The sequence below is a fragment of the Camelina sativa genome, chromosome 5 (genome assembly GCF_030686135.1).
Source record: "Camelina sativa cultivar CO46 ecotype springtype chromosome 5, ASM3068613v1".
NCBI lineage: Eukaryota > Viridiplantae > Streptophyta > Magnoliopsida > Brassicales > Brassicaceae > Camelina > Camelina sativa.
This window is the reverse complement of record NC_141884.1, coordinates 23,695,124-23,756,315: the sequence shown is the minus strand read 5'-3', so window position 1 is coordinate 23,756,315 and position 61,192 is coordinate 23,695,124. Positions and strand designations below refer to the sequence as shown.

At 39.7% G+C, this 61,192-nt stretch overlaps 7 protein-coding genes, 1 non-coding gene and 3 pseudogenes across 10 annotated transcripts in view; 5 read left to right on the top strand and 6 right to left on the bottom strand.

Annotated features, from left to right (window-relative positions):
* The first annotated feature begins 1,712 nt into the window (after positions 1-1,712).
* Positions 1,713-4,051, top strand: LOC104789514 (methionine--tRNA ligase, cytoplasmic-like). Its single transcript, XM_010515201.3, has 3 exons — positions 1,713-2,405; positions 2,487-3,515; positions 3,604-4,051. The coding sequence occupies exons 1-3, from the start codon at positions 1,833-1,835 to the stop codon at positions 3,835-3,837; spliced, it is 1,836 nt and encodes a 611-aa protein (XP_010513503.1). The 5' UTR covers positions 1,713-1,832; the 3' UTR covers positions 3,838-4,051.
* A 31-nt stretch (positions 4,052-4,082) lies between these two features.
* On the top strand, positions 4,083-5,268 carry LOC104787483 (uncharacterized). The gene has a single exon (XM_010513080.2). It carries the CDS (start codon positions 4,260-4,262, stop codon positions 5,073-5,075), a length of 816 nt encoding a protein of 271 aa, XP_010511382.1. The 5' UTR covers positions 4,083-4,259; the 3' UTR covers positions 5,076-5,268.
* A 204-nt stretch (positions 5,269-5,472) lies between these two features.
* Positions 5,473-8,976, bottom strand: LOC104787484 (ATP phosphoribosyltransferase 1, chloroplastic). 2 transcript variants are annotated; one of them, XR_015557449.1, is made up of 11 exons: positions 8,344-8,848; positions 7,917-7,976; positions 7,704-7,817; positions 7,441-7,506; positions 7,224-7,358; positions 7,059-7,142; positions 6,552-6,653; positions 6,352-6,465; positions 6,196-6,276; positions 5,993-6,112; positions 5,473-5,790 (listed from the first exon to the last, which is right to left on the bottom strand). XR_015557449.1 is itself a non-coding variant. In XM_010513081.3 (11 exons), exons 1-11 carry the CDS (start codon positions 8,629-8,631, stop codon positions 5,695-5,697), a joined length of 1,233 nt encoding a protein of 410 aa, XP_010511383.1. In that variant the 5' UTR covers positions 8,632-8,976; the 3' UTR covers positions 5,473-5,694. The 2 variants fall into 2 exon arrangements, 1 of the variants encoding a protein (XP_010511383.1); XM_010513081.3 differs by having other exon boundaries at positions 7,251-7,358; positions 8,344-8,976.
* A 1,846-nt stretch (positions 8,977-10,822) lies between these two features.
* Positions 10,823-13,288, top strand: LOC104789515 (putative F-box protein At1g58090 pseudogene; annotated as a pseudogene).
* Positions 13,289-15,886: 2,598 nt separating this feature from the next.
* Positions 15,887-15,993, bottom strand: LOC147944244 (small nucleolar RNA R71). The gene has a single exon (XR_015558627.1). It is a non-coding gene; the product is annotated as a small nucleolar RNA R71 (small nucleolar RNA).
* Positions 15,994-31,034: 15,041 nt separating this feature from the next.
* On the top strand, positions 31,035-33,031 carry LOC109133255 (uncharacterized). The gene is made up of 4 exons (XM_087512512.1): positions 31,035-31,575; positions 31,689-32,345; positions 32,431-32,558; positions 32,636-33,031. The coding sequence occupies exons 1-4, from the start codon at positions 31,035-31,037 to the stop codon at positions 33,029-33,031; spliced, it is 1,722 nt and encodes a 573-aa protein (XP_087368638.1).
* A 1,125-nt stretch (positions 33,032-34,156) lies between these two features.
* On the bottom strand, positions 34,157-35,085 carry LOC147944243 (uncharacterized). Its single transcript, XM_087512511.1, has 2 exons — positions 34,756-35,085; positions 34,157-34,654 (listed from the first exon to the last, which is right to left on the bottom strand). Exons 1-2 carry the CDS (start codon positions 35,083-35,085, stop codon positions 34,157-34,159), a joined length of 828 nt encoding a protein of 275 aa, XP_087368637.1.
* A 2,418-nt stretch (positions 35,086-37,503) lies between these two features.
* LOC147944242 (uncharacterized) lies at positions 37,504-39,669 on the bottom strand. The gene has a single exon (XM_087512510.1). The coding sequence runs from the start codon at positions 39,667-39,669 to the stop codon at positions 37,504-37,506; it is 2,166 nt and encodes a 721-aa protein (XP_087368636.1).
* Positions 39,670-51,689: 12,020 nt separating this feature from the next.
* On the top strand, positions 51,690-52,933 carry LOC104789403 (putative F-box protein At1g58090 pseudogene; annotated as a pseudogene).
* Positions 52,934-53,550: 617 nt separating this feature from the next.
* Positions 53,551-55,378, bottom strand: LOC104787246 (transcription factor TCP8 pseudogene; annotated as a pseudogene). Its single transcript, XR_015557446.1, has one exon. The product of XR_015557446.1 is annotated as a transcription factor TCP8 pseudogene (transcript).
* Positions 55,379-61,057: 5,679 nt separating this feature from the next.
* LOC104787247 (uncharacterized protein At4g06598) overlaps positions 61,058-61,192 on the bottom strand; it is a 3,478-nt gene continuing 3,343 nt past the window's right edge. Inside the window, exon 5 of the mRNA XM_010512785.2 lies at positions 61,058-61,192. This exon is cut by the window's right edge and continues 497 nt beyond it. The gene's annotated coding sequence lies outside the window, so the exon portion shown is untranslated.

Below are 61,192 nucleotides of genomic sequence, written 5' to 3'. Positions count from 1 at the left end.
AAAATTATAATTACAATCATTACAATACAATAATTTAAAGCTACATTATCAGCCACCAAAACTTTTTTCAAACATTAATCATTATGAATATTATTACAGGAGGTCAAACCCAGGACCAAGCAGATGAGTAGCTAGTCAACCAAGGACTAATATTATCAAATTTCAAAAATGTTTCGCAAATTATTCATGTTTTACATGGAGTTAACTCGTCAAATTAGAATACACGTACAATTTTACTATATATTTTACCACTAAAAATATGTTCTTACATTGAAATATATTTTATTGTTAAAGTTTGCTTTTTATCGCCACCTATAAAATGATTTTGTGAATAAGTTAAACCAATTTTTGTTCATTTACTTTTAATCCGACATAGTTTATTTTCACCGCTAAAATTTGTCTGTGACAGTTTGTATAAGCACTAAAGTATTTCCTTAAAATTGTTTACTCAAAAAATGTTGTGGATAAAAGAAAACAATATCTACAATTTTATTACCAACCCAATAAAATTTGAGAAATTGAAAGATAATTAATTTGACATAATAAAAATTAAAAATTAAAAATTATAAGCAAGATATGATATATGAGTCTTTAGATAACTTAGAGATATAAAATATTTAAAAAAAAAAAAAGAATAAACAAATATTGATATTTAGTAGATTTCCATTTTGCAATAGGTTTAAAAATTTTACTTTTTAATATTTAGTTTTTGTAATATTTTAGTAAATTTAGAATTGACACATGTCAATACAAGTAACATGTGTCATGATCTTGTTAATGAATAACTTTGACATCAAGTTAACTTGACATAATAAAAATAAAAATTGAAAATTATAAGCAAGATGATATATGAGTCTTAGATAATTTAGATATATAAAATATTAGAAAAGAAAGAATAAACAAATATTGATAGTTAGTAGATTTCTTTTTTTTTACAATAGTTTTAGAACTTTTACTTTTTTTTAGTTTTTTAATGTTTTAGTAATTTTAGAATTAGCATGACACATGTCAACATATTATTGATCACAAATAACACGTGTCACGATTTTGTTAATGTGTAAGATAATATATGAGTCTTAGATTATTTAAATATATAAAATAATTTTATAAAAAGAATAAACAAATATTGATAGTTAGTAGATTTCTTTTCAACAATAGGTTTAGAACTTTTACTTTTAAATTTTTAGTTTTTTTAATGTGTTAGTAAATTTAGAATTAACATGATACATGTCAACATATTATCGATATAAGTAACACATATCACGATTTTGTTAATGAGTAAGTTTGACATCAACCGTATATAAAAATTTAGTAATATAATAATAATAAAGTTAATTTTATTATTATAATTTCATTGACGGAACCGAACTGAACCAAACTCAAATGCAAACCAACCCAAAATTAGTGGCTCTTTCGTGTAGAAATTAGAAAACTTCGAACCGAACCGAACCGAGCCGAGTACACTCTCTATTTTAGACCATCTTTAATCCAGAACCGGTAAAGATTGCTCAGAAAACAAAACAAAAATTATTTTTATTACACATTTTTATTTATTATTTATTTTTAAAAATATATGCCAATAAATGAATGACACCTGTAAAGAACCGTTTCTCAAAGAATTCTCAAAATTCTCCAGCAAGTAACGATTACTCTCTCTTAACTTTTCTCTCTCATATTTTTATTATTTTTTTAACAAGAGTAACACCATGAGTAACCCCACTAAAGAGAAAAGAGAAAACCTCTGTTTCGTCTTTCTCCATAATCTCTCTCTAATCCTTCAAGAGAAAAGAAAAAGGAAAACCCTAATTAGCTTGTGTTCTTGTTCTTTCGCCATGGAAGAAGACGGCAAGATCGTCCCCAAGTTGCCAATCCCAGGCAAGAGAAATATACTAATCACCAGTGCTTTGCCTTACGTCAACAACGTACCTCATCTAGGAAATATCATTGGTTGTGTTCTAAGCGCTGATGTCTATGCTAGATACTGTCGTCTTCGTGGCTATAACGCGATATATATATCTGGAACAGATGAATACGGAACTGCAACAGAGACAAAAGCTTTAGAAGAGAATTGTACACCAAGAGAGATCTGTGACAAGTACCATGCAATTCATAAACAAGTTTATGATTGGTTTGATATAAGTTTCGACATGTTTGGTCGGACTTCAACTCCTGAACAGACAATAGTTTGCCAAGACATCTTCAAGAAGCTGTGGGAAAACGAGTGGATTTCAGAAGATACTATGAAACAGCCTTACTGTGATACATGCAAGAAGTTTTTGGCTGATCGTCTTGTTGAAGGTTTTTGTCCAACTGAAAACTGTAATTACGATTCTGCTCGTGGAGATCAATGTGAAAAGTGTGGAAAGGTTTTGAATCCTATTGAGCTTATAGATCCTAGGTGTAAGGTGAGTTTTTGCTTCTCTCCTTTATGATTTGTGTTGTTGATTTGGCTTTTCTTAGTAGTGATTAATTGATTTGTCAAACAGGTTTGTAAAACCACACCTGGATTTCGAGACACGGACCACTTGTTTCTTGAGCTTCCGTTGCTGAAAGATAAGTTGAAAAAGTATGTTGAAGAGACATCAGTTACTGGATCTTGGAGTCGAAATGCTATTCAAACGACAGATGCATCTCTTAAGGACGTGCCTGAATCGGATGAAAATGAGGGGCTTAAGAAGAGATGTATTACAAGGGATTTAAAGTGGGGAGTTCAAGTTCCACATGAGAAGTATAAGGAAAAAGTCTTCTACGTTTGGTTTGATGCTCCTATTGGTTACGTTTCGATAACATCATGTTACACATCTGAATGGGAGAAGTGGTGGAAGAATCCTGAGAATGTTGAGCTTTATCAGTTTATGGGGAAAGACAATGTGTTTTTCCACACTGTGTTGTTTCCTTCAACGCAGCTTGGAACTGGTGAAGATTGGACTATGATGAAGACAGTTAGTGTGACTGAGTATTTAAACTACGAAGACGGCAAGTTCTCTAAAAGTAAAGGTGTTGGAGTGTTTGGTAATGATGTCAAAGATACAAATATACCTGTCGAAGTGTGGAGATACTACTTGCTGACCAACAGGCCTGAGAAGTCTGATACAGATTTTAAATGGAACGATTTGAGAACAAAGCTTCACGACGAGTTGTTGAGTAATCTTGGAAACTTTGTTAATCGAGTTCTGAGTTTTATAGCAAAGCCTGAAGATAAAGGAGGTTATGGATCTGTCATTCCTGATGCTACTGATCCTGAATCTCATGATTTTACTAGATCACTTGTGAAAAACGTTGGAACATTGGTGGAAGAATATGTTGAAGCTATGGAAAACGTTAAGCTCAAGAAAGGGCTTCAAACCGCAATGACCATATCGAAAGCAGGGAACACATACTTGCAGGATACCAAATTTTGGAAACTCTACAAAGAAGATAAACCTTCTTGTGCAGTTGTTGTAAGAACTGCTGCTGGTTTAGTACACCTTCTTGCGCGATTATTAGAACCTTTCATGCCATCTGTTTCTCGTGAGGTCAGTTTTTTTTTTCAGAAACGTTGATTCTGTTTAGACTTAGTAGAATATGCTAAGCGTGATTAGTATTGTCTCTTGTGTTTTGTAGGTGTTTAAACAGCTAAACTTGCCACCACAATTTTCACTCTCGGACGAAAAAGGAGAGGTATTACAAGCAAGTAGACTTTGGGAGATTCTGCCTCCTAGCCACAGGATTGGAACACCTCAAACATTGTTCAAGAAATTGGAAGAGGAAGAGATGAACCATTACAGAGAAAAGTTTGCTGGAAGTCAAGCTGATAGACTTGCTAGGGATGCAAACGGTACTGGAAGACCTCGATAGGCGGATGATCGTGAAGTCAATCTTTCTCTTTAAGGAAGGCATCTGGTTTTCTTTTAAAATTGTGTTCTTTATTTTCTTCGGTGTTTGGTTTGTGTCTTCTTGTGTTTGTGAGAATTCAAAAAATGTTTATCCATATGTCACTGTTGTGATTTACAAAATTGACACTTAAAGATTAAAATAAAATTGGTAATGCAATTAGGAGTTTCTACTGTTTACTAATAATACTGGACATTGTAAAGAGATTAGGAAACAAGAAGTAGTTGGCAAGTCAACTTCTAAAAGTACTTAGAATGGTTTTGTCTTCACCTTGACACAATGGTAATCAAATCTATGCCTATAATTTGCTGTAAAAGCAAAGAAACCAAACGATTTCTACCAAACATTAGCAATACAATACCTTCTCCTCTATCTATTGTTCCATTATGGATATAGACGAGATGGAAGAAAATAATCATGCCGAGCAACATCATGTTGATACATCTCGTCCTTTTAGCTCGGTTAAAGAAGCTGTTGCCATATTTGGCCAACGGATTATGCTACCGATACAAACTCAAACCTTAAACTCTAAACCGGCAAGTCCTATTGCTACTCGTAGCGTCAGCCAGGCCGCTAAACCAAGAACTCCTGTTGCTAGTCCTAGTATCAGCCAGACTGCTATATCGGTAAGTCCTATTGCTCGTCCTAGTATCAGCCAGACCACTTCTTTACCATCTTCTCCATGGAAGCAACGCTCCTTGTTGCCCTCTTCTCCACAAGGTCCAAAAGAAGAGATCATGGATGTTTTGAAGAAGCTTGAAGCTGAGATAACGGAAACAAAGACAGAGGTGAAGATGTTGAAGGAGAGAGAGTCAGAGACAGAGGTGGCTTTGGCTACTTTAAACGCCGAGCTACATAAGAACATGTCAAAGATGGCGAAAGCCGAAGCTGATGCAGCAGGGAAGAGCGCAGCAGCCATGACCAAATCTGTGAGCTTCAAGGAACCGAAAGAGAAAGAAAGCGGAGATGAAGAGAGGAGGAAGGAGCTGACGAGGAGGATACAGAAAGAGTATCCTTCATTGGCTCAGATACTTGAGAGTAACAAAGGAAACAGAGATGGGTATTTTGCGAAAACTACAAAGAAGAAGAAGAAGAAACCTATCATTCCACTTGTGGGAGATTTCTTTTTCTTCAAGAAGAAAGAATCTAGGACTGAAATATCTGGACCTCTTTACACTACCTCTTCCACCTTGCACTTTTAGCTGAAACACCCAAAATCCAGAGAGAAAAGTCATGTACTCTTCAAGTGTATATATATGAATTATGAATGTATGCAAAAAATATCTGTGATATCTACGTGTTTGCCTGTATTTGTGTGTGTGTGTTGTGTATGTGTGTGTTTGTGTATTCTTTATTTGTTTGGATTTCGAGTGCAAAACATCATTACAATGCTAATCTAATAATAGCACTGATGAGACAAAATGAAGAAGCGACTGACTTCAAGTCGGTCACAAAATGGCCAATTTAGCATACCTTTCTAGAGACTGATAACTCCCAAGACCGAGCCTGTGTGAAGGAATTGGTTTCTGAGACCAAAACAGCTCCCAGTTTAGCAAAAACACAGAGAAGCAAGTGATAACTAATGAACAAATGATTTCCTTTATTGCAAAGATGTATTATTAAAAAGGCTTGTTCTTATTGTTCCAACGGAATTAACAACAACGAATAAGATCCTTACAGAAACGAGGGGTAAAAATTACAACAGCAAGGAGGACGACATGGTGAGGAAAAAGAAAATAAAAAGGTACCATAACTCAGAGATCTACACCAAAGAGTCTTCTTAAAACTTGTTCAGCATATGCATCTTCCTTAGCAAGACATTTAAATCCCAAGGTTTCTCAGGAGCTGACCCCATCTTGGAGTATCCTCATCAAAAATGTAGGTCAGAGGTGAAACTAATACCCCACTGCCTCCGACCTGCAATAACATTTCTAAACATGACTAGAGAACCAAGAGAGGGAACGATAAACACACATTTATTTGGAACGTGATCAATGCAAAAGTGGAAACATGAACTATTTTTAGAACTATGGATGAATCCAATTAGCTATTTGTTAATCCAAAACTAGAACATCAAGATTTAAACAATGGGATGGAAGTAACAGCAGAGATTACTAACCGCTCTCAGTTGCTTCACAGAGTTATATAGGGCCTTTTTTGGTACACAAATCACAATCGCATAGTAGTCAACCGATACTTTGCCATCTTTTGTACAGTAAACTGGGCTTATTGTTGGTCCCTGCTCATTATAAGAAAGCCATAAATAATCAGAAAGAACTTTAAAACTAAGGCTTGAGGATTTCAGCCATACTGAAACATTACCTGCAATCCTGACAATGATGGTTGGCTCAACACACGCTCAGCCACTTCCTCAGCACTATTTCCCCTCATGTTTGCAACAACCTGAAATTAAATTATTAGAGAAAAGAAAGCGAAGGTGAATAAGGAAATAAAACATCATAGGAACCAAGTGCATACAGTGAACTGGCCATCCGCCTTAAGATGCGCCTCCAATCTCTCAAGAATCTCGTGTACTGTGTTTAGTGCACCTTTTCTCTCCGTCAATGCTCTCCTACTTGCCACAAGTGCCGCCTGAAAATGAAAAATAGATGTTGAGGATTGATGGTCGCCAACAGATTCTAAACAGACAGCTCATGGATCCAAGAAGTTCACATCACCTGACTTTCCAACACAACACCTCCCTCTATTTCTTTTAAGTTATTCTCTTTGAGTGTTGTCCCACTACTCACAAGGTCCAAAATGGCATCAGCTATGCCCATCTAATTAACAAGAACATACGAGTAAACATATACTGATGGCAGTGTACAGTAGATGTGAAATCAGAAGACTACAAAGTACATAATGACAACATTATCCTCCGCAGAGCATATCAGTTTAACACTTGTTTTCAGATAACAATACAAGTAACACTTAATGCCAAATGTTCAAATTTTCGTTGACAATCAAGACAAATATTTCCATCCATAGGCAATTCTAAGTTTAAGCTAAACAAACAACAAAGGATAAGGATAGAAACCACGTAAATTGATCGAACACATCAATCATAAATATGCAGCAAACTATAGTTTCTTTGAAAAATTGATCTCTTTTCTATCCCTATGGACGAACCATTGTCTGACAATACAGCATAGCTATGTTGTAGATGTAAGATAATGTAATCTTACCGCGGGAGCTGCCTCCAGTGCTCCGTCTGCAGTTGAAAATGTAACATGCTTAATGCCGTTTTCTTTCATAAATTTGGGGCCGAGCTGCAAAAACCAGTTGAATCATTCCCAAATATTATATTGAAGTAAAATGAACTCTGAGAGATATTAATGACAACAGCGCACCAAAGGAGAATCTGTAACTCATCATACATAGGTGAAGCCAGTAGCAAGGCGTAAGGGTCTCTCCTCACTCCATTGGGGCATTTGTGCTAGCTCCTTCAGAGAATTTATATTCTCAAATATCCCATAGTTGGGTATCTGAGATCATTTGAGACGCAATTAGTAAACCATCTGCGGTAATATGATAGGAAGACCCCAATGATAATAGATCAGAGCATACCGCAATAGATAGGTGGCAGTCTCCAAAGTTGAGAGCTTCATGGACAATGATTAGATCTTCATTTTCCTAGAATGAAAACTTAAACATCTTACTCATGATGCAATAATATGTATTCTAAATTCTATATAGGCTAGCACAACAACTGGTGGTTTTGTCTCTACAATGAGCATAATGATAATAACCACCACCACTAAGAATTCTTACATTCTGAACATGATATCAAAACTCTTCAAGAGTAGTAAACTGTTATGGTCATCACTTACCTGACCATATTCACTAAGCGTGTCAAGACCAACGATGCCCAGATCCAAATCTCCTGAGAGTAACTTCCTGACAATATCTTTTGGGCGTTGAAACCAAACTTCAGTGTTCGGTAACTGAAGGACATAAAAAAAAAAAAAAAAACACCAACCATAAGTCAAACACAAAACTAAAAACAAACACACTGTGGTTTTGAGTTTGCTTTGAAAGCATACCTGAGGAATTTGTGCAACATATTGCCTAGGATTGACTTGTTTAACAAACAGTTGACAGTCCTTCACAACAAACAAGAAACGTCAAAATCGTGATATGAGATTTACAAATCACTATGTTCACTTCACTCAAAGTGACAGGGAGAACAACATTTCAGTGAGTAAATGGAGCTTCAACAATAGAAATAGCCAAGATTCGATCTTTATAAAGATCCCAACTTTGCTAAATTTAAATTCTCAGAACCAATCAAAGTTTGAGTGGAATCAATCAAAGTTGTCAGAACCAATCAAACACAGAAGCTGAAAGCTAAGTATTTATAAATTAGTCTCAATTGAAACCATTTACGAGAAAAAAAAAAGTCTCAGTCTTTATGTTTGTTGAGACTGAGACTGAGACTGAAAGACCCAAACAGTTAAAAAAATCACAAACCTTGAGAAGATCAATCGCATCAGCAGCCATACGTCCTTTACTAGGAAGACCAAGACGAATCTGCTCTCGCTCAACGACAACAACAGAAGCGGGAGCAGAGCCATTAGAAACAGAGGTTGGAATGGTGGAGACACAAGAAGTAACCAATCTGAGACATCTCCGACGAGGTACGACGACGGTGGAAGGAGACGGAGACGGAGACGGAGACAAAAGAGGGGACGACGGAGAAGGGAAGGTGGATGGAGAAGGGCATTGTTGTAAATTCGTAGGGAGAAGAAGAAGAGACATTCCTAGTTATTGTGGTGTGGTGGTGGTAGCTCTTTGAGAGATTGAAAGGGTTAATTTTTTTTTTTGTTGACCGGAGAGAATGAAATATATATAATGAAGAAGGAAAGGTCACCACAACACAGCAGCCGCCAGATACTGATTACAAGATTCTTGATGCCACTACCTACACTTGATGAAGGCCTGGTCCATGCGTTTCGTTTTATATATTTTTGGTGGTGACTTTTTCTTATATTTAAAGGGAAGCTTTATAACAAATACGTGAAAGAATGAATTAATTAAGAATTAAGGAAAAAGAGAGTGGCAGTAGTAGTATCCTAATTTGTGCAATAATAATATTTCAAGGATGGAAGTGGACGGTGTGGATCGGATGGGACAAGTGTGGTTAGAATGTGACTGCGGACCAGACGAGAATAACGGTGTAGAATTGAGAGTGGAACAAAAATAGAATGGGGGTTTTAATAATGCATGCTCCAAATGAGGTTTTAATTTATACTTCTTCATTTTTCTTTGTTAAGTTTCAAATGTAAGTGATAATGCATCTGAAATTAACTATAATATTTATTTCGGGGATTTTGTACAATATGTAATTTGTTTTTTTTTTTTGTAAATTGTGAAAATGTTTAGAGTGGACGGCCCACCCCACCGCAATATGTACCACATTTTTATGTGTTATTTTTAATATCGATGAGGAAAACTTTCTCCAATAAGCTAACGTATAGTAAGAGCTTATATAAATATAATTACATATATATTTTTTTTACTATGATATGTTCTGTGTTCTTAGCCTGAGTTTATGTTTTACAATTTGGTTTTGAAGTTTTGAGTATGCTTTGAAGTTGAATGATATACCACTTGTTCACTATTTCACGCTTTAGGCAATTGAAGGTAGCTTTCTCATCCATTTATAGCTCGAGTCTAGTTAGTGATTACTTATTCGTAATGGAAACTTAAAAAAAACTCAATTAGATCAAAATAAAGTGATACCCGTGAAAGGCCAATATGATTGTCATAAGGACAATGACATCATAGCTAATGCGGCTTCAGTGAAGCCTTATGACATGAGCGAAGTATGCAACACACATTACAAAGTTGAGATCATAAATTAAAGAGGCTACACCTTAACCAATAAACTATAGTAATTAATAAATCAAAAGATAAGCATCAGTTAATGGCTAGTCTCTAACTTTTATCCCAAGAGATTTCAGGATGAATCCTTGTATTAGTGGGGAGAGGGAGAATCTATTAACCCTTAGATAGCTTACAAGTGAACATGGGTATAGGTGGTCACAATTTTTTAACGAAAACATAAAGTCATGCATGTTGGGATTTAGGAGGTGTATTGAAATTATGATTTGTAAGATTTTGTGGAATTTAGGAAAATTTAGATTTTGAGAGATTTTAAAAAGTTTTTAGGATATTTGGTAGAATTGTTAAATATTTCATTTAAAAAGTTTGTGATTTGGTGAGATTCAAAAGGATTATAGAAGGAGGAAACAATTCATTAACCAATTGCTGGTTCCAAACCCTATCCTCTGTTATTAACGAAGACACTTTCAAGTTGAGATCAATATTGAATTCTCTGTTGAAAGGATGTCATAGGAAATCATCACAAACCCATCAAGCCAAACATTAGTATCCCGACCATCAACTATAGACTTCATAACTCCCCGCTCTAATAATTCACGGCCATACATGATACTGCACCACACATAAGAAGGTCTATATCCAAGTTTTGTTTCCAGAAAAAGTTTGTCATGAAAATACCTTGCTTTATATACTCAAGCGAGTAACAAATTTGGTTCATCCAACAACCGCCATGCTGAGCGCCTGATTAAAATGACCAATGTCTCTAAAACCAAGCCCACCCCGCTTCTTTAACTGACAAACCTTCTCCCAAGAAACCCAATATATCTTGTGCTTATCTTCACTTGCATTCCACCAAAACTGACACATTGCACTTGTGAGTTGTCTGCACTATTGTTTAGTCAACTTGAAACATGCATGGCGTACAAAGGAAGAGCTAGGGCCAACGATTTCAACAAAACTTTTTTGCCACCCAAGGATAACATTTTTTTATACCAACCACCTAAACTTGACTTGAGTCTATCAGTAATAAACTGCAACAGGTCCTTCTTAGAACCACTAAAACACTCTGGCAGACTTAGATATTTTCCATTTCTACCTTCTAATAATGGTTGCGAGAAAGCTTCCACTAATGGCGGTGAGAAACCTTCCACCCGAACTAGAAGAGGAGATACTCGTTCGAGTTCCACCTCGATCTCTCGTTCGCTTCAGATCAGTTTGCAAAGGATGGAACACTCTTTTTAACGATAAGAGATTCGTCGACAGAAACTTTGCTTGCGCTCGCCCAGAAATCTTGTTAAAGACACTTTCCCATCTTTATCCGATAAGCGTCGATCTCAACAAGGACGATCCGACTATAAAAATTAGTGATTTATGTTTTGATTTACGCGGTCGCCGTTATGATCTCGAGGGGACCTGCGATGGTTACTTGTTGTTGTCCGACTCTGATAATGGAGCCCTGGTTCGAAACCCGTTGTTTAATCAGACTGAATGGATTGACCCGGATAAGTGTCCTCCATATAGCAGCAGGCAGAGCATGGGTTACGATGGTAGTAACACCAAAAAGAGTTACAAGATTATTGGAAGTTACGAGTATATTAAGACTAGGACTCAGAAGTTTGATGAAGTTATTACGAAATTTGCAGTCTTCAAATTTGCAACCAATGCATGGGACGTTACTTATCATACAAGTCAACGTTATCGCGAAGAAGAGAAAATAGTAGATGAATGTAATTGCACGGTCTCCCTGAATGGAAATTTGTACTGGACAGCTTATACTAGTAAAAGTTATTTCATCCGAATGTTCGATTTTTCGAAAGAGGTAGTACAGACCTTTTGTATTCTACCGTTTAAGGGGACACATAGTAATTCACATACTCGTGGCCTCGCGATTTACAAGGGAGATCGGCTTTCTGTGTTACAACAATGCATAGGAGGAAGAGAGGTTAAGATTTGGGTGACAGATAAGAAAATTGGCAATGGGGATAATGTGGTGTGGATTAATTTCATGACTATCTCAATACCTAAGTTTCCCATGGTTTGCAACAACATTTCTTCAAGTTACTTCGTCGATAATAATGTCTATGGAAAGACCTTCGTTACGTGTTTTCTTCCCCAGAAACCTAAACAAGCTTGGGTCTATATTGTGAGGGGAGATCTGTGCAAAAAAATTAAGATAGATGAAGTGGCATATATGCAGTTAAAATCCTGTGTCTATGTTCCTAGTTTAATCACCATTTCTAGAGAGGCTTTGGCTGAGGGTACTGAACCAAAAAGAAATGTTTTTAATGTTTGATTTACATTGTTGCTTTATTGTTTTATTTATTTATTTTACCTTCATGTAGTTTGCTTTCTTATGAATCAATTTTCTTCTTCTTTTGAAGCCTTTCTCATTGGTCTGAAAGGGTACTATATATTATATATAATTATTATTATTATATATCATATATATAATTAAGTCTGTCCTAAAAAGTTGAACTCAAGATAGAACCACAATTTGTTTGGCCTAATTTGGTTAATTAATAGAGGTTTTTTCTTAAAATCGGGTTGTGAGCCTGGGAAGATATACAAATTCGTTTCTCTGTCAGTGATTCCTGTTTATATAGTATAGCTTACAGAGAAGAAGGTTATAAATCTCCAAAGCTGAGATACAGAGAGCTTAAAGAGAAGAAGAGAACATGTTGTGTGTAGAAAACATTGAAGACTCCAACAACTTACGCAGTGCAATGACATATAGTGGTTGTGCTTACCGGTATGTTTAGGGACAAGGCGTTCCACGGTTTCAGGAGGGATGCTAGAGAGTTTTGTAGGACACAATTCATGCAACACACAAATACTACATCGATTTCAGGGGAAAATTTTAATTCCGTGTAGTTTGGATTCATGCACTTGATCTCCTCTCTTGTTGGTATACCCAAAATCATATAGGTAATGCAAAAATAGTACTCCAACCTGTCCAAGAAGCTGTTCAGCCATGACACAACCTGTGGACCATATGTCTCCTACACTTGTGTACTCGGTGGCTCCAAAGTTGACCAAATGGAAAATAAATTGGGTTCCCCTTGCACCTGACGCGATATATTTTGGGCATAGACTAGAAATTTTTTTTAACACTAAGGCCATGTTTATCGGCAAAACAATGAGGTGATCTTGGGCTTTATTAAAATGAGAAATAATGAATAGTGTTTTTTAGATCAGGCCAAATGATCTTAATTAAGATCTGTTCTTCAAGTGTTCTTCTGCTGACGTGTCACCTTGTAAACGAAAGAAACGTTGATGTTATTCCCTTTCCCTTTCCCTTTCTTATTCCCCGACGAGAGATTTTTTTTTCCTCACCGTCGTCTCCTCTTTGGTCATCATCTTCTTCATCGTCTCTTCAGTACCAGAAACCCTAATTTCGCAATCAAATGTCAAAATCCCACAAACCAAACCGGAGACAACAGAGGATCCAGCTCAACCGAAGAATTCTTCAAGCTCTTCCGGAGTAGGATTTGGTTCTCCGGCTAAGAAACTGAGTGCGGCGGATTCATCGGGGAATAAGAAAGGGAAAGGGAAGAGAGTGGTGAATCGGTGATGTTCATATATTTTACCATGTTTTCCCTTAGTTTATTCACATCGTTTGCATCTTTTGCTAGCCATTTTCATCATTATTGTGTAGCTTTAGGACTAATCATGCATTAGAGTTTAGTTGCATTGCATTTGCATCTTTTCATGCATAAACAGGTGATTTTGGAGCTTAAGGGGCATGGATGCAATGCTGAGGAGATGTGAAGCAATCATGAGGAGGAAACAAGGGAGTTAAGGCTGAAGAACCAAGGTCCAGAGCCCAACTCGACCGCACACTCGACCAAACACTCGACCGTGTGCTGAGGAGGACTCGACCGAGTGGAGATTGCACGAGAGAAGCCAGCTCGACCAGCCACTCGACCGAGCACTGGTCGAGTTGACCGAGCCGTTGACTACTTTGACTTTTTCTATTTTTAGGGCTTCCACCTCCTCACCTATATAAGGCCTTGTACCTGCAGCCACCAAAGAGGCCAACTTTTTAGATATTCCCTAAACCTAGTTTTTACCTTTTTTAGCTTTATTCCTTTTGCATTTTTATTTTTAAGATTTTGTACTTCCTTAAGAAAGAAGACTAGATTCTTGTATTTTGTTGGTTCTATAACTTTCAAGATATTGAGAATTTGAGTTTCATCCTTTCATCAATATTGAAGATCTTTGTTTAATCTTTCTAATAATGCAAGTTTCAATATTTTCTGGGTTTTTGACTTTGTTCATCATGTATTGTTGTGAGTAGTTTGCTTAGGATCTTGAGGATGGGTTAGGATGGATTGATCTTGTGGTTTGTGTGATTTGGTCAAGCTTGATTGTTGTAGATCTCTTCTAGGGTAGATGATCTTAATGATGATTCTATATCTGAGAGGGTAGAGTCTAATTTCAAGCTTCTTAGCATCACACCAATGTTTAGGAAGCATAGATAAGGCTAGATCTAGAGCTTACCATTAGGCTTGCTAAGAGATTAGAAGTCTTGTTTGGTTTGAGATGTATTGCTTAATGCCTGCTTGTGTAGATTCTTTATTGTGTGAGAACAAGTCTAGAAGATGCATAGGTTTGATTGTTTCTTGACCATGAGAGTGGGAGAAACTTGTCTTAGATTTATATGTCTAGAGGTTAGCTCAAAGTTTGCTTGAGATTTGTTGACCAAGTTAGACAACCACAATGATTAGTTCATCCCATGAATCCATCCTCAGGACCCTCTTTGTTTATTGAATTTACAGTCTTAATCCTGTTGCTTGCTTGTAGTTTGATTTGGTTTAGCATTACTCTGTTTTTATTGCATTGCTCTGTTTTTCCGAATTTGTCTAGCTGGACCACTCACTCGACCTACACTCGGTCGAGTGCTGCTCGAGTTCATCCCCAGAACTTTGTGTTTCATGATTTGTGATTGCCTTGTTTCATTCCTGTTTCATTCTAGTTGCATTTCTGTTGCATTTACTTAGTGTCATGTTCATTACTAGTCTTTCATTAGTTCATTAGTAGAAGTTTCTATTTCTGTTCTTGCATCATTACTGTTATAATCATCCTGTTTCATTTGCATTTAGTTCTTAGTTCTTGTAGTTTACTTTATGCATTTTACATTTTCATCTTAGGATTGTTAGTGACAAACAATCTTTACATTTGTCTTAACTTAGATTCATATGCATATCTTAACTGTTCACAAACACTCATTTAGGATTGATACCTCTTGTACTGCAATAGCATAAGGGGAATTGAAACACTCATCCATCATTCCATTCATTTCTCATCTTTGCATCATCATCATCATTCACCACCACAAATAAACTTGTTTCAATTTGGCGCGGTTGCCCATTTGAGTGTGTGTTGTGACATTTAGGATCCATATTAGTCTAAGATTAAGTTCGTTTATACACTTGTGAGGTTGCTGTGCTTGAATCTTCTGTTTCTGGGTTGCAGTTCCATTTCAGGTACCACTCGACCAGTCACTCGACCACCACTCGACCGAGTCGTGATCGAGCACCTGCTCGAGCCAGAAGCCGGATCTCTATAACCATCATTTTCCAGTCGACTTGACCTCCTACTTGAGCCTGTGCTCAGTCGCTTGCCTAGCAAAAATCGTTTGTGTCTCTTAATGCACACAAGGTCTAAAGGAAAGGACAATCTTCTTAGGCCTATTGACAACATCAACAAAAAGACCAAGAGTTTAGGAGCTAAGCAAAGGAGAGTTGTTCAGCACCAACAAGAGGTTATAGTAGCTATGGATCAACAGGATCAGGTTCAGAAACCAAGGAACATTGGTGCTGGAGATGCACCCAACACTCACAACCAAAGAGCTGGCATTGTGCCACCAACTGTTGCCAACAACAACTTTGAGATCAATAGTGGATTGATCTCAATGATTCAGGCAAATAAATTCCATGGATTGCCTATGGAGGATCCACTAGATCATCTTGATGAGTTTGATAGAATATGTGGTCTTACCAAGATCAATGGAGTAAGTGAAGATGGTTTCAAGCTGAGGTTGTTCCCTTTCTCACTTGGGGACAAGGCTCATTTATGGGAAAAGACTCTCCCTACTGGTGCAATCACTACTTGGGATGCATGGAAGAAGGCTTTCTTGGCCAAGTTTTTCTCCAATGCTAGGACAGCAAGACTAAGGAATGAGATCTCTGGATTTGCTCAAAGGAGTAATGAAAGCTTTTGTGAAGCTTGGGAGAGGTTTAAAGGGTACCAAACTCAGTGTCCTCTCCATGGTTTCAGTGTGGAGTCTTTGTTGAGCACATTGTATAGAGGAGTGCTTCCCAAGTTCAGAATGCTTCTTGACACAGCCTCCAATGGAAACTTCCTCAATAACATTGTGGAAGAAGGCTGGGAGTTAGTAGAGAACCTTGCACAGTCTGATGGGAACTACAATGAGAACTATGACAGAACCATAAGGTCATCATCAACTGATCAAGAAGACAAGTACAAGAAGGATATGAAAATGGTGAATGAAAAGCTTGATAGGATCTTGCTAAGTCAGCAAAAGTCTATTCACTTTGTTAGTGAAGAGGAGCTTCCAGTTCAAGAGGGGGAGAATGAGTTTGCTGAGTTATGCTATATGCAAAACCAAGGAAGCTTCAAGGGTTATAACCAAGGAGGGTTTAGGAACAATAATCTGTCCTATAGGAGCACAAATGTGGCCAACCCACAAGATCAAGTCTACCCTCCTCAACAGCCTCAACAGCCTCAACAGCACCAAAACTATGTCACCAAACAACAACAACAGGTGTTCCAGCCCCAGTTGTGTCCCCCACCAGGATTTCAGACTAACCAAGGGCAGGAAAAAGACCTTAGAGCCATGGTACAACAGCTATTGATTGGTCAAACACAAGGGAAGATAGAGGAAGCCAAACAGTTTGCTGAGCTAAACCAAAGGCTCACATCTCAATACAATGATCTGAATATGAAGTTTGAGGGTCTGAATTCCAGAGTTAAGTACATGGAGAGTAACATAGCCTCTTCTTCAGCTCCAAAACCCAACCAACTCCCTGGAAAAGCTGTCCAAAATCCAAGGGAGTTCACAGCCAAAACCATTCAAGTTCATGAGGAAGAAGCCACTGAGGACAGTGCAGTTCAAGTTTGGGGAAATTCATTAGTTACTGAAGCCCCAAGTGATGTTTGTAACAAGCAATTGGAGCTCGCACCTGAGCTCGACCATGGACTCGAGCAGCCACTCGACCGAGTGCATGCTCGAGTGGTCGATCGAGCTGGACAGTCCGAGGCTGACAAACCTGCCAAGTACATTCCTCCTGCCTACAAGCCTCCACTACCTTTTCCTGGGCGTTTCAAAGCACAGAAGATTAAGGAATTAAGGGAGATCATTGAGAAAAAGGCAATGTTGGCTAAGCAACAAGAGGAAGAAAGGGTTTTGAAGGAAGAAGCTGTGGTTGAGAAAAAAGAAGAAGTGTTGGCTATACAAGAAATCACCATTGCTTACCAGGAAGAGGAGAGAGGACCTGCCTTGGAACAGTATGAACCATATCCTCTCTATAAAAATTTCTTGCTTGACTTGTCAAAGAAGAAGGCTGAAGCTCAAGATGAGAAGGATCTTGAGAACCTTGGAGGAGTGATCATTCCAATAAAGCTTAAGGATCCAGGGCCATTCTACTTGCCTTGCACAATCAGTTACCTCCACTACAATCAATGCCTTTGTGATTTGGGAGCTTCAACAAGTGTCATGCCATATTCCATAGCTCAAAAGCTTGGGAGAACTGATTTCAAATCCACTAATCTCCATGTTTGCCTAGCTGATGGGTCAAACAAAGAAGTGGTTGGGAGGTTAGAGAATGTCCCAATCAAGAAAGGAAGAGCAAGGATCCACACTGACTTTGTGGTGATAGAGATGGACAAGGAGCCTGAAGATCCAATCTTACTAGGGAGGCCATTCTTAGCTACTGTTGGAGCAGTTATTGATGTCAAGGAAGGTCTTGTAACCTTGAACATTGCTGAAGATGTAGTTATGAAGTTCAATATCTACAATCCAACCAACCTTCCCACCATTGATGACCAGCCTTTTACTATCAAGGACAAAGGTGGTCAAGAAGGGTTAAGTGATAAGGCAACTCCAAAAGCTGAGCTCCCACTTCAAGAGGATTATGTGGAAAAGCTTAAGAGGTCAGTTCAAGAGTTGACTAGTATGGTTGAGGATCTTCAAGTAAAGCTGAACAAGAGGTCTTTGAAGAAAGCAAGACCAAGGCTCAAAATCAAGAAGAAATATGGTTTGTGTGCTAAGGGTGAGGTGATCAAGGATCAACTTCACAGTGACCAAGAGGTTCCAGGGAGGATTTCATCATCTCCTTGGTATCTAGATCAAGTCTAAGAAGGAAATCGAAGTCAAGCTTAGTGACTCTAAACAAGCTCACTAGGGAGGAAGTCCCTAAGGTATCCCTGTATATATTGCTTTGGAATTTTGGTATTTTGATTTTTGCTTTGGTGTTTTCATGGTTAGGAAAGCTAGGGAGTCTGAATAGAAGAAGAAGACTCAAGATATGGAGACTCGCGGTCCAGCTCGACCCCCCACTCGGACATGCACTCGACCGAGTCACGGTCGATTGGCATTGTCGAGCTGCCCCAATCACCTTCCTCCAGTCACCAGCAGGACCACAGCTACACCTTTGATAGTATGCAGGAGGATGTGGACAGCTTCTTCTCCATTACTTGAGGTAACATTATCACCTTACCATTTTATATACCATAGCATTTCATATGTTGTGTTTTGTTTTAAGTCTTGAATCCTCAAACAAATTTCTTTCACACAAGGGACTGTGTGATTTAAGTTTGGGGGAGGGTTTGAGATAGCATTTGATGTTGTGTTTTGTTTTCTTATTTCAAATTTTTAGCATAATCATGTTAGTATTTGCATAGCATCTAAGGCATAGAAAAACCCTAAAAATTTGAAATTTTTTTGCAAAAATCTTTATAAAAAAAGAGTGTTCATGTAGTTTGCATTGCATATTTAAGTATTTTGTTTATCATATAGGACTGTTTGCATTAGGGATCTATGATGAGTTTTTCCTTGTTAGCTTGCTTAATTCACTAGACTAGGATCAATGCCCAAGTTAATAGTACTTTGATGCTAGTTGAGTAGTTAGAAGCATAAGATTGAACCAAGCCTTGAATTCCTGCATTGCATTTGGTCTAAATTGAAGCAAGTTATGATTTGATGCCATTTCCTATCTATAAGAACCTAATATTGACTGTTAATTATCAATGTATGCATTGCTTTAAACTCATGGATACCATATACATACTTGGATCATCTTTCTCCTTTTTGCCACTCTTGTTGATCCAAGTAGCTGATTAAATTATTAAGATCAGTTCCTCTACCCCTAAACCAAACCTTCTTTCAAGCCTTGTTTATTCTTGAGTGTGTGAGGCCTATTTTTGGGATTGAGCTTGGTAGAAAGTGTTAGGTTTGAACTGACAAGAGTAAGACCTTGTGTAGTTCTAGTTTGCATTTTTCAAACTAAATAGGACTAGGTGGTTCACTTGTTGGGTTTGGGAATTGAAAAGAAAAGAAAGAAAAGAGAAAGAAAAAGGGTAGAGTCTTTAAGAGGAGTTTCTGTTTAAGCAAAGTCTAGTGAAAGGATGGGAAGAAAAGTGTTGTTTAAGATGGTTCTAGTTATGAAAAGAAAAGAAAGAAAAGAAAAGCTTAAATGCTTATATGTCTTAAGAATAAGAAGAAAAGAGAACCATAGCAAATAAGTAAGAATCCCCCATCCCACTAGAAAGATCAAGAAAACATCTCCTAAGACTTGAAAACCAAAAGAGAAAAAAAGGGTTAAAGAGAAAAGAAGAAATAAAGGGTAGCACTAGGATCATTTGGGTTTAGATTGCTAGGATAAACACTTTGGGTGCCTTTGGGTAGACAAGGTTTTATTCTTGTATGTGTCTAGGTGTTCTTACCTTTAGCATTTTTCTAAAGCTCAATCTATTTTCATGAGAGAACCTTGATATTGACAAGCCCTACTCTAAAAAGAGACCATCTTTGTCTCAAAACCCTTTATTACCAAGCCAAATGAGTTTAAGCATTGCATAGAATTGATTCATGTTCTTGATTAATGAATGTTAAAGGAAATGGTTGATTTGAATGCATGTGGATATCTAAGGCTTAAATCAGTAAAGGTTGTGATATGCTTGTCTAAAATTTTTAAGTACAGCTCATTCAACTTGCATCATAGTACTAGTAACTTGGACATTGATTCTAGATGGTCTATTTGCAAGCTTTAGGAGCTGAGATCCCACTTTCAGACCTCATCTACCTTCTTATGTCTTGTTTATTTGCTTGAGGGCAAGCAAAGACTAAGTTTGGGGGGTGTTGATGTTCATATATTTTACCATGTTTTCCCTTAGTTTATTCACATCTTTTGCATCTTTTGCTAGCCATTTTCATCATTATTGTGTAGCTTTAGGACTAATCATGCATTAGAGTTTAGTTGCATTGTATTTGCATTTTTTCATGCATAAACAGGTGATTTTGGAGCTTAAGGGGCATGGATGCAATGCTGAGGAGATGTGAAGCAATCATGAGGAGGAAACAAGGGAGTTAAGGCTGAAGAACCAAGGTCCAGAGCCCAACTCGACCGCACACTCGACCAGACACTCGACCATGTGCTGAGGAGGACTCGACCGAGTGGAGATTGCACGAGAGAAGCCAGCTCGACCAGCCACTCGACCGAGCACTGGTCGAGTTGACCGAGCCGTTGACTACTTTGACTTTTTCTATTTTTAGGGCTTCCACCTCCTCACCTATATAAGGCCTTGTACCTGCAGCCACCAAAGAGGCCAACTTTTTAGATATTCCTAAACCTAGTTTTTACCTTTTTTAGTTTTATTCCTTTTGCATTTTTATTTTTAAGATCTTGTACTTCCTTAAGAAAGAAGACTAGATTCTTGTATTTTGTTAGTTCTATAACTTTCAAGATATTGAGAATTTGAGTTTCATCCTTTCATCAATATTGAAGATCTTTGTTTAATCTTTCTAATAATGCAAGTTTTAATATTTTATGGGTTTTTGACTTTGTTCATCATGTATTGTTGTGAGTAGTTTGCTTAGGATCTTGAAGATGGGTTAGGATGGATTTATCTTGTGGTTTGTGTGATTTGGTCAAGCTTGATTGTTGTAGATCCCTTCTAGGGTAGATGATCTTAATGCTGATTCTATATCTGAGAGGGTAGAGTCTGATTTCAAGCTTCTTAGCATCACACCAATGTTTAGGAAGCATAGATAAGGCTAGATCTAGAGCTTACCATTAGGCTTGCTAAGAGATTAGAAGTCTTGTTTGGTTTGAGATGTATTGCTTAATGCCTGCTTGTGTAGATTCTTTACTGTGTGAGAACAAGTCTAGAAGATGCATAGGTTTGATTGTTTCTTGACCATGAGAGTGGGAGAAACTTGTCTTAGATTTATATGTCTAGAGGTTAGCTCAAAGTTTGCTTGAGATTTGTTGACCAAGTTAGACAACCACAATGATTAGTTCATCCCATGAATCCGTCCTCAGGACCCTCTTTGTTTATTGAATTTACAGTCTTAATCATGTTGCTTGCTTGTAGTTTGATTTGGTTTAGCATTACTCTGTTTTTATTGCATTGCTCTGTTTTTCCGAATTTGTCTAGCTCGACCACTCACTCGACCTACACTCGGTCGAGTGCTGCTCGAGTTCATCCCCAGAACTTTGTGTTTCATGATTTGTGATTGCCTTGTTTCATTCCTGTTTCATTCTAGTTGCATTTCTGTTGGATTTACTTAGTGTCCTGTTCATTACTAGTCTTTCATTAGTTCATTAGTAGAAGTTTCTATTTCTGTTCTTGCATCATTACTGTTATAATCATCCTGTTTCATTTGCATTTAGTTATTAGTTCTTGTAGTTTACTTTCTTCATTTTACATTTTCATCTTAGGATTGTTAGTGACAAACAATCTTTACATTTGTCTTAACTTAGACTCATATGCATATCTTAACTGTTCACAAACACTCATTTAGGATTGATACCTCTTGTACTGCAATAGCATAAGGGGAATTGAAACACCCATCCATCATTCCATTCATTTCTCATCTTTGCATCATCATCATCATTCACCACCACAAATAAACTTGTTTCAATCGGCGTGCTCCGGTGGATAAACCGGTGTTTATGAGTGAAGAAGGAGCGGCGAAAGCAGAGGAGCAGAGACAGAACGAGAACGCGTTTCTTCTCGCTCCAATCCAATTCGTGAAGGTGATTTCGTGAATCCAGAAAGCTCTGAAGCCAATAAGGTTAGAAATATTCCTTTAGTCTTTTTACCTATTGTTCTGTTTATCTGATTCGTTTGAGAGTTGTGTGATTTATTGATTCTTGTAGACTCGAGAACCAAGTTTTAGCTTATTGATGTTATCACTATACTTGACTTGTGTCATTCGAAGTAGAAATGTGTTGTGGTAGCCTTAACTCAAGAATGTGATAATGGGCAGATGCTGTATGTTATGAAGGATGGAGTTCGTGAATTGGATCAATGGTGTAACAAGCTCCTTAAGTACGGTGAAGCAGCAGTCTCCTCTGTGAAACGAGACGACAGTCCTAAGGTTCGTAATCTTCTAAACACATATATAATCTCATGGAGAGACTCAATGGAATGTATCTGATGAAATGCATTTGGTGGAATCATATTAGTTGATCGAACATGTCCGTCACTTGTCTCTTGGAGCAGAGATCTCTGCAACAATCCTTGAACGTTGTTTCTTGAAGGTAAGTAAATATTGATCTCAATTAATCCACCTACATAATTTACTCTTAATTGGTTTGTGTAACTGCGTTTCGTCCTGTAGTTAGAAGCTCCAGTAAGCAGAGTTTGTGGTCTGGATACTCCGTTTCCACTTGTGTTTGAGCCATTCTACATGCCCACCAAGAACAAGGCAAGTTCCTTTTCTCTTATCATGTTGCTCCGACCCAAAGAGCAGTTTCTAACATATCATGTGCTCTTGTTTGACGCAGATATTGGATGCAATCAAAACAACTGTGAATTACTAGCTGTTCTATATGTTTCTCTGTTATCCCATTCGTCAATGTAACCAATTCTACAAATGTAAAACCTTTTCTACTTTAAATAAGTCCATTAATTTCCACCAGATATATTGTCTTTGAGATTTAGCCGTGAACATTTTAGACTCAATTGTATACATAATCCAAGTTTTCTTACAAGACTAAAGAAGACATGTTATTTAAAATGTTATTTTATAAATGTTATTTTATAAATTTTTATAATTGTAATATGTTTAAAAATATTAATAAACATTATATTATTAAATAGTATTAAACATTCTTAAATTTTTTATTAAACATTAATAAACATTTTAAAATTTCTATAAAAATATTATATTATTAAATCTTAAGATCTTATACATGTTCTTCCAATAACATGGATTGTTTGTGAGAACAGTATTGTAGTTCTTTTATGCATTGTTTGTGAGAGTTGTGACGTATGCGTTACAGAGTGATAGAGTTGATGAACCGGTGATGTGCCGGTGGCTCTAGTCCGTTATAAACATTGTATCATTCAGATAAGGAAATAAAGATTACGTTCTTCATTCTTATCAATTGGTGCGGTGAAACTGTGATTGGAGGGTCAACGCGAGTGAAGAATTAGGTTTTGTGAAATTGGGGATTTTACCAAATTGAAGAATCAGAGGATCGGAGATGGAGGTAGAGCAAGATTCATCGATTAGAGAGCTAACAGCGGCGGAGCAAACAGCGGCTTCAGCTATTGAGTTTTACGATCAATTGGCGGAGATGACTTCGATGGTTCATTGTGAAGAATCACGTTTGGATTCAAGAATCGCCGCTCAGGATCAACAGTTCTTGGAAATTAAGCGGAAGCTGGGTTTTGTGATAAACAATTTATCTGGGAAAGAGACAGTGCAAGAAGTTGGAGGCACAAGTCAAATTACCACTTCAAGATCGCAAGATCAAACCAATCAGCAAATTCTTTCTCGGAACCTTGCCGTAGTGATATTAGGCCTAGGATCAGAGAAAACCTTCTCAACAATGTGGAGATGGCCGTGTTTGAGGGTGTGGGAATTTATGGTTGGATTGCGCTTGTTGAGCGTTTCTTTCGAATGGGTGGATACAACGATGCAGAGAAACTAGTCTTAGCTTCAGGGAGCTTGCAAGGAGAAGCATTGAGCTGGTACAACTTGGAAATTAACAAGAGACAGTTTGAAAGTTGGGTTCAGTTTAAGTCGGGATTGATGCTGAAATTTGGATCGAAGATTAGAGGACCAAGTATAAGTTTGTTTCGTATCAAACAGACAGGAACAATAGAAGAGTATATACAACGATTTGAGGATCTTTCATCACAAGTATCTGGGTTGGATGAGCAGAAACTTGAAGGGATTTTTCTCAATGGATTAACACGGGAAATGCAGGAGCTTGTTCATATGCAGAAGCCACGTAATTTGCCGGAGATGATGGCTGTAGCGAGAGATATGGAGTCATGTATAAAGAGAAAAGTTGTTAAAGAAGAGTTGATGTTGGCCAGTAAAGAGAATAAGGAGATTTATGGATCAGATTCTGCAGTGACTATGCTAAACGAATCAAGTCAAGAAGCAGGTTCACATAAGACTGGGTCAATATTAGATTCTGTGCAGAAGATTGAGGATTATTCATCTCAGGTTAATGGGTTAGATGATCAGGAGTTAGAAGGGACATTGTTGAATGGATTAACACAAGGGATTATGAAAGGGAATGGAGATAACATGGTGAAAAAGATTGAGTTGCCAATTTTTCATGGATTGTATCCATGTAGTTGGATAACACAGGTGGAAAGATTAATTCGATTTGATCGACATACTGACATAGAGAAGATACAGTTGGTAACGCAGAAATTAAAGGGAGATGCTCTTAGTTGGTTCAAGAATGTGTCTTTCAAGAATTGGAAAGATTTCAAGTCAAAGTTGTATGTTCGATTTGGGAATTTGGCTCCAGTTATTCTGCAGCCATTGTCAGCTCTGAAACATGAGCCTCCCTTAGCCACAAAATCATTGGCAGAGACTGATTTGCATCAAGAACAGGAACCGCATGAGGAAAATGCTGCCGACTGGGCGTCAGATGGTGTTCTCCAATCACAAAAAGTTGAGAATTCAGTCTTGGAGGTTCATCGAGATGCATCATTGAATCAATATCAGTCACAACCTGAACTAGTTTCTGATGCTTTACACTCTGAACCAGGGAAAGTGAGTTCAGTATTGGAAAATAAAGAAAAGATGGATAAACAGTTTATTCACAAGATCATTAAGATGGTTGGTGTTAATGGTAATGTTGAGAGGTTGCAGGAAGAGAGAAACATCATGAAAACTTGTTCTCCACTAATACATGCTTCTGGTTCTGTGAAATTGAGAATCGATACATCAGCTATCCATCAAGAAGTGATTTTTGTGTTTAACAATCAAGAAGCTTTGGTACAAGAGGTGATTATGCAGAACGAAAAGAGTGATTATGAAGAGTTGATTCCGACAATAGAATTTTCTCAGGCCAAGAAAAATAATGTGTATAGGAAAAATGCATTGATCTTAAAAGAGAAATCAAATGACATTCAAGAGCATAATGTGGACATGGAATCAAGTCTGAGGATCTTGGGAAAAGTAGCAGCTAAGAGACAACAACAAATTTGTTCCAAATCCTGGAAATTCAAATACAAAGACACGCTAGAGACAAGCAAACATAATCCTACAAGCGCTCAGTTTTGGGAAGAAGATACTGCAAAGCTGTGGATATCAACTTATGGTACACTGCAGTCTCATAGCCATCATGTGCAAAGACGTTTCTCATTTAAGTTGTGCACACTTTATTACTTTTCTGTGTGGCACTGTTGGAGAATTAAGACACTATCACAACTTGGAATTGGGAAACAAAAGGATGCAGTAACGTTTTGGTGGTGGTTGCTAAAAAATATAAGAGAGTTGCAGGTTTTGATTGCCACAGAATGGATGCAGATTTGCGATAACGCATACAAGGGGGATACTTATGCTCTGTCTTATGTTACATTGACAAGTGACAACTTCTATGGGGATGAGAACTCAATTGTAGATGATGTCACAAGAAAAGTTGAGTGTCACTTCAAGAATAAACAAAGAAAAATGGGAAGGTATCAACATAGCCTCAAAGTTTTGCTGCGACAATGGGAAGTAACTATGGATTTTCAGTGGTGGTTGGCATGGTTATTTTGTTGGAAGAACAAGGCTGAGAATAGCCAGTCGAATTCATGGATCTTAGAAATGGAACAAGCCAGTTACAAAGTGACTGGAAACAGAGTGCAGAAGCGAGGGTCAACACAGTTTCTATGTAGTGTTATCCAGCACCGGATATGGCACAGATGGAATTCTAAGCAACTACACACAGTCCTAACAAGTGGGAGGGATTTAATTGGAAACGCTATTACACAGGACACCTGGTCTGCTGCAACTGTATACAAGAGAGGCTATTATTCAGTGTGGCATCGCTGGAGAAAGAAGAAATTGCAGAAGATTAGCTTCCAACTATAGCTGACCAGCAACTAAACTGAGACACTACGGTGCGGAGGATCAAGGTTCGTGCAGCAGCTCTACCATAGCATCAGCGATCATCATCATTGGTTTTGATCGTCACTACATTTGCTACTGCACAGCTTGAGGACAAGCTGTTTTAAAACGGGGGAGTATTGATAAGCTCACTATGTGTATACAAGAAGGAGGAATAGAGTGTAAGCAGAGACATGAGGGAGCACGTGCAAGGGACTGAAGTCATTTGTATATAAACTGAGAACAGTATTGTAGTTCTATGCATTGTTTGTGAGAGTTGTGACGTATGTGTTGCAGAGTGATAGAGTTGATGAACCGGTGATGTGCCGGTGGCTCTAGTCCGTTATAAACATTGTATCATTCAGATAAGGAAATAAAGATTACGTTCTTCATTCTTATCATTTTATTGCTATACCTGTATTCTCGTGGACGAGTTTTCAAATACAATTAGTCCATTTGTATTACTACATGTGTATTATAGACTATAGTGGACGAGTTAGTTCAAAAAAAAAAAGACTATAGTGGACGAGTTTTCAAATCCGATGCTCTGTCCGACCGTTGCTAGTTCTTACCTAGTATACAAAGTTCTCCACAACAAACAAACTTACCCATTGGGGAAGATCCACAATTTTCACCCGAACAAAAACACTTTTCTATATGCTATCTTGGAACTTCATATAATTCTCCGACTCATTCATAAAGAATCGATGCTGGGTTTGCATATTCAATGATTATAAATTTTACATTCGCCGATAATACCAGTGTCTAAAGATCATCTCCCAGATGCGTCGATCATGCCAAAAGTGTTCTCATTGTTGTTTATAATCAAATTGGGGAAAACATAAACAAGAATTGCGGTTAAAATTATGCAAATTTTTTTTGGTTTAAATGCAGAATAAGTCCTACAAAAATATAAGAAAGTCAACAATGAAAAATGAAAATTAGAAAAACAAACCACGGGTCCTATCATTCCTCCTTCTACTATACAATGAAAACATTCTCTACCCACGAGAGTCCATTTGGACCCAAACCTAACAATTCCTTCACACACACAAATTCTTGTCTAAAGAAAGACTACTAGAAAATACACGAACCTCACAGCGAACATTCAACCGCAACCGCTACAAAACGCTTGACATTAGTCTCTTACCAATTTCAAATGCTCGCCCTCACTACAAGATTAGTTTTACATCACTCACTTACTCACTATAGCTATTTGAGTTCTACAAAGCCTTACATAAATCTACAAAGCCTTACATAATAAATCTACAGTGGCGGACCAGGATAAAAATTTAGGGAGGTCAATTACAGGGAAAAAATATTAATAGGGAGGTCAATAGAGCAGAATTTACCATCTGTGCTACCAAAATTTTTTGTAATTACATGTAAAAATAAATTGTTTGGTTAGTTTATCCAGGTCAGGTGACCACCTCCTTCCTTAGTAGGTTCGGCGTCCGCCGTTGTAAATCTATCGTAACTAGATAGTTTACCGGTACACTTTGATAACTCTGTCAGATAAATCTATAACTCTATAAGTATACAAAAAATATCTATTAACAACTTAAGTCTATCAATATTAAAAATTAATATAAAATAATTATTGAAGAAAAAACTGAAATCTAATATTATCTCATATTTGAAAAACTAACATTATCTTAAATATATTTGTTACTAGAAGTAGACTCGCGCGATGCACGAGATAACTTTATAAAAATTTTAACATATTTTAGAATTATTAAAATATTTAAAACTTTATATTATGTGTTTCGATAAATTATTTTATGTTTGTTTTTTGTTTTGTTTTTAAATAAGTATTCTCAGTCACTTAAAATGAATGACTATTGATTAGTTAAACATTAAACTGAATTTTTTTGTTTATATGAAAGGTTACTTTAAAAATATTTAGTCTGTATATAATACATAGAACTCCTCATGTTTTGATGCACAATCAAGACGTACAAACATTTTTTACGTTGGGAAAAAGAACACTGATTACGTATAAAATAAAATGCGGCTGAACATGGACATTATGTGTTAGTTTGTCTGCTTTTAACATAATCTATAAAACATCAATATATTCTAAAACCATACACCTACAAGAAGGACGACGAGACAGTAGCTTGAATTTCTCGAATAACCTCTTCTTTAGCCGAAACTCATGCTTTTCCTTCATTCTCTGTGTAATTAATTTCATTAATTAGATAACTAAATGTAGCATAAATAATTTTTATATTTATATATTACCAGCATGCTTCACACATGCTTAAAAAGTTTTATTATTATAATTTGAATGTTTTAGCAATAAAATATTTTAATCTTAATCAATTATACAAATGACTTCAAATGCATTTGTGTTCTAGAAGTAGAATTATTTGTGTTTCTTGATTAATTGCATTTGGAAAAGAAAGTTCGTTGTTAGCTATTTCTATATTTTTATCACGTACTTTATATCTATTGAACACACTAAATGCAAACTGAATTTTAGTTTAGAATTGAGTAAATAATGTTATTAAAATATATTGATATATCATTATATCAAATAAAATTTGTTTTTTTTTTTGTGTTATACTTTTCTGTTTAAAAATAATATATATATATGTTGTATTATACTCAAAATGACCAGCAAAAAAGAGTAAAAAAATATCATCATATTATCGAGCTACTTTTTTTAGTGTTAACTGCATAACCTAAGAGAACATAAAATAATTGTTCACCAGATAATATTTTTTTTCTTCTACATTTTTATTTATAAAATCATGTGATGGATGGAAGAAGAGATAACTTTAATCTTCCTACTTCTCCAAGACATTGTTTTTCTCTCCATTTCTCTTCGTCTCTCTCTCTAGAATGCAATTGGAATTAGCTTCGGGTGTTCATTGGATCTTTCGACTTGCTAAACACGTGGTAGAGGTGAGTTTTGTTAAATGCGTATTGATGAAATTTGCACACATGGTCAAATCCCATTGCCTTGCTCTGCTTGCGGGTAAACATTATCATCACATCATCAACAATCGATCATGGCTAGGAAAAATAATAGAACATATGAGAAGAAAAAATAAATGCATACATAGTATAACCCAAACAATAATGTTGTGAAAAGAAATTAGATGTTAATATATTTTTTTAAAAATAAGTAAGACTAAATTGTGTAAGAAAATAAAAAGTGAATTTGAAAGAATCACATGGCTTTGGAAACCCATATCATGAGATATATATCACCTAGTCCAAATCTTCCTCGTCTCTAAACCCTACTATCACAAAACCTTTCTCATCAGAAGTCATAACCTATAAATAAAATAAAGGACCATGAAAATGGTTATTGGAAAGAAAGTTAATAAATACATACAAACACAGTTGTAACATTAAGGAACAAATTTAAAGTAATAGTACAGTAGAACCTCTATAAATTAATACTTTTTAAATTAATACTCGCTATAAATTAATAAATTCTTCCGGTCCCGAGTTGGGTCGGTGTAAAAAATGACACATTTCGATAAATTAATAAGATAATATTTTTTTTGGAAATCCTATGTAAAAATATAGTCCCATCAATATCATAAATTAATAATCAAATAATATTAATATATATATATATATATATTTATTTATATATCTAAGAAAATCTAGTGTAATACTGAAATATGACTCTATTATTGTTTGCATAATCTTGATTTTGCATTCTTATTGGAGCTCATCTCTAATATCTTTTATTGTCGTCTTCTCAAATCGCATCCAAAAATTATGAAGAGTTTTAAATGCGATAATTGCTTCATTATATGTAATTGGTTCTAAAATTACCGCAATATCTTATTTGATGAAACAACCCTTCCCTTTTTTTTTTTAATAAATAAATAATAAATAATAATATAATTAAATAACTACAACTAGTGGTCCCATACCCACTAGCCACCTGTGAGAACAGAGAATATGCTTCTCCTTCCGAAGTGATTTTAATTGTGGAGGAGCTTGTCGCCGTGAACAGTTCCGAACTAAAATAATAAGAGTTTTAGAATTTGAATTTGTATTGCCTTTTTCTGGAAAAAAATCTCGGGGTCCTTTACAAATGACCTCCCCCTTACATATTTATACCGACCCATTTACTACTCAATTAATACGGAATTAATACTGCGCGATCCGCGCAGCCTAATTAACCCTCTTAAATGCGGGAATCTTTGACCGGGTCCGAGCTGCGAGCTGTCGAGCACGAAACGTCTCCGTGCTCCCTTCCTTTCTCCGGGCCTGATGGGCCGATCAATAACACCTCCTCGGCCCATTAGGCAAGCCTGACTTAGGCCCTCTTGCCTATTGCCCGAGATGGTAGATCGTGGGTACAACAGTTGCCCCCCAAGTCTCCCGAGCTGAATAGTTCGGGAGACTTTTGACCTTCAAGCGATCAATTTTGGGAAACTGAATATTCCCCATATCCCCACGATTTGATCGTGATAATGATGGGATTTGCCTTCCCGAACAGGCCTCGGGGCCCACTAGGTGGCGTGTTGGTTATAAGAGAGAAAGAGAACGGTGTGAGACCTTTCACTTCCCCAGGTAATCATTGCTTCCTTGTGCCGTGTATAAAGGTAAACTCGACTTCTCTCTCACCCCAATTCTTCAATCGTGTTTGTGCTTTTCTATTTTTAGACTTTTCTCTCTTTTCTCTGTAAACTTTGCTTTCGCCGGAAAGTTCTTCAACTCCCGTTTTCTTCTCACACGAATCGCTCAAAGAAAAATGTCTCCTCCGAAATCCTCGTCGGGTAAAACCGTGAAACCCCTGATTCCGGGCGTTTACGGCCCTCACCCACCGTCAATTCTCTCGGCGGAGAATATAGCCGAATTTAGGGGGTCCACCGGGATTTCATCGGAGATTGAAATTAAATTCCCGGAGGCTCACGAATCTCCGGAAAATCCTCCCCCAGGGTATTGCTGCGCGTTTGAGATATTCTTCTCTGCGTGCGGTCTGTCGTTTCCTCTCCCCGAACTCATCGTGAAGATGATGTTCGAACTGGGCTTCGCTCTCCCCCAGATGTGCCCAAACTTCGTCCGCATCGTCATGTGTCTTCAAACTCTGGGGGAAGAGTTCAACTACAAACTGTCCCTAGCCGACTTTCTTCAAGTATACACGGTGAAGACTGGTCGGACTAAGGGGACACTCTATGTAAGCCCGCTTTCCGGACTGAAGGTCTTTGACGACCTTCCCGAGAAGGATGAGAAGTGGCGGAAGTCGTATTTTTTCTTCCCGGTCAACGAGCTCACCTTCGGCCACCTCGCAAGTTCGCACGTATCGAAGTGGACTTCGAAAATTGGTAGAACGGCGCTCTTAGTCAGGTGCCCTTAATATACTATTTTCCTTTCTGTTACTTACTCCTTGTTTTTCTTGTCCCAGATCACTTCGAGCGCGGACTGCTTTGCCCTACATTCGTAGAGTTTTTCTCGAGGTTTTGCAGCCAGGGTCAGATTGCCTGGGACTCCTTTTCGTGTGAAAGGATTAGAGAATCCACAGTGCGGCTTAGGAGTCGTTCCCTCGTTTGCTGCGACCCTATAAGCACTTCGGAGATGAATTACAGAGAGGAACAGGCTTGCCGACTCGCCGAAAAGGAGGCGAAGTTGAATATGGCGGCAGCGCTCGCCGAGGGCAAAGCTCGTCTTCCTAAGAAGTCAGGCCCCTCTTCTCCTGAGGTAGACGGGACTTCGTTACCCCCCACTGATTCTTCCGAGCCGCTTACGGGGGCCTCCGAACCTCAGCCCAGCTTGCCCGAGCCCGCAGTAATTATTATAGCTGACTCCAGTGACGAGCCGCGGGAGGTTATAGCTCCCCCCGTCGAGGTCAGTTCCCAGCGGTCGGACTCATCCAAAAAGAGGAAGGAACCTGAGACTTCCTCGCCTCTTCGCGAGAAGAGCCGAGCTCGGACTAGTTCGTCTGGAGACGAGCGAAGTAAGCCTAGCTCGAAGGATAGGGGTCCTTCCTCAGAGAGGAGATCTAAGGAGTCCGGGGATTCCTCTGGCAGGCCGCCTTCGAAGGAACGTCGTTCCTCCCCCCGAGGTAATGATAACTCGAGGTTTCCTTTTTTTTTTTTGCTTGCTGGGTCTCGGGGACCAAATAGACTGACGTCATTCGTCCATTTCAGTTCCCCCTGCGTCCCCAGCCGATCTGATGAGGAGTTACACCCGGCCAGGAGTTCGGGTTCCGGCGTTTGCGGACATGTCCGAACTCAACCGTGCGAACTTCTTCCGCTTCGCGGACAAGATTGGCGAGGTTAGTGACACATGCTTTCTCAGTTTTTTTTTTTTATTTACCACCTTCACCGTTTTTAACGAACTGTGACTTCCCAGCTAATGATCGAGTTCAACTCCTCGGTGGCGTCTTATGAAGATCAGCTGTTTGCATCTCCTTCATCTTCCGAGGTGAGCCTCCTCCGGGAAAAGATTGCTGACCTGGAAGCCCAGGTGAAGGAGTACGCCAGGTTAGAGGCCGAGAATGCTGCTACTGTGGAGAAAGCCGAACAAATCCGGGCTCGGATGAAGAGAGCCGAGGTACATGTGCTTGACCTCGGAATTGCCAATGAGGACCTCCGAGACAAGCTGAAGAAGGCGGGGGACCTTTACTACGAAGCCGCGGAGGATGCCAAGGCAGCAAGGAGTAGATTGCACGAGATCGAGCTTCGCAATCAGCTACTCGAGGCTGGAAACAGCTGCGAGATTGAGAGGGTGCGAAGGGAGGAAAGATAGGCAATGAGGCGGACTCTCCGTCCTCTGGTCGAGGAGGTGAAGGTCACCTTCGAAGAGAGGGAGAAGCTAGCCCCGCTTCAGATCCGAGCTGCCGAGATTAGGGCTAACCGGATGCTGGTCGAAGAGATCTCTAGAGGCGAGATCCAAGACATGGAGGCCGAGCTCGGACTCCTAAAAACTGACGAGGAGGAAGCTGACGAGAAGGTTTCAAAGGTAACTCCCCGTGAACTCGACCTCGCTGCATTCTCAAACCTTTTGGCGGATACGCCCGATCTCTTATGCAACGAGCACCCGCTTAACGTCACAATCGACGAATCCGGCACTAACCTCGGGCAACTCTCGACTCAGGGGATGGACGACTACCTGGCGACCACTAGGTCGGAAGGGGAGCTAGCGGAGTTGGGCTTGGCCCTTTCCGAGGCGGCGTCTGATCCAGCCCCTCCGAATCAATAGTTCCTATTCTGGGGTTGTCTTGGCACGAGTTGCCCCCCTGTTTTGTAGTACTTGTTTTTAGACTCGCTTCGGAGTGTTTTGGTCGTGGTGACCGCTCCGAGGTCGTTTTATTTGTTTTTTTTGCTTAATGTGAACTACATTTCCACAATCTTTCGTTTAAAAAGATGGTACGAGCAGAAATGAACGCGAAGTGAGAACTTCGGCTAAATAGTTCGGAAAAATGACCTCCCAACCTATAATTAAAGCTGGGTACGAAGTGATTACTTCGGTTTAGATAGGAATTTTGCGAAACTGAGCTTTGACTTTAAGTAAAGCGGAGGACGAAGTGAGGACTTCGGTTTAAATTTTTCGCAAGACTTAGCTTTAAAGTAAAGCTGAATACGAAGTGAGAACTTCGGTTTAGGCTTGCGAAGTTTGACTTCGGCTTTAAAATGGTAAATGCGAAGTCAAACTTCGGCTTTAAATGGTAGATGCGAAGTCAGACTTCGGCTTTTTTTTTTTTTTTTTTTTTCTTTTTTTTTTTTTTTTTTTTTTTTTTTTTTGGCCATTATTAATTAAAAAAAAAAGTTTAAGAAAACTTTAGATTTTATTAATATGGATAGCTGGACCCGAAGTGGGCTGCCTACGTACCCTTATCGGGATCAAGCCAAATCGTAGTTCGATACGAAGACATTAACTGTAGAAAAGTTTAAGGTGTAGAGAATTCCACGACCTCGGGACTGGTTTTCCCTCTGAATCCTCGAGCTGATAAACTCCATTTCGGACTTCGCGAGTAATTCTGTATGGTCCTTCCCAATTGATTCCCAGCTTTCCTGCATTGAGCTCCTCGGTATTCTCATGGACTTTCCGCAGGACGAGGTCGCCCACTGCCAAGGGTCTGCCTCGGATTTTGGAGTTATAGTACCGAGCCACCGTGTTCTGGTAATTCTGGATCCGGACTAACGCCTGGTCCCGACGCTCGTTGATTGTATCAAGAGTATCCTGTAGGAACTCCTCATTTTCCTCTGCTCGGAGTGGGTTCAGCGAGGTACGGACTCCGGGGACTTCTATGTCAACTGGGACTACGGCATCAACTCCGTAAACCAGGGAGAAAGGTGTCTCATTAGTGGCCCGCCGAGGTGTTGTTCGGATCGCCCAGAGGACACCCTGAAGTTCGTCCGGCCAGCGCCCCTTATGAATTGTGGGCCATTGTCCGTGATGATTTCACACGGGACGCCGTAGCGGTAGATTATGCTCTTAAGCACGAACTGTTCCACTTCGTCGCTTGTTACTTTCGCATAGGCTGCCGCTTCTACCCACTTGGAGAAATAGTCGGTAAGAGTGAGCACATACTGGACTCCTCCTGGTCCTCGATGTAACGGACCGATGATATCCATAGACCACCTCATGAAAGGGTAAGGTGCGGACACCGAGGACAGGAGTTCGGTAGGTTGATGGATTGATGGGGCGTGCTTCTGACACTTCTCGCAAGCTCGAGAATACTTTTCGCAGTCCGTGACCATGGTAGGCCAGAAGTAACCTTGCCGTTTGATTTTGAAAGCCAGAGTCCGACCGCCGGAATGATTCCCATTGGGTCCGTCGTGAACAGCTCGCATTAGCATCGCGGGCTCTCTACCGGCCACGCAAGTCAGATAAGGACCTGCTACACTTCGGCGTAGAAGTATTCCGTTGTGAATGCATTACCGCGCACTTGTGACCTTGAGTTTCCTAGCTGCCCACTTGTCGGCTGGGAGTTCCCCTTTTTCAAGGTAAGCCCAGATCGGGCTCCGCCAGTCATCTGCCCCCCAGCTGTTAGAATTCGTGCTGCTCGAGGTGGCATGTGGGATAACGGCTTGATTGTCAGCTGGTGAGCTCGATGATTCCGGAGCTGAATTTTCGTCGAGCTCGGCGAGAGGTGGGTGAACTTCCATTGGGGTAAGCAAGACAAGGTCCGGATCTTCCGAGGTTCGAGAGTCCGCAGCCGTCTTACGAGCTGCTTCCTCAGCGGCCAGCTGTTTTTTCATTGCGCGGGTCACGACGTGTGTGCCCTCCAGCCGGATGCTTGGAAACTGGATGACTTCAACGGGGATGATCCTTGTTGTCGCAGGATCCGAAGTGGAGGCCAAAGATGCTAAAGCATCCGCAGCAGAGTTCTCACTTCGTGGGATCTTAGTGATTTCGAACTCCTCGAACTTGGCGACTAACTCCCGAGCTGTGGACAAATAAGCCTCCATGCGGCCATCCTTTGTTTCGTACTCCCCCAAAAACTGGTTGGTGACCAGCTGCGAATCGCAAAAAGCTCGAAGTTTTCGGACACCAATCCCCACTGCGAGGCGTAAGCCGGCGAGGAAAGATTCGTACTCGGCTTCGTTGTTGGATGCACTGAAAGCCAAGCGAAATGATTGCTCGATCACTTCGCCTGTAGGAGAAGTGAGGCGGACCCCAATTCCTGCCCCCGATTTGGAAGAAGCTCCATCAACATACAGCGTCCATGGAATTTCGACAGTGTCGCTAGCCGAGGAGGCTAGTGGGAGTTCGATCAAGAAATCGGCCAGCACTTGTGACTTCGCACAAGTTCGAGTCCGGAACTCGATGTCATATTCGCTCAACTCAACAGACCATTTAGCCAGCCGCCCGGATTGGCTCGGACTATGTAATACCGTCCGAAGTGGCTGCGTCGTCAGGATTATGATCGTATGGGACTGGAAGTAAGGCCGCAGTTTCCTTGCCGAAGTGACTACTGCTAGGGCCAATTTTTCCATCATTGGATACCTCGACTCCGCTCCGGTGAATGACTTGCTGATATAGAAAATTGGTCGCTGCTCCCCCCTTTCTTCGCGAACCAAAACTCCACTGACCGCACTATCCGATACAGCTACGTAAAGAAAGAGTGGCTCTCCGAACTCAGGCTTCGCCAAGACCGGCGGTTCAGATAGATAAGCTTTGTGTTGGGCGAATGCTTCCTCACACTTCGCATCCCACAAGATAGTTTTTCCCCCTTTTCGTAACAGCTGGTAGAAAGGGAGGCATTTGTCCGTAGATCGAGAGATGAAGCGGTTGAGAGCTGCGATCCGTCCGTTAAGGCGCTGCACTTCGCGCAAGGTCCTAGGAGAACTCATAGACAGGAAAGCATTAATTTGCCTCGGGTTCGCTTCAATTCCTCTTTCTGTGACGATATACCCCAGAAATTCTCCTGATGGAACTGCGAAGGTGCACTTCGTGGGGTTGAGCTTCATCCCGAACTGATCCAGGACGTCGAAGCAGACTTTCAGATCGGCGAGATGCGAACTGGCTTCCATCGATTTCACCAGCATGTCATCGATGTAAACTTCCATGGTTTTTCCGAGTTGATGCTCGAACATTCGGTTCACCAGTCTTTGGTAGGTTGCTCCCGCATTTTTTAGCCCAAAAGGCATCACCTTGTAGCAATAGATCCCGCGGTCCGTAATGAATGCAGTCTTCTCCTGGTCGTCCGGGTTCATTAGGATTTGGTTGTAGCCAGAGAATGCGTCCATGAAGGACATCAGCTCGTGACCCGAAGTGGACTCAACTAACCGGTCGATATGCGGAAGTGGAAAGCTGTCTTTGGGGCACGCCTTATTCAGGTCGGTGAAATCAACGCAGACTCGCGACTTTCCGTTCTTCTTTTTGACAACGACTGTATTTGCGAGCCACTCAGGGTATTTTACTTCGCGTATCTGTCCCGCCTTCAGCAAACGTTCAACCTCTTTGTTAACGATTTCAGCTCGCTCAGGACCCAGCTTCCTTCGCTTCTGCTTTACAGGTCGGAACGTAGGGTCCACATTCAGCTCGTGGGAAATAACTTCTGGACTGATGCCGGGCATCTCGTCTACAGACCACGCGAAGGTGGCCATTCTTTCTTTCAGGAAGGTTATCAGGGCGGCACGGAGCTCGCTATCCAATCCCACTCCGATCTTGATTTCTTGATCCGGGAACTTGCCATTGATGAAAATGGACTCAGTGAGGTCACCTTTTAGCTGCTTCCGAACTGGATTTTTCGGGACCTCGAGCTGTGGTTGCTATTGGATCAGGAGTTTGTGACTTGCGAGGTAACAGCTCCTGGCCGTCCTTTGGCTTCCCAGAACCTCCCGGACTCCTTGTGGGGTCGGAAATTTGACGCACTGATGGTACGTCGAGACCACCGCCTTCATCTGATAGAGCCAGGGAGTTCCCAAAATAACATTATAGGCCGCAGGTCGGTCGAAGACCGTGAACTCCACCATTTTAACCACTCCTTGAGTGGACACTGGTAATGTGATCGTGCCCAAAGACATCGACGTCTCGCTAGTGAACGAGACCAGGGGTGAGGGCGGTCCTGCGATGTGCTCTTTCCCGATACCCATTCTGGTGAGCGTCTCAAGGAAAATCAAGTCTACCGAACTCCCAGTATCAATTAGGATTCGGCAGACTTCGTGGTTAGCTACATCAAGCGAGATGACGAGCGCGTCATCGTGCGGAGTGTCCAACCCCTCAGTTTCCTTCTCGGAGAAAGAAATTTCAGGTAGATCACTGGCTATCAACTTAGCTCGCTTCGGCTGGGGGCTAGTGAGCTTCCGCTGATGGTCTTTGATCGCAGTGATGGAGTTCCGAAACAGACGCGATCCTCCCATTATCACATCGATTCTTTTCTTGGGAGCTTCACTTCCATCAGACTGCTTTGGTTTCTTTGAAGGTGGAGCGTCCTCGTCCATTTCGGGAATCGCTTTTTGCTCCAATTCTTCAATTGTGACATTCGGCATTTCTCCCGCCACATACTTCTCTGCGAGGAGATGCATCAGCTTCTTACAGTCACGAGTAGAATGACTGTTGGTTTTATGGAGCTCGCAGTACGTGTCCTCATCTCGGACCCACTTGTTACTCTGGAGTACGCCGCTCTTGGAGCGCGGTGAAAATGGTGGTTTGGACGGTGAATTCTTTGGAGAATTCTTCTGGGGAGATTGGGTGACTGCGAAAGTGCTCGGCCCGGACTTCGGAGTCGTAGGCGGAGTCTTTTTGGCAGGTGCTTCGAAGCGCGGTTTCCCTGCAGACGGGGCGTTTTGTTTTTGCGCAGCGGCGAGTTTGTCTTCTTCTGCGACTATCCAGTTCGAAGCCCGGTGTAGTGCGTCCTGAATAGTTGGGAAACGATTCACGGACAACTCTTCGCGGAAGCGAGATTCGTGCCACAGGCCGTTCTTAAGCGCGGCCAGGGCTGTGGAGTCCGAAAGTCCGGGAATTTTGACCTGGATCTCCTTGAATTTTGTTATGTAAGACCGAAGGGACTCTCCAGCCTTTTGGCTTAAGTTCCAAAGCTGAGCATCCGTCACCGCAGTTTCGATTAGGCTAGAATACTGCTTGACGAACGAGGTCGACAGCTCGTTAAAGTTTGTTATGGAGCCAGCTGCTAAGGATGCGAACCAAAGCAGTACCGGTCCACTAAATGTTTCTGCGAACAGCTTGCAGTACCCAGCGTCTGCTTCATGGGGCTCGAGGTCCACCCGGCTAGCTGTCAGCAAGAAAGTCTTGAGGTGATTGGTCGGATCTCCTTTTCCTTCGTAGCTCGAGAACTTAATTTTGCCAGTGTCCTTGATGCGGACTCGGGCTATTTGGTCGGAAAAAGGAGTTCGCCTCGACTCCTCGATCACTCGGAATATATCCGGAGCTGAGGTGGTTGCACTATGCATCACAGACCGCATGTCCCGAATTTCGCTCTGCATGCGGAAGATCTCGGGATTGACAGTATATCCCGCAGCCGAAGTGTTTCCATCTACGGGGAGAGGAAGACGGACTGGGACCTCGGAAGATCGGACGACGCCAGGCTGAACCGGTGTGCGAACATCGCCGGCCAGCGGTAGCGCTGTTTGTGTGTTGGTTTGAGGTGGGAACGAATCTCCCGGAGTGACATTTGTTGCTGCTACTTGCGAGGTGGAAGGTGGTGTCACACCGGAGAAATCCAAAGCGCGTCGACGCGGGTTTTGGTCGGAGGACAGGAGGTCGACCCGGTCGGCGTAGGCACGGTGGGAGGCCGAGAGATCGGCTACGGACGTCGTGACTTCCTCCAAACGAGTGGAAATCTGCCCCTCCAAATTGTCGAAACGTTCAGTAAGAGCGGCGGAGGCGGCTTGCTGACGGTCGGACTTCTCGGACAAGTCCTGCAGGAGCTTCTGGATCACCTCCAAGGATGCCTGATCGGGAGAGCTGGCTGCCATAGCGGTGGTTGTGTGGAATGAACTTGCGTATGAAGTCGGAACTGGTGAGAGTCAGGCGATAACTCCCCTCCTTCTAGCGCCAAATGTGAGAACAGAGAATATGCTTCTCCTTCCGAAGTGATTTTAATTGTGGAGGAGCTTGTCGCCGTGAACAGTTCCGAACTAAAATAATAAGAGTTTTAGAATTTGAATTTGTATTGCCTTTTTCTGGAAAAAAATCTCGGGGTCCTTTACAAATGACCTCCCCCTTACATATTTATACCGACCCATTTACTACTCAATTAATACGGAATTAATACTGCGCGATCCGCGCAGCCTAATTAACCCTCTTAAATGCGGGAATCTTTGACCGGGCCCGAGCTGCGAGCTGTCGAGCACGAAACGTCTCCGTGCTCCCTTCCTTTCTCCGGGCCTGATGGGCCGATCAATAACACCTCCTCGGCCCATTAGGCAAGCCTGACTTAGGCCCTCTTGCCTATTGCCCGAGATGGTAGATCGTGGGTACAACACCACCTAACCACATTCACAATCCAACAGCGGAACCACATACCAATAAATAACCAATAAAACAATATCCAATAACCAAATAAGTAATATCCAGCATTAATCCCAAACAACATAAATTAAACAACCAGCAATCCTAACAATGCTCTAAGACTCAATTCTAGCAACCTAACAATGCCAGATAACCATACAATCAAGTCCCTAGAACATCCTCCTCTTCATTGCCTTTGATTCCACGATCACACTTTGCCTTTACCTGCACCACAAACACAAATTGAGATGCATGAGTATTTGATAAACACTCAGTGAGGCAATCCTCCCATCTACTGGGCTATACACACAAGCAATAAGATCTCTACATGCCACAAACAACAATCAATAAAACAAACCAGGCAATATACATAGCATGCAACGACCATCGTAGCTGAACAAGGGGTGTCGACCGACACCAGATGGTGTCGATCGACACTGACTATCTGGTGTCGACCGACACCCTGCCCGACACTCCCGAAAACCCTAGTTTGCGTCGACCGACACCTCCACATGGCATCGTTCGACACTCGCTAAAGTCCCGAGCCGTCCTCGCGTTGGTGTCGACCGACACCCCAACTGGTGTCGACCGACACCGATGCCGAGCAGCGATTTCCCTCGATCAGAAACTCCGAATCTCGCCTCCAAGCTTCTCCAATCCGCTCCTTGCACTCCCAGAAGCCAAACCCAGCCCAGACAGCAACGAAATATCATAGAGAACTCAAAGAAACAACCACATAAGCACCAAATCACATAGAATCTAGAGATCTTAGCTTAGATAAGCCATGGTCATGCACTCACCTCAAGAACAAGAAGTTTGGATTGAGAAACGTGGAAAGCAACACCTCCAGAAGCTTCCCCTTCGATTCCAGCAACAGCTAACCCTCCTACAGCCTCAGATCTCTCCAAAATCACCAAGAACAAACCCAGAAAAATCTCAGGAACGTTTTCTCTCTGACTCTCTCTTTTTCTCTCTAAGCGGCGACCAACAAAAAAATGAGACTCTGAAACCCTTGATTCGTCCTTAGACCCTTAACACACGATTTAGGGATTTAATTGAACCAAACCGAACCAATCAGCAATTAAATCAAACCCGACCAAACCGGAAAAACATGGTGTCGATCGATGCCACCAAGGGTGTCGATCGACACCCACACCAAAATTACAAAAATTGGTTCGCGGATGTTACAATTCTCCCCCACCAATATGGATTCGTCCTCGAATCCCGCAATACCGTCCATCTACCAAGGACCTCTGTGCCACCGTCAGCACGGCCCGCACGTCCCCAGACCGGACTAAACACCGTCAGCCAAGGTTTCCCGTGCCACTGTCGCAACAGCCCGCACACCTCCAACTGACCCTCGAGGTCTCCCTCTAGCCAATATACTCGCATCATAAACACTATTTGCTCACAACTCAGTGCTTCCCCCGTCCGTGGTCGCAACCAACGAATCATGCCGGCTCGCTATCAGGCCAACCGCCTTAAGCTACGGCATCCAGGAAGTCACTCACACACACACTCCCCCCGCTCTCAGGTCGCAACCTTCGAGTCATACCGGCTCACTGCCAGGCCACAGCCTGCAGCTACGGTATCCAGGGAGTCTCACACACCCACTCCCCCCGCTCTCAGGTCGCAACCCTCGAGACATACCGGCTCACTGCCGAGCCGCGGCTCACAGCTACGGTATCCAGGGAGCCTCACATATCCCGCTCTTGGGTCGTCACCCTCAAGCGCGCTCTCGGATCATCATCCGGAGCAACATACCACTCCCACTCTCTGGCCACAAAGTTCATCGAGCTATCGGTATCACGTGAGTTGGGCCCGCACGGCCTTGAGCAAAAACAAACACTGATGCCAACGAGTATCTCCCGGCTAGATCTACCTCAACATTTCCACAAAACTTTTCCCTTTTTAGAAACTTTCTATTTATGGAAACCTTCCTTTTGTGGAACTTTTCTATTTATGGAAACTTTCCAAAAATAGAAACCCGAGCTATTTCTCTTTTCCCATGACAACAACAGTCAAACATAAAGAAAAATACTCATCTTATTAATCTCAAAAATGTCATAATCGTTACAATCTCAACGAAATTACATCAGAAAAACCAAAAATACAACAACCGGAGCCAACAACCCGCATCCCGAGCACCACCTCATCTTGATACTTAGTCGCACAACCAACCACCCCTAAGCGACCAAATATCAAGAGAGATGGGCTGGAATACTCCGTACCCGCTCCAGCCACGGACTACAACTCGGACCCGGCTAGACAAGCTCAAGTCGCGGTCTGCTTCTCAAACCACTTCTTAAACCTTGCCTTCATCCTCGCCTCGGGCTCCCAAGTCTGCTCCTCTACTCCGTCACAGTCCCACAGGACTCTCATCAAAGGAATCTTCTTCTTCCGAAGTTTCTTGACTCTCCTCTCGAGCACCCTCACTGGTCTCGCCTCTAAAGTCATGTTAGGCTGAAGATCCTCAGGAATCTTAGCCAACAACTGATCACCCTCGTGAAGACACTTCCTCAGCATCGACACATGAAATACCTTGTGGAACGCACGCATAACCTCAGGCAACTCCAACCGGTATGCCACTGGTCCCACCCGCTCAACCACTCTGAACGGACCCATGTACCTCGGACTCAACTTAGTCTCTGTCAATGACCTGTTCGGACCCGGCAACATGGCCATCTTGAGGTACACTCTATCACCAACCTGAAACTCAAGATCCTTTCTCCTCTTATCAGCATAGCTCTTCTGCCGATCCTGAGCCTCCTTCATGTTCAGCCTCAAAACCCGAATCTTCTCCGAGGTCTCCTGAACAAAATCTGCACCAAATATGCTCCTCTCCCCCACCTGAGTCCAACATAAAGGTGTACGACACGGCCTCCCATACAGGGCCTCATAAGGAGCCATCCCAATACTAGCCTGGTAGCTGTTGTTATAAGCAAACTCCACCAAGCTCAAGTGATCTGCCCAATGACCACCCCAATCCAGCACACACATCCTCAATAAATCCTCCAAAATCTGGATCGTCCTCTCTGACTGACCATCAGTATGAGGATGATATGCTGTACTCATATGCACCTTCGTGCCCATCTCCGCCTGAAATGCCTTCCAGAACACCGAGGTGAACTTGGAATCTCTATCAGACACAATACTAGCAGGCACACCGTGCAATCTGACTATCTCCCTCACGTACTTCTTGGCCAAAACCGCTGCTCCATCAGTTTTCTTGATGGCCAGAAAATGCGCAGACTTAGTCAAACGGTCCACAATGACCCAAATAGCATCAAACGTCCTCGACACAGGTAAACCTACCACGAAGTCCATCGTGATCAAATCCCACTTCCACTCTGGAATGGGTAAACTTTGTAATAAACCACCAGGAACCTGATGTTCCGCCTTCACCAGCTGGCAAGTATCACACTTTGCCACCCAGTCAGCTATGTCCTTCTTCATCCCGACCCAGTGATAATACCGCTTGAGGTCACGGTACATCTTGGTCGCTCCTGGATGAATAGAGAACTTGCTTGAATGAGCCTCTCTCAGTATTTCCTGCCTCAAATCCTCACCCTTGGGCACACAGATCCGACCATGCACAAGGATAGTACCATTAGCAGAAACCTGATACTCTGCACCCGCAGCCTTAGAGGCATTCACCAGCCCCTCATCACTCTCCTGAGCTAACCTCACTCTGCTCAACCAATCTGCTCTATCAACTGCCTCCAAACCCAAAGGTTCTTGTGAGATAGCACACAAACTCAATGCACTAATCTCACCTACCAACACCTCCATATCCTGCTCCTGAGCCGAAGCCACCCGCTTCCGACTCAAGGCATCTGCAACCAGATTAGCTTTACCAGGATGGTAAGCTATGTCCAAATCATAATCCGCTACTAACTCCATCCAACGCCTCTGCCTCAAATTCAGCTCAGGCTGAGTAAAAATGTACCTCAGACTCTTGTGATCTGTAAATACCTGTACATTCCCACCATACAGATAGGATCTCCAAATCTTAAGAGCAAAGATCACTGCTGCCATCTCCAAATCATGAGTAGGATAATTAGCTTCATGCTTCCGCAACTGCCGCGAAGCATAAGCTATAACCTTCCCCTGCTGCATAAGTACACAACCCAACCCCACTCTAGAAGCATCTGTATACACAACATAAGGCTCGTCCTGCTCAGGCAATGCTAACACTGGCGTGGTAGTCAACATCTGCTTGAGACTTGCAAAACTTGCCTCACACTCTGGTGACCACACAAACGGGACATCCTTCCCTGTAAGCTTAGTCATCGGCTGAGCCATACTCGCAAAACCCCGAACAAACCTCCTGTAGTAACCTGCTAACCCCAGGAAACTCCGAATCTCAGTGGCACTCTACGGCCTCGGCCACTCCCTGATGGACTGAATCTTCTCTGGATCCACTGAAACTCCCTCAGCTGAAACAATATGACCCAAGAACCCCATCTCACGCTGCCAGAAACTGCACTTACTCAGCTTAGCAAACAACTTCTGCTCCAGCAGCTTCTCCAACACTGCTCTCAGATGTACTGCATGCTCCTCAGGACTCTTAGAATATACCAGGATGTCGTCGATGAAAATGATGACTGACACGTCCAGAAACTCCTGGAACACGCTGTTCATCAATCTCATAAACGCAGCTGGCGCGTTTGTCAACCCAAACGGCATCACCACAAACTCATAGTGCCCATATCTCGTCCTGAAGGCTGTCTTCCTCACATCTGCCTCATGAATAGGAATCTGATGATAACCTGAAGCCAAGTCGATCTTGGAGAACCAAGTAGCACCCCTCAACTGATCCAACAACTCATCAATCCTCGGGAGAGGGTACTTGTTCTTCACAGTAACTCGGTTCAAACCCCGGTAGTCAATACACAACCGAAAACTCACATCCTTCTTCTTAACAAACAACACCGGAGCTCCCCACGGTGAACAACTAGGACGGATAAAACCCTTGCCCAACAAATCCTCCAGCTGCTTCTTCAGCTCTGCCATCTCTGCTGGAGCCATCCTGTAAGGAGCCTTGGATAACGGCATCGTCCCCGGTTCCAGCTCAATGGTAAAAGGATCCGACCGAGATGGTGGTAATCCCTGCAATGACTGGAACACATCCTCAAAGTCCTCCACAACCGGAATACCGCTAACCATAGACTTCCCCACTGACTCTGGCATAGATATAGTAACCAGATAGGCCTCACGGCCCTTCTCGATCATCTTCCCTGCCTGAACGGCTGAGATCACGAGACTCCCCGAAGTCGGTCTAATACCCTGAAAAACCAACTTCCCTCCTGGACGCTCAAACTCCACTCTACCCCGATAGCAATCCAAATGCACCTTATACCGATGCAACCAATCCATACCAAGAATGACGTCATACAACTCCACTGGACTGATAAGCAAATCCGCTGGCCACGACTCTCCTGCGATCTGAATATCAACTCCTCCAGCTCGTCCAATAACCCTCAGGAACTTGCCTCCAGCAACTCTGACCACTCCTGATCGCTCTCCAGAATCCCCTCTGATCCCCGCACTCACGGCACACTCCGGAGTAATGAAGCTATGAGAAGCTCCAGAATCAAACATAACATGGGACTTAAACCCGCCCACCAACAAGGTCCCTACACAAACCTCATGTGTTGAGAACCTAACACTTGACCACAAACAAAAACAAATATAATCTGAACAATTTAATTGACTAAGTTCGAATCTCAGAGGTTATACATGTGATCGCTCCGGCACTAGTGCCACCGGGCTCCTGAGTCGAGTACACCTGAGTCGTCGGCTCAATCCAACCCACCGGCTGCACACCGTGCTGCACACCCTGCTGCACCCCTGGCTGAGCTCCAGCCTGCAACACTGCTACTGCCCTCTGCTGCAACTTGGGACAACGAGGCTTGATATGCCTCGTCTCTCTGCAGTAGTAACACACCCGAGTATCTGTCCGCGGCTCCGTCACCGCCCGCTGCTCTGTCACTGCCCGCTGCTCACCTCTCTGTGGACAGCTAGACACCTTGTGGTCCCTACTACCACACCCAAAGCATTTCGCACCCCCGTGCCTCGATCTCTTCATAACATCGAACTTCCTCTTCTGCCCCTGCGCAGGCTTGCCGCCCTTGCTAGGAACAGAAAGCGGCTGAGACTGCTGTGGCTGCACCGAAGAACTGACCACAACCACCTGTGACCTCAAGTCATCCTCTATCCCAGCTGCAACCTCAACCAGCTCTGCTCTCGTAGCATAGCTCCTCACTCTGCACCGAGTCCTCAAATCATCCCGCAGAGCCAACAAAAACCTCCGCACCTGAGCCGCCTCTGGCTCCCATGCCCTGCCTGCATACCCCACAAGCCGACTGAACTCTGCATCCAGCTCCCGCACTGTACGGTCCCCCTGCGTCAAACCCAAGAACCGTGCCTCCATACGATCAAGAGCCTCCTGAGGAAAATACTTGGAGTTAAACTCCCCCACAAAATCTCCCCAAGACATACCCCTCTGCACCCTTCGTGCTGTCACCGACCTCCACCACACACGAGCATCTCCTGACAAGTAAAACACTGCCAGATCCACCCTGTACCGATCGGGACACCTAAGCGAAAGGAAAATATCCTCCATCCGCTCTCTCCACTCATCCGCTACACTCGGATCGGTACCTCCTGAGAAAAACCCTGCTCCCACATGCCGCAGCTGCTCCATCATCCGCACATACTGAGCATCCACAACCTCGGCCCCCGGCTGCACACCTGCCTGCAAACCCGCCACAGGCTGCACCGCTGGACCCTGCCCACCACCCACGGGCGGCACTACCGGATCCTGCCCACCAACCACTGGCGGCACTACTGGATCCTGCCCACCAACCACTGGCGGCACAACTGCTGGAAGTCGCTGCAGAACCTGAGCTAGCAAGTCCATCAAGACATCCTCCCTGCCTGGAGCACCTCCCGCTGCAACCCCCACACCCGGGGCAACACCGTGACCGACACCGGGCCCATCCGCCCTGCCGTCACCCAAACCAACCTGGTCTCCAAACACACTAGGATGAACCTGTGACTCCGCCACCTCCTCACTGGCCATGCTCTGGGTCACACTCACACTGGCCTCAGGAACCTGACCTCGTCCCCGACCCCGACCACGACCACGCCCACGACCACGACCGCGACCAACAGCATCCTCACCCCTAACCATCTGTATCATCCAAGAACAGAAGGCTAAGCAAACAATAATTCTATTACACAAGAAACACAACTTACCGTGGAATCACAACACAGGCTCGAAGAGGATGTTCTAGGACTTCATGCCACACTCAATTGACCAACCACACAATCAATCATAGCATGGAATCCTAAACATCAACAGCAAAAGCACAATGAACCCTAGTCCTAGAACCGTAAGGGCTCTGATACCAAAATGAAACAACCCTTCCCGTTTTTTTTTTTAATAAATAAATAATAAATAATAATATAATTAAATAACTACAACTAGTGGTCCCATACCCACTAGCCACCTAACCACATTCACAATCCAACAGCGGAACCACATACCAATAAATAACCAATAAAACAATATCCAATAACCAAATAAGTAATATCCAGCATTAATCCCAAACAACATAAATTAAACAACCAGCAATCCTAACAATGCTCTAAGACTCAATTCTAGCAACCTAACAATGCCAGATAACCATACAATCAAGTCCCTAGAACATCCTCCTCTTCATTGCCTTTGATTCCACGATCACACTTTGCCTTTACCTGCACCACAAACACAAATTGAGATGCATGAGTATTTGATAAACACTCAGTGAGGCAATCCTCCCATCTACTGGGCTATACACACAAGCAATAAGATCTCTACATGCCACAAAATACAATCAATAAAACAAACCAGGCAATATACTTAGCATGCAACGACCATCGTAACTGAACAAGGGGTGTCGACCGACACCAGATGGTGTCGATCGACACTGACTATCTGGTGTCGACCGACACTAAACTGGTGTCGACCGACACCAAACTGGTGTCGACCGACACCCTGCACGACACTCCCGAAAACCCTAGTTTGCGTCGACCGACACCTCCACATGGCATCGTTCGACACTCGCTAAAGTCCCGAGCCGTCCTCGCGTTGGTGTCGACCGACACCCCAACTGGTGTCGACCGGCACCGATGCCGAGCAGCGATTTCCCTCGATCAGAAACTCCGAATCTCGCCTCCAAGCTTCTCCAATCCGCTCCTTGCACTCCCAGAAGCCAAACCCAGCCCAGACAGCAACGAAATATCATAGAGAACTCAAAGAAACAACCACATAAGCACCAAATCACATAGAATCTAGAGATCTTAGCTTAGATAAGCCATGGTCATGCACTCACCTCAAGAACAAGAAGTTTGGATTGAGAAACATGGAAAGCAACACCTCCAGAAGCTTCCCCTTCGATTCCAGCAACAGCTAACCCTCCTACAGCCTCAGATCTCTCCAAAATCACCAAGAACAAACCCAGAAAAATCTCAGGAACGTTTTCTCTCTGACTCTCTCTTTTTCTCTCTAAGCGGCGACCAACAAAAAAATGAGACTCTGAAACCCTTGATTCGTCCTTAGACCCTTAACACACGATTTAGGGATTTAATTGAACCAAACCGAACCAATCAGCAATTAAATCAAACCCGACCAAACCGGAAAAACATGGTGTCAATCGATGCCACCAAGGGTGTCGATCGACACCCACACCAAAATTACAAAAATTGGTTCGCGGATGTTACATTTGACTTCATCATTACTGATACTAGTAGAAATTTCTTCTAAACTCTAAACTTCTAACATCTATCATTTTTAACTAAACTCTAAACTTAGCAATTACAATAGACAAGATTATAAATTAAGAAAATTCTTTAAAAATATGAATGATAACAAAAGTATCTTATTTTGTAATACATAATTTTCAAAATTATGAAAATTAAGAATCTCTTCATAAATATAAATTTTATTAATTTATCGATAAATTAATAATTATTAATTTATCGATAAATTAAAACCTCTTTAAATTAATAAAATTTCATGGTCCCGACCTTATTAATTTATAGAGGTTCTACTGTATTTGAAACAGTTAATATTTGTATAAACTCATTTTCATGGGTTATACATACAAACGCACTGGTATAAAATATAGCATGGGTAATAAATAACATAAATATTGTGACTAAGATATAAAATCTATTAGGATTTATGAATTATGATCTAAACTAAAGCTTTTATATTAAAACTAAAGCTTTCCAAAATTATGATATTAATATCTAAATCTTTAATTATCGGAAATTGATTTTGTCCAAAATTATAATTACTAAAAGGACATTATAATTACTAAAATATTGATAAATGATATTTATATACAATTACTAAAAGGATATTGCATAAATGTCAATATATTTTTTAGTACATAAAATATCATTTAAATTTAGTGAATATAAAAACTAATGTATGTAATTTTGCGAAAAAATTTAAAGAATTTAATAATTAAAAAGTGAGGACATGTGTTGAAAATATACGCTGCCAAATGTCGTCGTGTTATGCAAAGTTAGGAGAAAACCTTCTCATATTATATAAGATATATGTTGTAATCATATATGAGATAAATAACCTTTTTTTTGGTCAACCACTGGGCGACAACAAGTCGATCTATTAGTCAAATCCCTACATTCATAGGGAAACAAGACTCGATTTGTGGTATGATGGTGTCTTTTACAATTGGACTTACCATTGACTGCTGCACTAAGGTCACTTCAGAATAATAATTTTAATACTTTTCCAACTAATTTTTAATAAAACTATACATATACTTTCATACATTAATCCAAAATTCATATAAGCTCTTTAATTTTTCCTCATTTTTTATGTTATCCTGATAATCAGAAGAAAAAAATAAAATTAAAAGTAAATTTAATAATTCCAAGAAAATGTAAGAAGAACATATGCATAATACACAAACATATGCTCTAAGTTACATAAACATATTGATTTTTTTTGAAAAAACATTTGCCTAATAACTTAACTCTGACCAAAAAAGAGAGAGAAAATATAAAATTATTTACATAATAGTCTAATATCTTTACTTTATAATATGAAATATCCTTGACGCTATCAAGATTGATAGGGATGAGTTTTCTTCTTTCCCTTTATCTTTTATTTCGCGTAATGTTAATGTACATGCGGACTTCTTGGCACGCCAACGTGTACCTCTCCGCATAATGTTTTATTTAACAAATTTTCTACATAATTGATTCGTTTGAGCTAATTTTATTGTTGTCAAAAAAAAAAAAACATCCTCATAAAAAGGAGAACACGTCATAAGATGTTTATTTTTTTACAAAAAAAAAACCTTTAACAATAGAACGAAGTTTAACTAATGCTAATATGTTATTGTATTGGAAAAAACTATTTTGCTATGAGACAATTTAGTTACTTATATAGGGGTGAGTGTTTCAAATCATTTTTTTATTAGGAATAATAATTGACTGTATCATTTCTTTAATTTTGGTATTATATTAGTTAATTGTATAATTTGTTTAATTCTTTTTCTTGTAGAATTAGTAACTAAAGTTATAATTAGTATTAATTTTTCATATATGTAGTATTTATATTCTTAAAATTGTTTTAGTTTTTCAGTTTTTTAATAATTATCTTTTAGTTTTTAAAAATTAAATATTAGATTACACATGAAAAAAATCTCAAATTAATAAAATTGACACATGTCGCGAGTACTAACTTTGAAAACCAAGATTTATGTAATAAGATATTTAAAAAAATTCTTATTTCATTCTCCACATGTTTAATAATTTTTACTCTTTTTAAAAATAAATATATTAACAAAAAAAATTCCAATAGAATTAGGTTAATAATTTAAAATTTACTTTTATGTTTATTAAATAGATAAACAAATTTCTTTAACTTTTTACTTATGGATAGATTTTTTTTAATTGATATATTAAGACTTATATATTTTTATAAATCTATATTGACGTGTATCATGATTTTGTTAAGGATTAAAGTAAGAGAAATTCCTTTAAATACCACTAAAAAAGTTTTTTTTCCAAAAATACCACATTTTAGTTTTTTTTTCTAAAAATACCACAAAAGTTTTTTTTTTCCAAAATTACCACTAACACAAAAAATTAAATTTTAAGCATGTAGAATTTTTTTTTTTATGTTTGGGTTGACAAATTTAGTTTTAGGGTTTAGTTTTTAGGGGTAGGGTTTAGTATTTATAATTTAAGAATTAGTTTTTAGTATTAGAACTTTAGTTCAATTATGTGGTATTTTTGGAAAAAAATACATTTTAGTGGTAGTTTTGGAAAAAAAACTAAATTGTGGTATTTTTGGAATAAAAACCTATTTTAGTGGTATTTATGACAATTCCCTTAAAGTAATATATAAGTCTGAAAGACAATAATTCTTACATTAAAATTAAAAAAAAAAACCCTAATGTCGCCGAGAAAGCTTCCATTAGATCTGGAAGAAGAGATACTCTTTCGAGTTCCACCTCGATCTCTCGTTCGTTTCAGATCCGTTTGCAAAGGATGGGATACTCTTTTCAACGATAAGATATTCGCCAACAGAAACTTTGCTTTCGGTCGTCCAGAAATATTGTTAAAGACACATACCCATATGTATTCGATAAGCGTCGATCTCAACAACGACGACCCAACTATAAAAGTAACTGATTTACGCTTTGTTGCGTTACGCGATCGTCGTCGTTATGATCTCGTGGGGACCTGCGATGGTTACTTCTTCTTGTATAACTCTGATCATAAAGGCGTAAACGTGAACGTGGTTTCGAATCCATGGTTGAGACAGACTAAATGGATTACCCCGGGTGGGACTCAGCATGGCAAGATCTTGGGTTACGATGGTAGTAGCCCCGAAAAGAGTTTCAAGAGTTTTGGGATGATGAATACTCGTCAAAATATTTATAAAATTACTAGGAAAGTTGCAGTCTTCGAATTCGCAACCAATGCGTGGAACGTTACTCATCGTACCACTCCACGTTTTCTCGAAGAAGAGATACTAGTAGATGAATATCACTGTAGGGTCTCCCTAAAAGGAAATTTGTACTGGACAGCTTATCCAAACTGGTCATCAGTATTTCATCCGAATGTTCGATTTTTCGAAAGAGGTAGCAAAGACCTTTTGTATTCTACCGTTTAAGGGGAAACATAGTTCTTCCCATACTCGTGGCCTTGCGATTTACAAGGGAGATAGGCTTTCAGTGTTACAACAATGCACAAGAAGAAGAGAGGTTAAGATTTGGGTGACAGAGAAGAAGATTGGCAATGGGGATAATGGAGAGGACGTGGTGTGGATTAAGTTCATGACTATCTCAATACCTCATTTCCCCATGGTTTGCAACAATAGCTCTTCAAGTTACTTCGTCGATGATACTGTCTTTGGAAAGACCTTCGTTACGTGTTTTCTTGGCAAGAAACCTAAACAAGCTTGGGTCTATATTGTGATGGGAGATATGTGCAAAAAGATTAAGATAGAAGAAGTGACACATCAGCAGTTTCAATCCTGTGTCTATGTTCCTAGTTTGATCCCCAAGATTTTCTTGAGAGACTTTCGCTAAAGCTACGCAACCAAGAAGAATTTTTTTACAAGTTCGATCTGCTTCTTCCTTGTTTTATTTATTTGATCACCATGAGTAGTTAGTTTGCTTTTGTTATATATCATCTTTTCACTATATCACATATATATAATTTTTTCCGATAAAGGTTCAACTCAAGATAGAACCACAATTTGTTTGGGGCTAATGCAGTTAATTAATTAATAGAGGTTTTGTTTGAAATCTAGTTCGTGAGCCTGGCAAGACATATATATATATACAAAGTAGTTTAAAATCTAGTTTGTGAGGCTGCATAAACAAGTCCACGAAAGCACGAACCGAGAACAAAAATCATATATGCAAAAGTAGTGCTCCAACCGGTCAAAGATGTTCAGCCATGACACAACCTGTGGACCATATGTCTACTGCACTTGTGTACTCAGTGGCTCCAAAGTTGAGCTCTGGGGCACGAGATAGTCACGAATGTAAGATAAATTGGCTTCTCCTTTTTCACCTGACACGATATATTTTAGGCATAGACTAGAAAAACTGTAATATCCTTGTGCCAGAGTGGCATAGACCTTGGTCGAAAAAGAATGTATAAAATCCGGAAGCTTTAAACTCATGTCCTCAAGGTAGTACCCTAGTGGATGAGTTTCACATCCTTGTGCTCTTTGACTGTTTGCTAGTATGTATACAAAGTTCTCAAATTGAGGGAAAAACAGAGACAAGAATTGCGATTAATTTATGCAAATCATTTTTTTTTTTTTTTTTCAAATGCAAAATAAGTCCTACAAAAATATAAGAAACTCAACAATGAAAAAAGAGAAATAGAAAAACAAATCACGGGTCCTATCATTCCTTCCTACTATACAATGAAAACATTCTCTACCCACGAGAGTCCATTTGGACCCAAACCTAACAATTTCTTCACACAAAAGACAAGACTACTAAACAACAACACACAAATGTCACAGCGAGCAATCAAACGCAACCCGCTACAAAACGCTTAAAATTAATCTTACCAATTTCAAATAATCTCATAAGATTAGTTTTACATCAACTCACTCAGAGCTATTGGAGTTCTCCTCTCTGCATTCCTCATCATGTTCACTCTGTTGCGGCTTCTCTTGATGCTCCACCGCTTGTTCCGCATTCCCGTTTTCGTTTCCGCCTCTCGAATAAGCCGCGTTCAAAGCGGCTAACATCCCGAGATTCGAGTCCGGCATGCTTAGACCTAAGTTCTGAGTCGGCTGCGGCTGAGCTACAAACGAGCCTAGTTGAAGAGGACTCCCTCTATACTGATCCATCGGAAAACTAAACCATGTTCCCGCCATAAAATGAGTCGCAGCTCCAGCTCCGGCAGAGTTCACAAATGGCCACATAGGAGCACGGTGGCCCGCAGTGTTGTTGTTGTTATTGCTACTACTCTCCATCTGATTACCGGGTGGCACCGGAAGCATCCAAAAAGTGTTCCCACCGCTCGACCTACTGGTCGTCGGAGCAACCGCCCACATCGGCGCCGCCGCAGGATCCGGAGTTTCACTTTCTTTTAAAGACTTACTCTCGTTCTGTTTCCTATCATCATCATCTTCCTTAGACAAATCAACCGATCTATACCGTTTCCTGGAGTAATTCTCACCGTCAGGAATCGTTTCCACCGGAGCTTGATTCTGATGGTGGTGGTGGTGCTGTTGAAGATGATGATGAAACCCTAATAGCGGCGTCGCATGAGCCGCCGCAGCAAACGCACCTCCTTGTTCATCAAACTGATGTTGCTGATGTTGGTGGTGATGAGTCAATCCAAGAGCACCATAAAGCGGCACAGATTTAGACGGCGGCGCCGAAAGAGTCGATCCGCTGCTACGAAGCGAAACACTGAGAGTAGAAAAGTTGGCCGGAATAGTACCAGTACCTGTAGCAGCAACAATCGCCGGCTCAGCTTGTTGAAGAAGCCATTCAATAGTTTCACCATCAGATTTATGACCTAACTCTCTCGTCAACTGAAAAACCCTAGCCGCACAAAGCGCCGGCATACGAATCCGCCGTCCTCTTCCGTCGACTTTTGTGTGACGGTCTTTAGTCGAACGCTTCGTTGTAGTCGCCGCCACAGCAGACGTTGTTGTTGTTGTTGTTGTTGTTGAGAGTGTTGAGTCTTCTAAGGGTGTAGATCTGGGGACGATTGTGAGAGATGCGTCAACTAGTTGTCTTGCTCCTCCACCTAATCCGGTGACGGCGGCGGCGGTATCGTTGTTGTTACGGATGTCGGAGAGATCCATTTTTTTTTTTTTGGAAAAAGGGGAAGATGAAATTGGAATTAGGGTTTGGTGGAAGAAGAAGAAGATGATACGAGTATGGATGATTCGATTGTCGCCTTCATATGTATGTACTTGTCTTTCTCAGTTTGACTCTTGTCTTGTTCTTCGTCTGAACAACATCGAAGAGAGAGAGAGAGAGGGAGATGAGAAAAGGGTTTGATGATGTAAAAAGCAGGTGGATGACTTTTCCAGCAAACCCGAATTATTATTATTTAATTTTGTAATTTTTTTTGCCGTCATTAAGAAAAAAAAACATTGATTAGTTTATTGTGATTATAAAGGTGGATTAGCCCATTAATTAATTAGGGGAAGATAGAAATTAAGATAACCTTTCATAATTTTGTTGTTATTGTCTCTTCCCAACCATAATCCACCTACAAGGTGAGTTTTATTATTTTCCCATTTACATAAAAATAAGATGAAAAAGATAATTTAGTTTTTTCTTTTTTTTTTTTGGAAATTGTTTTCTTATTTTTGTAACTATTTCTTCACACAAATGAGATGAAAATCAATAGATGAAAATAATATAATAGTTTTTATTTTGTTCATCTTTTTTTTATTTATTTAAGGATATGAAAATGATAAATTATCAACTTTTCATTTTTAACTCAAATGTTGAATTTAGTTTTCATCTGATTTTTACTTTAAAAGTGACTATCATTCACAACTATGTAATTTATGATCAAATTAATAAATTTAGAAGATCTTTTTGTTGAACAAACATTAATTAATAATTTCACAATGGAATCCAAAGAAAAAAGTTTACTTATACAATTTTAGAAATAACAATATAAAGAATTGAACTAGACAATTTATTTAAAAAATATAAAAACATGAAATATAAATTGCAGAAAAAGAAATTGATATTAGATAAAAGTAAATGAAGTTAATCCTCTATATATTAATAAGGAAGCATTTTGAGAAAAATGCTGAGGTGTCAGACGCTAGACAGCTCCAGATATTTTTTAGCAGTTTACCCTCATTTGGTAATACTATTTCCGATACATGTCATTATATGTTTAACCAAAAATTAATAATAAAAGATGTTGTTAAATTTCTTTTTTTTAAGTGTACTATATTTTGTTAACATGTACATCAAATAGTATACAAATTTTTTTTCCCAAACACTAAAAAAATAAATGAATGTAACAAAAAAATCAGCAAATGAAAATACAAAGTTGAACTTAATAGTACTCATATCTTAACATTTTATGTAAATGCATATTATACTTTTTAAAAATTCAAAAAATTTAATATTTCTTTTATCTAATCATTTGTCCTGTTTCAATAAATTAGGTTTTTAAACCACACAAAAGACATGTTGTCATAAATAGTAACATTTTATCGATATTTTCTCGACTACGTTAAAACTTTTTCATGTTCAAAGATTTTAACGGGTGAGATGTATTTTAAACGAAATAAACGAAAATTTGAATTAAAAATACTTTAATAACATATTACATTTGACACAAACGAATATTAATTTAGTAATTATAATTTTACTCATAATAATCTATTTAAATTGATTTTTTCTGTATATAGTGTGGATTGTTACTTAGTAAGATCTTTATAAGATGTAGGCTTCCATTAGGGTATGTTTATAGGGATATCAGTTTAGGGTGTTTTTAGAGTATAAATATTGTGAAAATAATGTAAGATCAGTAGTTAAGAACTTTTGTTAAAAAGTTAGTTATTGGGAGAACATGTTTAAGATCTTAATATTTAATAATATAATATTCTTATAGAAATTTAAGAATGTTTAATAAATACATAGATTAATGTTTAATAAAAAATTTAAGAATGTTTAATACTATTTAATAATATAATATTTATTAATATTCTTAAACATATTACAATTATAAAAATTTATAAAATAACATTTTAATTGCAAACTTATAAAATTTTTACTAAAATTCAAAATATAATGCCATATTTTTATGAAACAAAAAAATCATTATAAATAATTTTTTTTAAAAAAAACAAACAAACATATTACTTAATTAATTAAACAAGACAAACATTTTATTTAATTAATACATAGATTAATGTCCAAATTTATTCCATATATTCTCAACCAATCCAAGAGAGACACGTCACACAAGATCATGCCCAAGAACAGTTCTAGAATAAGATCAATGAGCTTGATCTTAAGTTCACTATTCAATTATTTTTATTTTTAAAAGAGCTAAGAACACCCCATCTGATCTTCCTATAAACATGGTCTTAGTAACCACAATAAGAAAAACAAATGTGATATTATTCTTTAAAATATTTTAATTTGGGAAATGAAATTGTTATAATAGTATCTCTGAATAGTTAGATGAGTGACATGAGACGTTTAAAAGTGCATGTGACGTTAGATAAGTGATTCATGATGTTATTACATGTGTTCACAAAAGGGAAACGAGAGGTTATACTTCTTTTTTTTTGTAAAATCCTATGTCTATGTCTACTACTTTGGTTACCAATGAAAGCTTAAATCCTATGTCTACTGCTCGTATCAGAATTAGAGAGAATTGAGAACTTGCATTTTAACCATGTTAAAGACTTTGGAGCGACACACATGTTTCTTGAATTCTTGGTATTAGTTTAATAGATTTGTCGAATTGGGAAAAGAACAGATAAGCATCTTTTGGACAGTGAAGCGTGCGTAATTTGGCAGGTGGGGACAGCTCATCCCAGTCCACCTCCGTATCTCCTCCCATTTTCACTTTTTCTTAGTTATTATTATTGTATTTGTATATATATATTTTAGTTTTGTAAGATTTATCAAAAGTCTTATCCCACTAGATACTATTATTCTTTTTAACTTTTTTATACATTAGAAATGACACTTCTGAACCAAAAACAAAAAAAAATGTGAAAGAAACTATATACCTTTAAGACTGTAAATGGTCTTGGAAAAAAAAAGATTATGCACTTTCAAATTGGCTTGTTTTACTCGATCAAACGTTATTTTGATGATAAATTTATTAACATATTAGTGTTAATTTGTTAGAAATTGGATCAAAATTTTGACCCTTAAACAAACAAAAAAACATTTTTATTGACAAACAAATTAAGCAAGAAAATAGAACGTTATTTATAATCTCTGTACCGGTTAAATCATAGTTTACGGTTAACCAATCTAATTTTGCAGAAACTCTCTGTATTACACTCTTTTACTCTGTTAAAATTAGGCATGTCAATTAGGGCCAAAGCCTGCAGGCTAGTCCGATTTGGCCCTGAAAAACATCGGGCTCAAACTTAAATATAAATGTCCAGAAAAAATCGGATTTTATGGGCTCAGCCCATTTGGGTTATAGGGTTTTTCGGGCTTAGCCCGACCGGGCTCGGACCAGCCCAAAAAATCTTTTAACAAATATATTTGTACTTTTGTGTTAACATTTTTGTTTGATTGCAATATTTAATTAGTGATTTATTTTAAATAAATTTTTAAACTCTAATCATAGTTTTCATATTTACTTAATAACCTTACTTAACTAGATAAGGGTCCGCCTGATGTACGGGTTTAAATTTTTATAAATTATATTAAAATTTATTGTACGTTATTTATAAATTTTAATTTTTGTTATAATACACTGATTTATATTCATTTACAAATTTTTTATGTATGTTACTATTAACAATATATAAATTTACACCTAAATATATTCATCCACCTAGAAAATATCGGTATGAACACATTAAGCCAACTATTTACTTTCACTTCTGCATAGTTTTTTAATTACTAAAATTGTTAGCTCAAAATATATCGAATGAAAACCTTTTCATTACTAATATTAATCAATGATGTATCATTACAATAGTGTATGACCATCATGGAGAAAACCTCGGCTCCGCCCTTATCTCTTATGGAGAGAACCTTGCGTCCAACCTCCTCCACCATGGAGAGAACCTTGGCTCTGCCTTCCTCACTTGGGGAGATAACCTTGCGTCAAACCCCCTCCACCTTCCTTCTTTGGGGAGATAACCTTGTGTCCAACCTTCTACACCATAGAAAGAACCTCGGCTGCTCTCCTCCTATGTGGAGAGAACATGTTCACGTCTTTTTGCTATCTCAGAATGGCTTGCTCCAACAACCAATGAAAGTGAAAACCTTTTTTCTAATGTCACAAAATTTTTTTGATAGTAACTAATGTTAAATTTTCCAATGTATTTGTGGGAGTGTATTTGACACACCATGATGTAGCCTCTGTCTCTGTAACGCCTCAACCGTCAACTTGCTTAGTGAGCCACTGCCCACTCTCAGTCCATGAGCTCACCTTCCTAAGTGGGCCCTACATTTTTTCCTGGCTTGTGGATCCACCCATATTTAATGACCGGTTTGTTATGTCCGGGAGGCATTAAAAACTTGTTTACCGATCCTACAAATCAACAAATGATATTTTCCTGTGTTTTGTCCTCACTCACACAATTCTGACAATCACTTCTAGGAAGGTCACTGTTGGTGTTGGGTTTCGACGATCGAGAGGCCCGTAGAAGAAGCCCCTGCTGCAGGCCCAGGAAGGGGATCTGATTGGGAGGAACGTTGAGTCAAACTGAGGATAGGATTGCGGGTTCATGAGCGAGATCATAGGAGAAGATCCAAGATAGTTATGGGTTCATTTAGGTGTAAATACTCGAATTTTGTAAAGGCAATACACATGTAATTTCGATCAAGCAACAAAGAATATATCAATACCAATTCAGTTCGCCATTTCTTCTGAGATCATATCGATTTCCACCGAAAGCCTGCCTAGATCTTATCATATCATTCAAATACTTTAAAAATTGTTGTTTCTCATTCCAACAGTCACCCATCATGAAATTCTCTCAGGACCCTTTAAATTGTTGTTTCTCATATATTATTTTTTTTTGGGTTAACATATTAATCTTATATATTAAAGTATGGGAAAATTTTGGTTTAAAAAAATAAGAAAAATTTACCTTCCCATTAAAAAAAAAATACCAATTAAACAAAGTTGAAAGTAGTGTTTTAGAATAACTTAAAATTAAAAATAATTAAATAAATATTATAATTTCGAATTTTATTAAATATATATATATATATATATATATATATATATATATATATATATATATATATATATATATATATATATATATATATATATAATCTTCTTATAATTATTTAAAAAAATTTTGATTTTTATTATAAATTCTGTAACTTTGATAATTATCTTTTTACATTATTAATATGTTTTAAAACAAAATATTTTATTTTTGTTTTAATCAAATTCCTCCTATTATATATTAGCTTTTACACATGTCAAAATCTGAGATTGATAACTTGACACATGTTAAAATCTTATTAATGGCTAACTTTCATAACCCAATTTTATATAATAAGATACTTTTAAAATCTTTATCTATAATATTTTATATGAATTATATATTGTTTTATTTGGTTAAAGTATTAAAATTTTATTTAGTTTTAAACTTTTTCTTGTAAATTAAGTTGGTTGTAGTAAATATAGATGAGTTATTAAAATTTTGATTGATTTGTTTTATAGTGCACCTTTAAACACTGCTTTTTAGGGTTTATAAGTTAAAATTTTTGATCTCTAACATAAGCCCGGGAAAACCCGAAAAGCCCTGTTAGGATCGGGCTCGGACTTTGAAATATAGGCTCAGAAATATTTTGGCCCGGACCGGACCGGACTCAAATATATGCGGACTTTATGGGTTTCGGGCCGGACCGGGCTAGGCCAGCCCGATTGACACCCCTAGTTAGAAGGTGGATTACAAATTTGACCCAATTTCAAGTATTAACATTTTTTTTCCTTTTTTCTTTTTTTTTTAACGCAAATTGATTAATTTTTTTCCTTTTTTCTTTTTTCTTTTCTTTGGACAAACAAAGTAAGCACTATATGTCTTGACAAAGAGTAATGAAACAACTGTAGAGATGTGCATATATAAGGACCGAGCAGAGTTAAAAAGCAATCAAATATGCTGACACTTGGGAAAGTACAGAAATGTCATCCATCAACTTTACATGAAGCATTCACTCGAAGGGAATGCACCATTTTTTACCAGTAACATAAAATACAAACAAACAGTGGAGA

Bases quoted from the DNA above. Each gene is read 5' to 3' on its own strand.
- LOC104787483 (XM_010513080.2), top strand. From the start codon at position 4,260: ATGGATATAGACGAGATGGAAGAAAATAATCATGCCGAGCAACATCAT.
- LOC104787484 (XM_010513081.3), bottom strand. From the start codon at position 8,631: ATGTCTCTTCTTCTTCTCCCTACGAATTTACAACAATGCCCTTCTCCA. The intron at 7,359-7,440 runs GTATGCTCTGAT...AAATGATCTCAG, and splicing joins ACTGCCACCTATCTATTGCG to ATACCCAACTATGGGATATT. The intron at 6,277-6,351 runs GTATGCACTTGG...ATTTAATTTCAG, and splicing joins AGGCGGATGGCCAGTTCACT to GTTGTTGCAAACATGAGGGG.
- LOC109133255 (XM_087512512.1), top strand. From the start codon at position 31,035: ATGTCTCCTCCGAAATCCTCGTCGGGTAAAACCGTGAAACCCCTGATT. The intron at 31,576-31,688 runs GTTCGCACGTAT...TTCTTGTCCCAG, and splicing joins CACCTTCGGCCACCTCGCAA to ATCACTTCGAGCGCGGACTG. The intron at 32,346-32,430 runs GTAATGATAACT...CGTCCATTTCAG, and splicing joins ACGTCGTTCCTCCCCCCGAG to TTCCCCCTGCGTCCCCAGCC.
- LOC147944243 (XM_087512511.1), bottom strand. From the start codon at position 35,085: ATGCTAATGCGAGCTGTTCACGACGGACCCAATGGGAATCATTCCGGC. The intron at 34,655-34,755 runs GTAACAAGCGAC...ACAATTCATAAG, and splicing joins AAGCGGCAGCCTATGCGAAA to GGGCGCTGGCCGGACGAACT.
- LOC104789514 (XM_010515201.3), top strand. From the start codon at position 1,833: ATGGAAGAAGACGGCAAGATCGTCCCCAAGTTGCCAATCCCAGGCAAG. The intron at 2,406-2,486 runs GTGAGTTTTTGC...TTTGTCAAACAG, and splicing joins TTATAGATCCTAGGTGTAAG to GTTTGTAAAACCACACCTGG. The intron at 3,516-3,603 runs GTCAGTTTTTTT...TGTGTTTTGTAG, and splicing joins TGCCATCTGTTTCTCGTGAG to GTGTTTAAACAGCTAAACTT.
- LOC147944242 (XM_087512510.1), bottom strand. From the start codon at position 39,669: ATGGCAGCCAGCTCTCCCGATCAGGCATCCTTGGAGGTGATCCAGAAG.